The 60,948-nt window shown below is 62.1% G+C and overlaps 3 protein-coding genes across 5 annotated transcripts in view; all 3 read right to left on the reverse strand.

Moving 5' to 3' along the window:
* The window catches only part of CHST12 (carbohydrate sulfotransferase 12), a 7,662-nt gene extending 3,433 nt beyond the window's left edge, over window positions 1–4,229 (reverse strand). The window contains exon 1 of one of the 3 annotated variants that reach the window (XR_008556461.1): window positions 4,093–4,229. The gene's annotated coding sequence lies outside the window, so the exon portion shown is untranslated. Of the gene's footprint in view, window positions 1–1,070; window positions 1,156–4,092 lie in introns of those variants that run through there. The other 2 variants (XM_054718258.1, XM_054718259.1) reach the window with 2 other exon arrangements.
* A 4,849-nt stretch (window positions 4,230–9,078) lies between these two features.
* On the reverse strand, window positions 9,079–34,807 carry LOC103299201 (kinesin-like protein KIF19). The gene is made up of 19 exons (XM_054716760.1): window positions 34,766–34,807; window positions 33,620–33,700; window positions 30,263–30,373; window positions 27,865–27,952; window positions 26,791–26,927; window positions 26,529–26,654; window positions 25,103–25,297; window positions 23,325–23,477; window positions 22,443–22,565; window positions 21,660–21,807; window positions 20,168–20,357; window positions 18,838–19,024; window positions 17,594–17,789; window positions 15,771–15,898; window positions 14,144–14,238; window positions 13,313–13,493; window positions 12,702–13,013; window positions 12,066–12,189; window positions 9,079–9,179 (listed from the first exon to the last, which is right to left on the reverse strand). The coding sequence occupies exons 1-19, from the start codon at window positions 34,799–34,801 to the stop codon at window positions 9,079–9,081; spliced, it is 2,712 nt and encodes a 903-aa protein (XP_054572735.1). The 5' UTR covers window positions 34,802–34,807.
* A 1,777-nt stretch (window positions 34,808–36,584) lies between these two features.
* Window positions 36,585–55,156, reverse strand: EIF3B (eukaryotic translation initiation factor 3 subunit B). Its single transcript, XM_008156055.3, has 19 exons — window positions 54,652–55,156; window positions 50,787–50,979; window positions 49,062–49,181; window positions 48,597–48,654; window positions 46,161–46,289; window positions 45,876–46,033; window positions 45,070–45,201; window positions 44,915–44,981; window positions 44,577–44,623; window positions 43,416–43,626; window positions 42,061–42,133; window positions 41,190–41,312; window positions 40,822–40,900; window positions 40,101–40,239; window positions 38,753–38,878; window positions 38,236–38,313; window positions 37,811–37,919; window positions 37,458–37,574; window positions 36,585–36,977 (listed from the first exon to the last, which is right to left on the reverse strand). Exons 1-18 carry the CDS (start codon window positions 55,100–55,102, stop codon window positions 37,471–37,473), a joined length of 2,397 nt encoding a protein of 798 aa, XP_008154277.2. The 5' UTR covers window positions 55,103–55,156; the 3' UTR covers window positions 36,585–36,977; window positions 37,458–37,470.
* Between the last annotated feature and the right edge of the window lie 5,792 nt (window positions 55,157–60,948).

A 60,948-nucleotide genomic window follows, 5' to 3' on the forward strand; every position in this document is an offset into this window, starting at 1 on the left:
CCCGCTGCCGCAGCCCCACCCCCACTCCCCCACAGAAGGGACGTCAGAGCACGCCCCGTCCACACTCCCAACCTGGATCCCCGTTCTCGGAAGAGGGGACCACGTCTACGGATTCCCAGGACGCGAGCGGCGGACGCGCGGCATTTGAGGCTGGAACCCAAAGAACCCTTTTCTCAGACTCCAGTCAATTCCGAGAGAGACTTCAGGGTGAGATAATGACGATGAATGTCACCGTGACGGAGGCTCGCCTTAGGATGCATCGACCCCACCCTCCCGGCCCCTCCCCTGCCCACCTCCACCCCAGCCCTGGCCACGCTCCAGCTGACACGCAGGGCCACGGCCTCCTGCTTCTGCGCACGCCCCTCGGATCACTGGAGCCCACCAGCTCCCCGTGTCCAGCCCTTACAGCGGCCTGTGACACGCTCTGTGCCTGGGATCCTGCACCCCGTCTCTCCCCCCGACCCCTGGCCCCGCTCAGCCACATGGCCTTTCTGTGCATCAACCCTGACCGCCCGGGCAGGCTCTGTCCCCTGTGGACTCCTCCCTCCCTCCTGATCTCTGCTCACAGCTCACCCCCTCGCAGAGGCCGCCCAGGTCATGCCCCGCCCGCGCTCCCGCCTCCATCCACCTCTTCTCCAGGTCCCTTCCAGCACCGTCACCGGTCAGTCCGCCCCCTGACTCTGCCCGAGAAGAGAGGCCGTGCAAGGAGGCCCTTAGCTGACCAGTCAGCACAGCTGCCCCCTCAAGGCCTGGCACCCAGTAGGTGCTCAAAAAGGAGTTCTTATGCTGCCCTGGCTAGTGTGGCTCAGTGGTTGGAGCATCGCCTGCACACAGAAGGGTCTCAGGTCTCGGGTTCGATTCCTGGTCAAGGGTATGTACCTGGGTTGCAGGTTCCATCCCCGCCCATCGGGGGGCGACCAATCGATGTGTCTCACACGGATGTGTCCCTCGCTCTCCCCCTCCCTCTCTCCCTTCCCCTCCCTCCCTTCCATTTTCTCTAAAAATCAACGGAACACACATCCTCGGGTGAGGATTAACAGCAACAACAGACCCAGAGGAACACGACTGACCTGATTTCGCAATATTTGAACCCGGGTGACGGGTAAAGGGCCCGTGGTACCGTCCGTCCCCCGACTTCCGTCCGCAGCGTGTGAAACCCCCTCAACTGAAAGAGAACAAGCTGAAGGAAGTGCCAAAGCTCTGACGTGACCACAGCCAGGACAGCGGACAGGACAGCGAGGGAAGAACAAGCAAGCTGATCCGAGGGGGCTGGCGAGTGATCCCCAAACAGGCCTCCTCTCCCAGGGCGTTCACCACGGCTTCGTCTGTTTCATGTTTCATCAGCGTTATGCATCTGTTTCGGATTCAGTCCTTCTGGGGGGTTAATCAGGAAACACAGCAGCTCCGCCCTCGCTCCCAGGGCCCGCCTCCACCCTCCTCCCCCGTTCTTTTCCGCGGAATCTTTGGGTTTCTCTCCTGAGGAGCAGCCCCGGGCGACAGAACTGTTGGCTTTGGCGTGGCCTCCCCGCTGCCCACTGGCGGGTGCAGGCTCTCTCCCTGCTGGCCCCACAGCCCGCCTGCCACCGCTCCGAGGCACGTGGTCGCTGCTGCGGGCGCCCCCTCAGGGTCGCGGATGGTCTCCGGTGGAGGGCTGTCCCGGGGCGCGCACCCCGCATGTCCCCGCTCCGCACAGCAGCTCATCTTCCCGGGAGCCGGTAAGACCGGGCCTCCTCTGCTTTGTGGACGTGTACTCATCGCAGCCCCGCCCTCGGCCAGCGGGGAGCGCTCCTCTCCAGCTCCAGCCCGGGCGCCTGTCCACTTCACCAGCTCCGATCGATCGCCACCTTCCGACACCTTCCCTGTGCGAGCCGGGGCCTGGCAGGCGCCCCACCTCTCAGCTCCCCTGGGACCCCCTCTCCTGAGAGAAATGCTGACCCCTCCAGCTCTGCTTTTTCTCTACTGTTTTTATTGATTTTTAGAAAGAGAGGGAGAGGCAGAGACAGCGATGAGAGGAACATCAATCAGCTACCACCTGCACAGCCCCCCCCGGGGATCGAGCCCGCAACCCAGGCCTGTGCCCCGACCCGGAATGGTGACCTCCTGGCTCCAGCGGCCCCACTGAGTCCATTTCTGCCGTTTTACGTCCGAGAGCTCTCTCTCCGGCCTCTGCTCTTTCCTCAGCGCCCTGTTCCTGTGCCCGGGACGTTTCCTCTCGTCTCCACGTGCATTAGTGACGGCTGCTGTTCACGCCTCTTCCTGCCCCCCCCCCCCCCCCCCCCGTGTGGCGAGGCCCCCTCCTCCAAACCCCAGGCTTTCTTCACAAGACCTTGGTTACCCGTTCCTGGTTAAGGGGGCGGGGGGACTAAAGAACTTGGAAGCTTTGAACCCGGGAGGGGTCAGTAATTAGGAGCCTCATCAGCCAGCACCCCAGCTGGGCCTCCTGAGGGACCCCCATCACCCAGCAGCCTCCCTGCTCTGCACAACAGCCGTCCTCCCCCTCCACGGGCGGTGCCTCCTGTCCCGCTTTCGCAGCAGCTGCAGAGCCCGGCCCCTGGCCAATGGCAGGAAGCATGGCGGTGTCGTGTCCGCTACGTTGGGCCCTCTGTGCGCCCATCGCTGGAGAGGCCAGCCCGGCCACTCAGGGGGTGTGACCCCGGCTCCTTCCCGGAGAGACGATGCCACGGGGAGGAGACCGGCTCCATCGGTTCCAGGGCTCCGACCACCAGCGCAGCCGGCACCGCTCTGCCGGCAGAAGGTGGGCCGAGCCGGCAGGAGCGCAGCCACGGGGCCAGCCGGGCGGCCAGGTCCCCGAGGTCCTGAAAATGGCTCAGAAAAGTACAAGCCCTCCTGCCCGGGACCCCGGCCCGGCCTTTCCAGAGGAGCGGCCCGCAGCTCAGGAACGTTCGCTCGTGACCCGAATCCACGCGCGGGGTCACCCACCAGCGAGCTGGGCTCCCGCGCCGGCCCCTCGGAGGCAGCCCGCTCCGGTCCCGCTCGCCCTGCAGCCAAGTCTCGGTTCCTTTTTCCTCCCCCCCCCCCCCCCCCCCCCCCCCCCGCCCTGCTGACCGCGAATCCCCCGCTTCCTCCCCGCAGGACACCCGCCCCACACCCCGCCTCCCACCCCGGTCCCTCCTCGTCTCCCTCCTGCCGATTTCTACTCGGACCCGCCACCTCCCACCCGAAACCCGGACTCAAGGCCCGGGCTCCCAGGCGGAACCTCCCTCCAGCCTCCCCGGCCCATCCTCGACCCTCCCACGGCCAGCGAGGCCCACGGCCCGGCCCGTCCGCGCCCTGCGCGCGCCCCGCTGCCCTCCGCCCTCCGCGGCCCGGCTCGGTCCCCCCACGGAAACTCCGCACCGGGACCCGCACGGGCAGCTCCCGTCCTCGCGGCTGGCAGACGCCGGCCCCTCCCCCGCCGGCAACTGGCACCGAGCGGAAGCTCCTGTTTGTGCCGCGAGGAGCGGGGCGCGGAGGGCCGGGGAGCCGAGGGACGGGGGACGGGGAGCCGGGAGCCGAGGGACGGGGGACGGGGAGCCGGGAGCCGAGGGCCGGTCTGCAAGGCGTGAGCCATCCGGCAGCTCCGGGCCGCGCTGCAGCCCCGACCGTCTCGGTCTGGGGGACGCGAGCCCGCGGGCTGTCCCGGCCCCACACGGAGGGCAGCCCGTCTCCGGGGCGCGCACAGGAAGCGACAAACGGAGCCACCGCAGACACGGCGGCTCCTGTCCCCGCGCCGGGCGGCCCCGCGCGAGCCCCGGTCTGCTGTGCGGCCGGGCCGGGCCGCGCTTCCCCCGCGCGACAGGCGGGCGCGTCGCGGGCCCGTGGCCGCGGGGTGGGGGCTGCGGAGCCGCCGGAGCAGCGGCATCCCCGCCGCTCGGAACCGTCACTGCCTTTCCCTCCGTCACCGCCCGCCACCGTCCCTCGGCGCCGCGGGCACCGGACCAGAGAGGGTGCGAGCCGGACCAAGGTCACACAGCGACCGGCGAGGGCCCGGCCGAGCGCCCCGGACCCGCCGGCAGGGCTGAGGCGGCAGGGACCGCCGACCGCGGGACCCCGCCCCGCGCCCCGCGCCCCGCGCCCCGCGCCCACACTCACCTGGCGCCGCCGCCGCCTCCAGACCCGCGGACCCTCCCGCGGCCGCCCCTCGCTGGCCCCGCCCCCGGCTCCGCAGCCCCGCCTCCCGCTCTTCTTCTCGCGAGAAGTCGCGACCCGCTGAGGGGCCACGGAGGCCGAGGGGCGCCAGCCCTGAACGCGCCTGCGCCCTCCGCACCCCGCCGCCGCCCTCCCCCGCCGCTGCCATGTGGCGCCGTATTTACGACCTGGGGTGGCCCCGCCCCCTTGCCCAACAGCCAATCCTATCCTCCGGGTCCCGGCGTTGACTCCGCCTCCAGCGGGTCTTCTCTCCCCCGCCCCCCACCAGGCTGTGAAAGAACGTGGGGTCCGCGGCCGGGCTGCCCAGCCGCTGAGACCCGCGCGGCGCTGCAGCCATTCGGTCCCGCTACCCACATGCAGGCAGCGCCTCTGGCCGCCGACCCGGCTGCTTGCAGAGGCCCCGAGGCTCCCAGCCCGGGCCTTGCACTCGCTGTGCAACCTCGGGCGAGTGACTGCACCTCTCTGAGGCCGCCTCCAAGTCCATCACCGCACAGGGACCTGGAGACCCAGCGAGGTGATGCGCTTAGCAAGATGCACTACAACCCTTGTGCTTAGTGTCGACGGCTTTGTTTTAAGTGTGGTAAATGCACATAACATAAAAGTTCACCGTTCTTTAATGTACGGTTCAGTGGCGGTAAGTACAGAAAGTTTTCAATCAGCGATGTTTTTTTCCGTGTTCCTCTCAGTGGACAGCGCGGACTGTCTTCTGATGGAAGGCAGGCCGTGGTTTTTTTAAACTATATTTATTTTTATTGATTTCAAAGAGGAAGGGAGAAGGAGAGAGACAGAAACATCAATGATGAGAATCATTGGTCGGCTGCCTCCTGCACGCCCCCACTCTGGGGATGGATAAAATGGTGTTTTATCATATAGATTTCACTTGTTTTTAAAACACACAGTTCTTACTTTAGCAACGTCGCTACATTGTGTGTCTCTGAAATAGCTACTCGTACCTCCTCACTTACAGGTAAGGCAGGAGGCTCAGAGAAGTTAACCAACCAGCCAAAGGCATCCAGCCAGGGGCTAAGTGACAGAGTCTGGGCCAAAAGCCAAATCCGGCCCCGGAGCCAGAGGTCCACGCACTGCAGAGAGCCCTGGACCGAGGAGGGCCCTGCTCTGAGGGACTGTGAGCAGGCGGCTCCGCCCTGGGGATGCCCCCATCATGACCTCCACCTCCCCCTCTTCATGGCCCACAGCTCCTTCAAGCTGGGGGACCTCGAGGGCTGCGTTTCCTCAGCCCTCCACCCGCCCCCCAGGACCCCTGGGTCCCTGTGCAAAGGCTGCGGCCTCCCCAGCTGGCCACAGCCGAGCCCCGTCTCTGTGCTCAGTCTGAGCTATTGCGACGTCCCCAGCAGAGGCAGCTGCTCTGGTTTCATAACCCGCGTTGCAAGAGAAAAGACAGAATTAACGAGGCCTGGGCCAGGGGGTGTCAGCGCCTTGAAGAGGCAGTGGGAGGTGCTGTGACTGGGGTGCTTGGGTCACTGTACCCCAGGAAAAGGACACACACAGCAGAGGTCTGAGACTGCAGGTTCGCTCGCCTCCCTCGCAGGTGGTGGGAAAATCCAAGCGGGCGGACAGGAACCCCGCGCTGGGCCCCCCAGCCCGCCAGGTTCACTGCTGTTGCAGAGGTTGCTTGCGGGAGGTGTGGTCTTGGGCGAGGCAGGAAGCTGCGACCGTGGCAGCTGCTCCTGTTTCCGTATCCTTTCCCCCAAAGAGGAAGGAGAGGGAGGGAGGGACAGAAACATCGTGATGAGAATCATGGACCGGCTGCCTCCTGCACGGGGGATCGAGCCCACAACCTGGGCCTGGGCCCTGACCGGGAATCGAACTGTGACCCCCTGGTTCATAGGTCGATGCTCAACCACTGAGCCATGCCGGCCGGCTCCTTATCTGTTTAATGCTTCAAACCAGCAGCTGCCAACCTTTTTGACCTCACGGACTGGCAACTGCTGCTTCAAATGATCCCCAGCCCCTGGGCGGTCCCGCAGGCTGCAGATGGCAGGAGTGGTGGGGGTCCCGGCCCCTCTTCTGCTGGGGGACCTGCTGGAGGCGCTGTGGCCGTCCCCACGCAGGGTGCACCACCCTCCTTCGTCTGGGTGGAGCAGCGCCCGCAGCAGGGGTGGCCTGGCAGCGGCTGAGCCTGCAGAGCTGAGGAAGGTGACGAATGGCCGCGCCATCTCTGGAACCAGGCTCTGTGCCCGAGGCTCACCTTCCTTTCCGTGTGGGCAAATGCTCGACCTCTCAGGACGCACGTAAAGCTCTCGGCAAAGAGGCCCGGCGCCCGGCGCCCAGCACCCGGGCGCCTCCGTGGAGCAGGTGTCCAGGCCCCGGGGTCCGGGGGGAAGCCCTCCCGCCCGGCGTGGGCCCGGCCCCGAAGCAGACCCTGCGGGGATGTGGAGTTGGTGGAGAAGCATGTGAGGGAGGGAGACAGGTAGGAGGGGACAGCTGGGCCTCAGTCCGCGGGATGGTCCACCAGAGGGGGGAGGCTGGCCCATCCCTGGGGGGGCACCGCTGGGGCTGTGACATCCCGGCTCTTCCGGGCTGCGCTGCGCAGACGGCTTCCTGTCCGGGTTCACCTGGACCCGGTGCACAGAGGGGGCGGGGCACCCGGCCCTCCCAGCCTGCTCCCTGGTCCAGGACCAGGTGCCTCGCCCACGCCACCCGGTTTCCACCGCGGCTCTAGCAGGTGCTCACAGAACAGACACTCCTTCCCTCCGAAGCTGGAGGCCGGGGGCGGAGGTCAAGGTCAGCACTGAGGTCTGGCCCCAGGGGAGGGTCCTCCTGCCCCCCCAGCTCCCCGCACCCTGCGTGGTCCTGCGCTCGCGGCCGCATCACTGGTCCCTGCCCCATCACCGGGCCGTCTCCCTCTGTGATTCTGTGACCTCTCTCTCATGAGGACCCGTGTCTGTGGATCGGGGCCACCCTACACCCTACACCCAGGAGGACCTCAGCTGAGACCCTTAGCGGGCCACCCTGCAAAGGCCCCGTTTCCAAGCCGGGGCACAGCCGAGGCTCCGGGGCAGCGCTTTGCCGCGAGGAGGACGCCGACCCTCCGGGCCGCAGGCCAACCCACCAGGATGGCGGCTCCAAAAGCCAAGGCCGGAACAGCTCGCGCCTTCCTGGGAGGGGCCCGGGTGGCCTGCACCTCACCCAGCACACCACGCACCCCCAGAGACACGGGTATTCACACCACGCGTGCACGCAGGTCCACACACACCACACACATGGTCAGGCACACCACACAGGTCCACACGTGTGTGCTCACAAAGACCCGCACACAGCGTGCACATGGTCAGACACACAGGCACTCAGATCTCACACACACCGACAAGGCATAGCCCTGACGGGACAATGATCCCCCGAAAACTGTAACTGGGGACCCGTCAGCTCTGGAAACGTGGGGAGCACCCTTTCGAAGGGGGGTCCCCGCGCTGCCTCAGAGCACAGCCCCTTTCCGCCCTGGTCCTGGCCTCTGCAGAGCTGCCCGTGCCAGCCCTCTGCACCCGGCACCCCGGGCGCCCCCATGGAGCAGGTGTCCAGGAGGCGCCGTCTCACAGGCCCGGCCACACGCACCCCGTGGTGCACCGTCTCCTTCCGTGCTGGGCCTGGGCTTGCTGCTCACGCCACAAACAGCAGAAGCTGGCTGTTTTTAATATCATTAACGTTTACCCTAGGTCATCCATGAACATGCCAACCCTCCAGATCGTTCAAACAAGGTACAGCCCGCCCACCCTCTCCCGCCACCAAATCCCCCGGGACCCGCGCCGAGGCTGTCCTCCCAGAGCCGGTCCACGCGACACAGGCAGGTGGGCGTGGACACGCCCCTGCACCCACACACACACACACATGTGCACATACACGCGTGTATGTGAACACAGTCCCTGCATGTTGTCCTGTGTCGGACGCTCCAGGAGCTCGCCCCGCACCTGCTCCTGAGGGACGGCGTCGATGCGCAGAGCCGGGGGTTGGGCGGGACGAGGGGACGCAGGGGGGAGGGCAGGTCCTGGGACGGGGAGAACATTCGCATCTTCCCCCGACGCTGGCTCATCTGGGAGCCCGTGTGCACACGGTGGGGACCAGTGTCCCTGCAGACTGGCCAAGGCCACCCCAGGGGTGTGAGGGTTCATTTTATGCGTCAACTTGTCTGGGCCACGGGCCCAGGTATGTGGTCACGCCGGCCCAGATGCCGCGTGACCCTGCTGTCCGACGAGATTAACCTGGAAGTCAGGGGGACTCGGAGTCAAGCAGATGCCCCTCCCTGTGGGGCCTCCTCCGATCCGATCCGATCCGATCCGTGGGGGGCTGGGCGGGAGAGGGCTGGTCCGTGCGAGGAGTGTGGCCTCCAGGCGGCCGCGGACTCCAGGCTGTGGCATCGGCGCCTCCTGGTCTCCCACCTGCCCTGCAGGTTTCACATCGCAGGCCCCGCCATCACGTGAGCCAGTTCCTTAAAGCAAACCTCTCTCCTCTTCCTCTTTTGCGCACACACTCACACACACACACATGCACACATGCACACACACACACACACCCCCTATCGGTCCTGTCCCTCTGGGCTGTCCCAACTACTGCACAGGGCTGGGGACAAGCTCTCTTGAGGGCGCCACTCGTGTCCGTGGCGTCCTCACTTGCGCCTGGGCCGGAGGGAATGCCGGGTCCCAGCCCACGGAGGGCGGCTCCCGGAGCAGGAGTGGTTCTGGGATGAGCACCCGCAGTCGGAATCACCCATAAAAGCCGAAGTGCCTGGGGCGGGGCTCTGACACCCACGGGTGGCCCCTCCTCTGAGGCGGCTGCTGAGACTGCTGCTGGCGCTACGGCTGCAGGAAGCCGGCGGCTGCCCCACAGCGCCCCCGCCAGGGCCTGTCTCTCAACCCAGCTTCGGGGCAGGGCCGTGCCGGACCGGCAGCTCTGCCCCGGCTCTGCCTGCCGTCCTCACAGGGGTCTTCTCGGGCCCTTGGCACTGCGGCCCCGGGGCCTGCGAGGGCTGCTGCGGGGCGGCGGGCTGCGGCCTCGGCCTCCACTGTCTGCAGACCCTGGAGCGGGAGGAGATGTCAGTCTGTGGTCAAGGCCAACTCCAGGCAGCCCTCCTCCCCCCGGAGCCTCAGCAACCGTCGTCAGTGCGCTCCTCGGCTCCCGGGTTTTCAACCAGACCCACGCGCACCAGAGAAAGGGGTCCCTGTCCACCTGCCAAGTGCAGCGCCCCGTCTCCACGCAGAGCCGCCAGCCACCGAGGGCGGGAGGCGACATGCGCTGTGACCCAGAGGCCGGGCCTCCGCCCCCGGCCTCCACCCTCGGCCTCCGCCGGGCCTTTCCTGACAACGCAGGGCCCACTCCAGGCGCTCAGGGACCAGAAGGCCCTGGTTTCTCTGGAGCCCGGGCTGGGCCCTGGGGGGTCCTAGGGACTTGCTCTCACTGCGTGTGGCTGACAGGTACTCGCCCTCTGTATCAGCCGGGGAGCTGCCAAAATATCCACCCCTTTGGGGGATATTGATTTTAAACTGTTTATTAAGAAACAAGTCTTGCCCGGTTGGCGTGACTCCGTGGTTGAGCATCAACCTATGAACCGGGAGGTCACGGTTTGATTCCCGGTCAGGGCACACGCCCGGTTGCGGGCTTGATCCCCAGTGTGGGGTGTGCAGGAGGCAGCCAATCAGTGATTCTCTCTCATCACTGATGTTTCTGTCTCTCCCCGCAGCGTTCATCACCTGCATGTTTTCCTCTCTGACATCAATAAAAATATACTAAAAAAGAAGGAAGGAAGGAAGGAAGGAAGAGGAAGGAAGGAAGGAAGGAAGGAAGGAGAAAGAAGTCTAGAAGGAACCTCTGACCTCTCCCCCTCCCCTTCTGCCCACGGGACTCAGCGGGGACCCTGTCCAGGAAGGAGACCTCGGGTGCAGCCTCATGTGAATTAATTTGAATTCCGTGTGGTGAACCAGAGGGCTCCGGGCAGGCCTGCCGGCTGGACCGTGTCCTAAGTGTGTGTGTGTGAGAGAGAGAGAGTGTGTGTGTGTGTGTGTGAGTGTTTGTGTGTGAGAGTGTGTGTAAGTGTGTGTGTGAGTGTGTGTGTGCGTGTGTGTTTGTGTGTGTGAGTGTGTGTGTGTGAGAGAGAGTGTGAGTGTGTGTGTAAGTGTGTGTGTGTGTGAGTGTGTGTGAATGTGTGTGTGTCTTCCTCAACTCCCCGTAAACCGCTCCTTGCTCTTCTGAAATCTAAGAGCTTGCGTCTCCCTAGACCTGTCGTCTCACACACCCTGCTTCCTCGTGTCTTTGGAATTTTCATGGCCCATATGCCTGAGTGGATGCCCACGCGTGTTTGTTAAGCTTTGATTTCCTCCTGTTGCTGTGTGTGTGAATGTGGTCAGTGTCCCGGCGGAACTCAGAAGGTGGGGGGAGAATCGCTAATAGTTCGGCCCCCTCACGGCTGAGAGGATGGGTTTTCTTTCGGCCCCGGCGGCCCCGGCTCCGGGGAGCGAATCAGCCAGAGGAGCGAGCGGGGCGGCTGCGCGGTGTGCGGAGCGCGAGGGGCCGAGAGTCTCCTGCTCTCCCTCCTCTGCCGCGGACGGCCTGGTCTGTGTTCGTCCGTGTGGACTGACACAGCATACGTGCAGCAAACACCAGTCCCCGGACGGACAGGCCAGACGGGAAGCTTTAAAACGCAGGATCCAGGTGTCGGTCACACGCGGGCGCCCTCTGAGCTCCACAGGCCTATCGCCTGGTCCCAGCCCTCGCCCTTCCCTGCGGGGTCAGCGAGGACCACCCCCTCCCGCCCGCCTCTGCAATGTGATCGACTAGAAACACCCCCGCCCTCAGCAGCAGGCGCAGGGCAGCCCCACAGCGAGGTGTCCCGCAGCCAGTTTCGGGGGGGGGGGGGGGCGGGCGCGCTTCTTTCTTGCGCTCATTTCCCGTTTCCCAGGCCCACAGCGAGCACCTACTTCTGTGATAACTGCGCCCGGGAGCCAGGACGCCGGCCTAACGGGGAGCCAGGGGCCAGGGCGGCTGCATAAAGGCAGCACCGAGGCGCTCGCTTTCGAGGACTAGCTGCCCTCCGCTGGGTGCCCTCCACTGGGTGCCCCTCCGCTGGGCGCCCTCCGCTGGGTGCCCTCCGCTCGGCGCCCTCCGCTGGGTGCCCTCCGCTGGGTGCCCTCCGCTGGGTGCCCTCCGCTCGGCGCCCTCCGCTGGGTGCCCTCCGCTGGGTGCCCTCCGCTGAGTTCCCCTCCGCTGGGTTCCCCTCCGCTGGGCGCCCTCTGCTGGGTGCCCCCCTGCTGGGTGCCCTCCGCTGGGCGCCCTCCACTGGGTGCCCCTCCGCTGGGCGCCCTCCGCTGGGTGCCCTCCGCTGGGTGCCCCTCCGCTGGGCGCCCTCCGCTGGGTGCCCCTCCGCTGGGCGCCCCTCCGCTGGGTGCCCCTCCGCTGGGCGCCCTCCGCTGGGTGCCCTTCGCTGGGTGCCCCTCCGCTGGGCGCCCTCCGCTGGGTGCCCTCCGCTGGGTGCCCCTCCGCTCGGCGCCCTCCGCTGGGTGCCCCTCCGCTGGGTGCCCTCCGCTGGGTGCCCTCCGCTGGGTGCCCTCCGCTGGGTGCCCTCCGCTGGGTGCCCTCCGCTGGGTGCCCCTCCGCTGGGTGCCCTCCGCTGGGTGCCCTCCGCTGGGTGCCCCTCCGCTGGGTGCCCTCCGCTGGGTGCCCTCCGCTGGGTGCCCCTCCGCTGGGTGCCCTCCGCTGGGTGCCCTCCGCTGGGTGCCGGCAGGCCTGCGGAGGCTGAGCAGCTCTCACGGCTTCTCTCCGGAAGCCAGTGGCCACTCACTGGCCTGAGCCCTGAAACTCACCACACCCAGGAGCACACACCTGTCACAGGGTCCCCTTTGGGATGGGGGGGAAGGGGGGGGAAGAGGATAAAGGACACAGACACGGCCCGCGCTCTCCTGGCCCCGTACCTGCGTGGGGGCCGGGCTTCGTCTTGGAGGCCGCGGGGACAGCAGGGAAGAGGCCCGAGGACTTTGACGGCTGATGGGGTGCAAGGGGCGCCTGGCTCTCAGCCAAATGCTCCGGGGAGGGGGGCTGCGGGGGAAATCACACAGCAGGGTGGGTGGGGCGTGGGGAGCAGGTCGGGAGGAATCCAACATCAGGGTCACTCTGAGATGAACCCATGCACTGCTTAAACGCCTACTGTGTGCCAGCCTGCCCTAGGCGCCGGGGTCTCGATCATACACCCTAACGAGGGCGGTCTGATCCCACGTTTCCCCTTCCCAACACCGCCCCCCACGGACGGGTTCCCACCTAACCCCCGAGACGGTTCACGTTTAAATACACAGGCTGAGCCCGGCCGGCGTGGCCCCGAGGCTGAGCGTCAACCTATGAACCAGGAGGTCAGGGTTCGATTCCCAGTCAGGGCACAGGCCCGGTTGTGGGCTGGATCCCCATGGGGGGCGTGCAGGGAGCAGCGGCGCAGGGACCTGGCGCTCTCCTCCCCTTGCGTCCAGGGCCCCACCCACCCTGACCCTGCTGGTGCCGCCTGCCCTCTGCTGTCCGCCGGGACCCCTGGGACCGGACGCGAGGCCCTGTCCACCCACCGGCCGTGCGCCCCGGCTGAGGCGGGGGGACCGCCGGATCCGGGCCTTCCTCTCCACGGAGCCCTCCCGGCCGGGGCTGGCGCGGGGCCGCCTCCTGTCTGCGGGGCTCGTGTCCCTGGAGTCCGGGGCCGGCTCCTCGGGGAGGTGGAGGGAGGAGCGGCCGCTGCCGCCCTCGCGGTCCTGGGCCTGGCAGCGCCGGGAGGCCGCGACGAGGGCGATGCTCTTGGTGCTCGCGGCCACCTCCTCGAGGTCCGGGCCGGCCGGGGGGCTCAGCCTGGAGGCCCCGGGCTTTGCCCGCAGAGCGCTCGGCCGCTGAGGGGACACAGCGGGGTCAGGCGGCCCCGGAACACCAGGGGCCTGGCCCAGGGCAGCAGGTTATTTGGGGGGAAGCCTGCTTTGGGGAGACCAGCGCCCGGGAAGCATGTGAGGAAGCCAGGCGTGGCCTGGGCGCCTGTGAGACCTCAGGTCACGGCCCCGAGGGCTGCGGGGCCTCGGCTCCCAGAGCCACAGCGGGGACCCGGGACCTGACCCCTCAGCACCCGCACGGCCGGAGTCCCGGGAGCAGGGTCCCAGGGGCAGGGGCGTCCTCCGCACAGTCACCCGCGGCTGACAGCCATCTTGGTGGCTGCATAAAGAGAGTCCTCCTTCCGGAAGCTTCCCTGCTGCTCGCCCTGGCCCAGTGCACCTGCTGGGCCCCGGGACCCGCACGCACCCACCTCGTGCGCTGGCGGCGTGAGCGGGGCGCGGCGGGGCGGCGGGGCGGGGGCGGCTTTCGGTACCCGGAAGCCGTGGCTGCGGAGGAAGCACAGGGCGCCCTCAGCCTCCACCGCGGCCCCAGGTCAGCCCGGGCGCGTGGCTCCGAGGAGATGCGGCCGCGGACACGCTGCCTCCGAGGGGGACACGCCAAGTGCGCGAGCGACTGCAGCCCAGGCGCCGGCGTGACACTCGCTGTGAAGAGGGGAGGCCGGCAGTGGAGGCCTTCGAGGCACAGACCTCGCCGGGACGTGGCCCCTGAGGACGTGCCTGGCCCCCCCCCCGCCCCCCCCCCCCCCCCCCCCCCCGGCCTCGGCACCGGCCCCGGCCCCGGCCGTCGCCTTCTCCGGAAACCCGGACAGTCCGAGGGCAGAGGTCCTGCTGCGCTGAGGAGCCGGTGGTGCCGGGAGGGGCTGCTCACCCCACAGACCAGCGGGTTAGAGGCGGGACTTGGGGGGGCCCCGTCCCAGGAGGTCGGATGTGGCCAGTGATGTAATAATTGTGCTGCGTGATGAAACCCCGATAAAACCTGGAGACAGAGGCGGGGAGCTCCCTGTGGGCCCCAGCTCCCGGGGAGGGGGTGGGGAGTCTGCCCCGGCCTCCAGGCCTCCAGGCCTCCAGGCCTCCAATTCCGCGGCCTCCCCTGGAACCAAGGGCAGCGATGCGCGCCTGAAGCGGAGCCCGCCCACCTGTCTGTCTCCAGCAGCTCAAAAGGGGTGCCCCCCAGGGGGCCCTTCCCGTCGTCCTGGTCTCCGCGGGCCTCCTCCGGGGGTGGAGAGCCATCCTGCGGGAGACAGAGGAGCTGGGAGGCATCCGGGCTGGGGCGCAGCCAGCCAGGGTGCCCCGAGGTCCCGGAGGCCCCGCCCAGCAGCCAGGGTGCCCCGAGGTCCCTGAGGCCCCGCCCAGCAGCCAGGGTGCCCCGAGGTCCCTGAGGCCCCGCCAGCAGCCAGGGTGCCCCGAGGTCCCTGAGGCCCCGCCCAGCAGCCAGGGTGCCCCGAGGTCCCTGAGGCCCCGCCAGCAGCCAGGGTGCCCCGAGGTCCCTGAGGCCCCGCCCAGCAGCCAGGGTGCCCCGCCCAGCAGCCAGGGTGCCCCGAGGTCCCTGAGGCCCCGCCCAGCAGCCAGGGTGCCCCGCCCAGCAGCCAGGGTGCCCCGAGGTCCCTGAGGCCCCGCCCAGCAGCCAGGGTGCCCCGAGGTCCCTGAGGCCCCGCCCAGCAGCCAGGGTGCCCCGCCCAGCAGCCAGGGTGCCCCGAGGTCCCTGAGGCCCCGCCCAGCAGCCAGGGTGCCCCGCCCAGCAGCCAGGGTGCCCCGAGGTCCCTGAGGCCCCGCCCAGCAGCCAGGGTGCCCCGCCCAGCAGCCAGGGTGCCCCGAGGTCCCTGAGGCCCCGCCCAGCAGCCAGGGTGCCCCGAGGTCCCGGAGGCCCCGCCAGCAGCTCTCTTCCCCGGAGCCCCAGACAGACAGAAAGGGGGCTCTGCCCGGAGCGAGGGCCGGGCCGCAGTGGGCCTTGACCCTGGAGCAAAAACGGGCACAGGGCCGGGCGCCTCGGCTGCTCGTCGTCCGTGAACCAGGAGGTTCGATTCCGGGTCGGGGCACAGGCCTGGGTGTGGGCTCGATCCCCAGTGGGGGGCGTGCAGGAGGCAGCCGGTCAGTGATTCTCTCCCTCTCCCTCCCCTCTTTCTAGAAGTCAATGAAAACATGTAAGAAACAGGCGCAGGGGCGCCGCTGGCTGAAGTCAGGGGTTCCCCTTCCTTTCTCCAGAGGCAAAGCCGAGCGCCTGCGGCTGGGGGACCAGGCCTAGTGGCGGGCGTGGGCAGAGCTTGTGACGGCCGTGTTGGTCTAAATAAGGAACTCAGAGCACCCCGCTTCCCTCGGGCGTCCCCATCTCCACCCTGACCTCCTTCCGTAAGGTGTCCCCAGAATGGGCAGCAGACGTGTCCTCACACCGGGGCTGGGGGACCCCCTGGGGACCCCCAAGCCCAGAGGAGAGCCTGAGACCCGAGGGGTTGCTGCGGCCCCAGAGGACGCCCTGGCCCAGGCTTCCTTCCTGCGGCCGGTACCTTTCGCCGCGGCCCAGGCGGCAGACCTGCCTGTGAACATCACACCCCGGAGCCCCCAGCACCCCCAGGCTCGCCACCCCACACCGGCCGGAACCGGAACTGCTAGGTGCGTCTGGCCAGCGGCAGCCCGACTCCTGGGGTCCCCAAGTTCCTCTTCCCGCCTCCAGGGCCAGTGTCCCACGGCCTCGGCACAGGCCTAAGCCCAGGCGGGTGGGCGGGGACACGCTGACCAGGGCCATCCCCGCCGGTGCCCGGGACGCACCGGCAGGGAGCTGGCCGCGGTCGTGGCTGAGTGCAGCAGCAGCAGGCGGTCCAGCGAGCCCTCGCCCAGCGCCCGCGCGTACAGGCCGTAGCGCTCGTCCAGAGCCGTGGGCACGGGGAGGCCAGCGTCTGCAGGAGAAGGAGAGCGGTCAGGGCACGGCCGCCCGGTCCAGAGATGGGCTCGCCCTTTGCCGCCGGCGGGCGAACCCTCCCAGAGGCCGCGTGGCTGTGACTGCCCTCGGCTCCGTTCCCGCTGCTTGAATGTGTGCTGCTGGTTCACGCGCCGCCCTCCCGTCACGAAGTAACACGCGTGCTTCCGAGAAGAAGACCACGCGGGTCAGAACTCAGAGGGCCCTGGCGGGCGTGGTCCATGGTCAGAGCGTCGGCCCGACAACCAGGCTCGGGTGATTCTGGTCAAGGGCCCGCTCCTGGGTGCAGGCTCCCCGCCCGGTGGAGATGGGGGGGGGCAACCAATGATGTGTCCCTCTCACATCCGTGCTTCTCTCTCTCCCCCTCCTTCCCTTCCACTCTCTCTAAAATCAACGGAAAGCCCGGCCGGCGGGGCTCCGTGGTTGAGCGTCAACCTAGGAACCAGGAGGTCGTGGTTCGATTCCCCGTCAGGGCACCTGCCCGGGTTGCAGGCTCGATCCCCAGTGTGGGGTGTGCAGGAGGCAGCTGAGCAATAGCTCTCATCATTGATGTTTCTCTCTCTCTCCCTCTCCCTTCCTCTCTGAAATCAATAAAAATGTATTTAAGAAAATAAAATCAATGGAAAAAATGTCCTCTGGTGAGAATTAACAACAACAACAATGAAAAGGGAGCTGACGAGCCGGCGTAGGTGTGCACCCAACAGAGCAGCACAGGTGGGCGGACAACAGGCAGAGGCTCGCGGCAGCGTGAACACTCGGTGTCCCGAGGCAGACGCAGCCCCACGCCGTCAGCTGAGGCGGGAAGGAAGGCGCTGACCGGGGGCCGTGCTGGCCTGCAGAGGAGTGAGGGGGCTGGGGGGCCTGGACTGCGGAGGAGTGAGGGGGCTGGGGGCCTGGACTGCGGAGGAGTGGGGGGCTGGGGCCCAGGACTGCAGAGGAGTGAGGGGGGCTGGGGGCCTGGACTGCGGAGGAGTGGGGGGGGGCTGGGGGGCCTGGACTGCGGAGGAGTGGGGGGCTGGGGGGCCTGGACTGCGGAGGAGTGGGGGGCTGGGGGGCCTGGACTGCAGAGGAGTGGGGGGCTGGGGGGCCTGGACTGCGGAGGAGTGGGGGGCTGGGGGGCTGCTGGGGGGCTGGGGGGCCTGGACTGCGGAGGAGTGGGGGGCTGGGGGGCGGGGGCCCAGGACTGCAGAGGAGTGAGGGGGCTGGGGGCCTGGACTGCGGAGGAGTGGGGGGCTGGGGGGCCTGGACTGCGGAGGAGTGGGGGGGCGGGGGCCCAGGACTGCAGAGGAGTGGGGGGCTGGGGGGCCTGGACTGCGGAGGAGTGGGGGGGCTGGGGGGCCTGGACTGCGGAGGAGTGGGGGGGGCTAGGGGGCCTGGACTGCGGAGGAGTGGGGGGGGCTGGGGGGCCTGGACTGCGGAGGAGTGGGGGGCTGGGGGGCCTGGACTGCGGAGGAGTGGGGGGCTGGGGCCCAGGACTGCAGAGGAGTGGGGGGCTGGGGGGCCTGGACTGCGGAGGAGTGGGGGGCTGGGGGGTGGCACAACACCGAAATGGTCCCAGCAGGTGGCGCAGCACATCACATGCATCTCGGCAGCGGGCACCGACCTCGCGCACTGGCCTTGCGCGCGCAGCGACTCCCGGGGTGCACGGCAAGGGGGGAGCAGGGCCCGGCCTCACCCTGAATGAGCTGCCGCTGGTCCCGGATGATCCGCTCACACAGCAGCCGGTGCTGGCGGAGGCGCCCGATGAGCAGGTCCCTCTGTGCCAGCAGGTGCGCCCCGCGCAGGTGGCCGGCCTGCCGCGCCGTGTTCTCTGCCTCCAGCTCCTGCGCCGCCTTCCTCTGGGGGCTGGCCAGGCGCCGCTCCAGCTCCGCCTGCGGGGATCAAGGTCTGTGCCACCCACTCCCCACACAGACCCTGCCCGCGTGCCCCACGGACCCTGCCACTCCCCCCACGGAGCCTGCCCATGCCCCCCACGGACCCTGCCCATGCCCCCCACGGACCCTGCCCGCGCGCCCCCAATGGACCCTGCCTGCTCCCCCCATGGACCCTGCCCGCTCCCCCCACGGACCCTGCCCGCGCGCCCCCAATGAACCTTGCCTGCTCCCCCCAATGGACCCTGCCCGCACCCCCCACAGACCCTGCCCGCGCCCCCCACGGACCCTGCCCGCGCACCCCCAATGGACCTGGTGTGCAAATCGAACTCAAGAAAATAGTCAGCAGCCGGTGTGGCTCAGCGATTGAAGGTCGACCCATGAACCAAGAGGTTCGATTCCCGGTCAGGGCACATGCCCGGGTTGCGGGCTCGATCCCCAGCGTGGGGCGTGCAGGAGGCAGCCGACCCATGATTCTCTCATCATTGATGTTTCTCCCTCTCCCTTCCTCTCTGAAATCAACAATACATTTATAAATAAATAAATAACTCGCTCTTCTCAGGAAACAGCCTGGGAGAAGGCTCCCTCTCCAGAGAGCAGACGAGAGCGGCTCCCGGCCACGGCCCTGTCCTCTCTCCGGTGCCCGCGGCTGCCTGGGGAGCTGGGCGAGCGGCCGGCGGAAGCCCCTCCCGGAGCAGCCGAGGCCCTGCCGCCCCAGAGCAGCCGGTGTCGTCCTCAGACCGGCAGCAGGGCTCTCGGTGGACTCCACGCGGCCACCTGCCCCCTGCCTGGCCGCTGCTCCTCTGCCCGGCCTCCCGCCCTGCACGCTGGCCCTGCAGCCCCGGTGTGGCCGTCACTAACACGCAGGGACATGGATTTGCAGCCAGACCCGCCAGCCCAGCTCTGCTCCTGCCCCGGAACCGGGACCCCCTCTCTGACCGCTGAGCCTGGCTTTCCCGCCCGCAGAGGGTGTGAGGGGCCGGTGCACAGGCAGCCATCAATGCCAGTGATCGCACCAGGTGTCGCCTGGGCTGCGGCCCCTCCCCACCTGGAGGGCCGTGGTTTTCCGCTGCGCGGCCAGCAGCAGGGAGACCTCCTCTCCGGCCAGGGCCCCCTCGTGAGGCGCTGCGGACGCGCCCTCGTCCTCGTCCTCGGCTGCATCGGCCACCGCCTGCTGCTCGTCCCTCTCGGGCGCCTCGTCCTGGGCGCGGTGGGGGGTCTTCTCCTGCTCCCAGCTGCAGCCATGACAGGGGCGGGGTCAGCGTCCCTGTGGCGCCACTGGTCTAGTCACAGGCGTGAGCACGGAAATGGGCAGAACTGGGTCTGCTGTCTGACAAAAACTGGAAAAGTGGACAGGTGAATGGCCCGGCCGGTGTGGCTCGACCTATGAATCAGGAGGTCACAGTGTGATGCCCGGTCAGGGCACATGCCCGGGTTTCAGGCTCAGTCCCCAGCAGGGCGTGTGCAGGAGCCGATCAATGATTCGCTCTCATTGATGTTTCTATCCCTCTCCCTCTCCCTTCCTCTCTCTCTAAAATCTAATAGAAACCGAATTAAAAAAAAAAGAAGCGGTGAATGTTTGCAGTGTGATCACCGAGCAATTAAGCACAGGACCCTGTCGCCAGCCCGCCCCTCCCACCTGGACTCCTCCGAGGCCAAGGACACCGGCCTCCCGCCCCTCCCCCTTCTCCTCTCCCAGTCCCTCAGCTGTGCAGCTGCCCCTGGGCCCTGTGAGCTCAGGGCAGAACTGGGCAGGGGCCCCCCATGAGGAAGGACAGGGGAGCTGCGGCTGGAAAGGGGCAGGCGTGCCTCGAAAGCAGGCGCTTGCGTGGTTAAGCAGAGAGAGGGGGAGAGGGAGGGCGGGATCGCAGCGGGTGGCCCGTGGCCCGCCTGTCCCGGCCAGTGTGGCGATGCCTGGTGTCCCCGTGTCGTGGCTAACAATGCCCCACCTCCCACGCCTGTCGGGATGACAAAGCACCAGGCCGTCCCAGCACGGCAGCCTGCTCACTGCGGGTGGACGGGCCACAAGGGCTGGGCAGTCCGAGAGCCGGCCCCACCCCGAGCCTCAGCATCGCCCTCCGTCACGCGGGTTGACCCCAGCCTGAGGGCTGGCTCTGGGCTCCAGCCTGTGAAGGGCCAGCGGGACCTGGACACCGTCCCCACCTGCTCCAGCCTCGCTCCAGGCGGGAGGGCGGGAGGGAAGAGAAGGAGCCCTCGGCTAAAGGCCCCGTGGGGACACACGGGCAGGAGAGGGAGGCTGGACCGTCGCCAAAAGGAGCTCCCACCAGCGACCCCCCTGGTTCTTCTTGGCCCTCCTGCCCTTGGGGGGGTGGCCTGGGCCCTGGGCCCTGGGCAGCACCCATGGCGGGCACACTCACTCTGCAACGGCCAGCAGGTGCCGGGACACGTCGACGTGCAGCGCGACGTTGGCATCCTCCAGCTCCAGCAGGCTGGGCTGCATCTCCGGCGGCGTCTGCAAGGCCCCCGCGAGCTGGGCCCGGGTCTCGCTCATCTGCAGGCGGCTGTCCTCCTCCTGGGTCCTGGGCGGGTCCTGGGCGGGCATCGCGACTGGGGCAGCAAGAGAGCCAGCGGCACTGAGAGCGGTGCCACCTGAGCCAGGGCTGAGCTCCAGGCCTGCCCACCAAACAGGCCGGCTGGGAGGAGCTCACGCACTGAGGGTGGGTGGGTGATAAATTGACGAATGATGGGTGGATGGATGGATGGATGGATGGATAGATGGGTGGGTGGGTGGGTGGATGGATGGATGGATGGATAGATGGGTGGGTGGGTGGATGGATGGATGGATGGATGGGTGGGTGGATGGATAGATGGATGGGTGGATGGATAGATGGATGGGTGGATGGATGGATGGATGGGTGGGTGGATGGATGGATGGGTGAGTGGGTGGATGGATGGGTGGGTGGATGGATAGATGGATGGATGGGTGGGTGGGTGGATGGATGGGTGGGTGGATGGATGGATGGGTGGGTGGATGGGTGGGTGGATGGGTGGGTGGATGGATGGATGGGTGAGTGGGTGGATGGATGGGTGGGTGGATGGATAGATGGATGGATGGGTGGGTGGGTGGATGGATGGGTGGGTGGATGGGTGGGTGGGTGGGTGGGTGGATGGGTGGATGGATAGATGGATAGGTAGATGAGGGATGGATTGGAGAAAATATTTGCAGACCACATATGTGCTAAGGGGTTAATATCCAATATATATAAGGAACTCATACAACTTAACAGTAAAAACAATCTGACAGGAAAATGGGCAGGTGACCCGAAGAGACCGTCTCCCAAAGAAGACGTGCAGCGAGGCCGGGCGGCTCAGGGGTGGAGCGCTGACCTATGAACCAGGGGGTCACGGTTCACTTCCCACCAGGGCTCATGCCCGGATTGCAGGCTCGATGCCCAGTGGGGGGGGGGGGTGCAGGAGGCAGCCGATCCATGACTCTCTCTCCTCACTGACGCTTCTCTCTCTCCCTCCCTCTCTGACGTCAATAAAAACATGCTTCTGAAGAAGACATGCAAGTGGCCAGCAGGCCCATGACAAGGTGCTGGGCATCACTGACCGTCAGGGAGGTCAGCCCAAAGCCCGGAGACACCAGCTCCCCCTGGCGGAGCGGCGGTTGCCAAGGCAGGAAAGACAAGCCCTGGCAGGCCCAGGAGAACGGCGCCTGCGCACGCCGGTGGGTGTGAACCGGTGCGGCCGCTGTGGAAAACAGCGGCCGTTTCCTCAAGCCCAGCCCGTCACGGCCTCCCAGCCTCCTCTCCCGCCACAGGCACTGTCTGTCCCTGAGCTCACAAACCCCTCCCCTCCTCCTCCCCCCCCCCCCCAGGGTGACACCAGGCCTGCGCCAGGCTCTACCTTGTGCGTCCCGGAGCCCAGGCTCGCTTCCCCTCCGCTCCTGCCTCTCGATTTTGGACTTGAGGTGGGCGATCTGCCTGCGCAGGTCGGAGATGACATCCGTGTCCTGGTCGAGGTGGTAGGACACGGTCAGCAGGTTGCGTTTGACCTGGTGGGCAAGACACACCAAGGTCAGGCCAGCAGCTGCCCGGAGGGAACTTCCATAGCCAGGACCTTACGGCAGAGACACGCAGTCTTGCTACTAAAATTCACATCAGCCCGGCCGGCGTGGCACGGGGGGTGAGCGTCGACCTAGGAACCAGGAGGTCATGGATGGGTTCCTGGTCAGGGCACAGGCCCGGGTTGGGGGCTCGCTCCCCAGTAGGGGGTGTGCAGGAGGCAGCCGATCCGTGACTCTCTCTCATCATTGATGTTTCTATCGCTCCCTATTCCTTCCTCTCTGAAATCCATAAAAATATTTGTTGAAAAAATTAAAATGAAATTCAAATCAGTACTACTCCGCCTTAAAACGGAGGACATTCCGACACATGGAACATGGGGGCCTCGGGGACATTGCTCTTTGCAAAGGAAAGGAAGGAGCTTGAGGCAAGGACATTCTGGCTTCGGGGTCAGGGAGCCGAGTCCACGCCGACGTCCTGGTCCGAGAAGAGGAGGCCCAGCAGAGAGAGCAGGAGGCCTGCAAGGCCAGCACGGAGCCGGAGGTGCGCACAGCCGAGGCCCAGAGCACCAGGCTCTGGGGGTGGGAGCGCGAGGGGCGTGCGTGCACGGCGGGCAGGCGCTCACCCGGGTCTTGATGTTCTTGGCTCTGTCCGCGTACAGCAGGGTGCTCCTCGACTCCTCGAAGGACGTGCTGGCGGGGCTGATGTGGGCGATCATCACCGTCCGGCTGTTCCCTCCCAGCGCGTCCTGCTCAGCGGGGGCACGAGCTGGGGTGGCGGGAACAGGCCCCCCTGCCCAGTGTGCTGTCTGTCCCCCACCCCGCCAGGCCCGGGGGCCCCGCCCCGAGGCTCCTGCTCCAAACCCTGAGGGGGGCAGCTGATGCGGGGCCCAGGGGCCAGGCTCGGGGGTGACGCTCAGGGTGAGGTGGGGCCTGTGCCAAGCCCACCCCTCCGCCTTCTGCTCCGATGCGGGCAGGTTCGGCCGGAGGCGGGTTTGCAGGGACGCGCTGGCTTCGCCATTGTTTACGGGAGCCCGCCTGCTGCAGAGCAGAGGCGACAGCAGCGGCTCGGCGTGGGGAACCTTCTCGGGCAGACTGCCGTGATGGAGGCAGGGAGCTCCCTGCCCCTAGAGGCATGCAAGCATGGGCTGCACCATCCTGAGAGGGCAGGGCAGTCAGGTCGTGACTAGACATGGTTTCTCCCATGTTTTCCTGCCTTTGGGGGTTGCTAGAAGGGTCCTTAGACCTCACTCAGGGCCTCTCTCCTGGCTGGTAAGTCCTGGAAGATGCACTCAGCTATGGCAGCAGAACACACATGCACACCCACACACACATGTGCACACACATGTGCTACAAACATGTGAGCGTGCATGCACATGTGCACGCATGAGCATACGGGCACACATACACCCATGTGCTCACATATATGTGCACGCACACACAAGCATGTGGACGTACACATACACATATGTGCACACATATGCACACACCCGGCCTGCAGCTTGTACCTTGAGCAGGCGTGTGAGCTTGCTGTCCCTGAAGTTCACGTACTGCGTGCGGCCGCCGCCCCTCTCACTGAGCGCGTTGATGCAGTTGCCCAGCGCCAGCAGCGAGCGGTTGATGTGCGCGCCCTCCTGCATCCTTTTGCCTCGGTTCTGGGTCTGCTCAGGGAGAGGCCAGGCTGTGCCCCCACCCGCTCCCCACACCAGGCCCCGGGAGGGGACTGAGGTCCAGGGCCATACCTGTCCCCCGGATGCTCGGGCCCTGTAGGCACGGACTATACCCAAACCCGGGGCCGCGATGAGAACAGAAGCCCACGGGCACACTGGGCAGCCGCTGAGAGGGAGGGGAGCCGTGTGCGGGCGCTGGCAGGTGCCCTTTAACATCACCAATGAGGTGAGCGTGGGCAGGCGTGTCTGCAGCGCCATCTCATACAGTGAAGATGCGAATGTGCGCTCACTAGGCCGGCCCCACAGCCGGCACCCCCTCAGCCTCCCGACATCACACGGGCCACGGTCCCCCTGCCCGTGTCGTCCAGGACTGGGTACCAGGGCCCGGGACAGCCCTCTGTCCTCACACAGCTGGAATTATTCCAGCCGCAGCCCCGCCTGCTCGCCCTGCCCGCCTGCTCCTCCCCTGGAAACCACGCGAGGGCTCTCACCCCGTGCCCCCCACCCCCGAGGGCCCTGTGCTTCCCCGAGGGGCCCGTGTCGCGGCGTGGCCTGCCCCTCCTCTCGAGAACCGTCACTCACTATCTTCCCAATGGCTGCTGTCTGACCTGCTGGCCTCTCCTACCTCACATTCCCCATAACATGCACCATGGTAATCCTAGGGGTAGGTTACAATACCCGACTCGGGCCCGACCCGCGTGACTCATGGTTGAGCGTTGACCTATGAACCAGAAGGTCAAGGTTCAATTCCTGGTCAACTCAGTGGTTGAGTGTTGACCTATGAACCAGAAGGTCAAGGTTCAATTCCTGGTCAACTCAGTGGTTGAGTGTTGACCTATGAACCAGAAGGTCAAGGTTCAATTCCTGGTCAGTCAGGGCACATGCCCGGGGTTGCAGGCTTGATCCCCAGTAGGGGGTGTGCAGGAGGCGGCCAATCAATGATTCTCTCTCATCATTGATGTTTCTCTCTCTCTCTTCTCCCTTCCTCTCTGAAATCAATAAAAATATATTTTTAAAAATAGCCTGACTCTGGGCCAGGCCTGCCCGATTCAGGAGCCCGGGTGCCAGGGCAGGGCCAGGGCAGGGCCAGGCATCGTGGGGGAGGGAGGGAGGGAGGGAGGGAGGAAAGGGCCTCCATGATCAAAAGACCCAGAGCCCGGGGCACAGGGCGGAGGACGGATATGGGCCAGGGCGGGACCCAGCACTGACCCCTCGTGCTCGGCCGGTCCCTCCCCCTGGCAGGCTCTTCCTTACACTCCCCCAAGTCCTCAGGGCCCCGTCAGGCCAGCCCTGAGGCCCCACCACTACCACCCCCTCCTCTGAGCTCCCCTAAGCTCTGTGTGGACCCCAAACCTCAAAGCACAGGCCTCCCCAAGCTGCAATGGTCTGCTCAGTCTGTCTCCCCGACCCCTGAGGCTCTGGGCTCCCTGCGGGCGGGTCCGACTGTGCGGGGGCGGGGGGCTGCCACTCAGAAGCCCTCCATTCACTCAGCCAGGGCTCAGGGGGCACCCCCAGGCCTGGGAGCTGGAAGGAGGACAGGTCCTGCTCACAGACAACGGGGCAGGTGACAGCTGAGGGATGGTGGGAAGATGGGGTGGGGCAGGTCGGAGGAGGACCTGGGATGCCCGCTCCGAGCCCGCCAGGTCCACCAGGAACAGCCTCCCGACGCGCACGCCCTCCGCCAGGTGGTGGCCGCGGCCCTGCTGGCGCACGGTGACCTGCAGCACCGCGTGGGAGCGCGAGGACGTCCTGTTGGCGGCCGTGGGCTCCTGCGTGCGCTGCCGGTTGCCCCTGGTGAGGAGCTGCATGATCTGAGGACAGAGCCGCGTGGGGGGCGGCCGGTTAGGGCCCGAGGGGCCACGTGCTCCCTCCAGATCCACCGGGCACGGGAAGGGGTGCCCCGAGCCCCTGGGGCAGCTCGTGCTGGGGTGCTGATGCAGCCCCTCGTCAAGGGGAAGCGACCTCTGGTTGCGGGGAAGTGACTGACTCACGGAGAAGCGGCAGGGTGCTGGGCACGCGTGGCCCCTCGCCGGCCTCTGCCCGTGGCAGCCCTCACCAGTGGATTACCCATCTCTCCCCCTCGGAGCCGGGGCAGCCAGAACCCTTCTCAATGCAGATCTCGGGCCCTGAGGGGGCGGCAGGTGGGCAAAACCCTCCTGCGAGCAAGCAGCTGTGGAAATCACGCCCAGGAGGCTCTGCTGAGCACCTACTGTGTGCACGCATGCTAGGCCTGCAGAGCAGGGGTGAAGGAAGCCGGGCACAGTGCTTGCGACCGAATAGGCAAGAAGCCGACCTCTCCCCCGCCAAGCCCACAGGGCTGGAGCTCGGCCACGGGCGGGCCGAGCAGACCCTGCGGATGGGGCAGTGGGAGCCCACCCCAGGGCAGGGCTGTGTGGGGGGCACTGGGGAGCCTGGGGGCAGAGAGCAGGGACAGGGCTGCAGGGCTGATCACACTCGCCCTCGCTAAGGAGCGACCTTAAAGTGGGGAGGGCACCCGGGGTCACTGAGGCCGCCTGCATGACTGCAACCACTAAGGGGGGTGCTACAGAGGGGCGTCTGAGCGGGGGTGGGGCCTGCAGAGGTGGGGGCTGAGCCAGGGGTGGGGCCTGCAGAGGGGGGTCTGAGTGGGGGTGGGGCCTGTAGAGGGGGGTCTGAGCGGGGGAGGGGCCTGCAGAGGTGGGGGCTGAGCCAGGGGTGGGGCCTGCAGAGGGGGGTCTGAGCGGGGGTGGGGCCTGCAGAGGGGGTCTGAGTGGGGGTGGGGCCTGCAGAGGGGGGTCTGAGTGGGGGTGGGGCCTGCAGAGGGGGGTCTGAGCAGGGGTGAGGCCTGCAGAGGGGGGTCTGAGCAGGGGAGGGGTCTGCAGAGGGGGGTCTGAGTCGGGGTCTGTGGGGGAGTCTGCCCAGAGTGCAGGCCAGGAGGGCGGGGAGGGGCAGATGCTGCCCACCCCGAGCTGAGGAGCAACGCGGGGGCTGTGTGCCCGGCTCTGCTGTGAACCCGAGGAGAAGGGCCTCCTGGCCTCTCCGAGCGCGGCGCCCGACCCTCACCTCCTGGGCATTCGAGGTGGAGACCTCCGTGATGCCCGCGACCTGGATGCTGCCCCTGGCGTCCTCCCTCAGGTCCAGGGGCCCCGAGGACGGGCTCAGCAGGTCCCGGATCACCTCGTTGTAGACCTGGGCGAGACAGAGCAGCTGGAGAAGCAGAGGGCAGGGCTCACCGTCGCTGCTCTGCGGGCGGAGCTTGGCAAAGGGCATCCGGGTAACGTGCCCATCTGGCAGGTCGGGCACCTGAGGCAGGTGGCAGGCTCACCTCCAGGTAAGACATGGACACGCTGGAGTCCATGCTGCCCCGGGTCTGCTCGATGGCCCGGAAGAGGTCGCTGAGGGTCTGCAGGTAGATGCCGGGCTCCGCCTCCATGCCCAGCATCGTGTAGGTCTTCCCGGCCCCTGGGGCACCGCACGCACGGCCCTGAGTGGGCGCAGACCCCGCGGGGGCGCTGCCCCGGACTATGCCCGCCCGCCGCCTCGATCGTGCACACCCTCCCGCTGCCGACACCTGGCTCTCTATTCTGGTAACAAGGATAAAACTGTCAGTCCCACCCGGCCCTCGTGGCTCAGTTTTTGAGCGTTGACCTATGAACCAGGAGGTCACGGTTTGATTCCCGGTCAGGGCACACGCCCAGGTTGCAGGCTCAGTCCCCAGTGGGGGGCGTGCAGGAGGCAGCCGATCCATGGTTCTCTCTCATCATTGGTGCTTCTATCTCTCCCTCTCCCTTCCTCTCTGAGAACAATAAAAAAATACATTTTTTAAACCCACAACAGCCTCAGCAGTCCAGCCTGCCTGCAGAGGAAACGGGCGGATGGAAAGGGAGGTGCAGGTGCTGTGAGCGGGACAGGGGTCTCTGTCTCTCCAGATTCTCTCCAAGGCGACAGTGCCATTTGGTAACCGAATCACCGCATCACGCTTTTTAGGGAGTCTCTCCAGGGGCCCCTCCCTGCCCTCCCGTCCTCTGGTCGGCAAGGACCAGGCTCTTTCCCTTCGCCGGCGCCTGGCACATAGGAGGTGCTCGTTGAACGGACGAGGGATGAACAAGCCGTGGCTGTGGCCAGGCCCTGCTCAGGCCTCAGTTTCCCCATCTGCACAGGAGGGGCAGGGCCCGACCCGCGCTGACCCCGGCGCCTCTCCGCAGGGAGAAGGCTGTGGTTCTCGCCACCAGCTGCGTGCTGGGGGAGCCGCTGTCCCTCTGTGAGAGGGACCTCACCTGCCTGAGGCTGCCGTGCCAGGAGCCGGGGCGCAGAGGCCAGCGCGGCGCCAGCCACGGCAGGTGCTTCGGCTGTTAGGGAGTCCGCACCCCCAGCACCTCCCTCCCACCACGCCCGGTACCTGAGGGGCCGTAGGCAAACACCGTTGCGTTGTATCCGGAGACGACGCCGTCCACCAGGCGCTGGGTGGTGGCGCGATACACGCCCCCCTGCGGACGGCCAGAAGGACACACATGTCCGTGGGCAGCAGCGGAGCGGCCCTGGCTGTGGAGACAGCCGGCAGAGTCCATGCCGTGTGGACATGGGCAGGGCCCAGGGGAGGGCGCCCAGGCACAGCGGGGGGGGGGGGGGCACAGTTGGGCTCCACCCCGGGATGCGCCGTCACTGCGCCACCCGAGGCCTCACCTCGCCGCCCCGCCTCCCAGTGTGAGACAAGGCGGACCCCAGGGAGGCTGCGAAGGGGGTTACGGGAGAGCGGAGGGACACTCCCCCGCGGCCTGGCCCGCGTCATACCACACGCCTGTGAGTCCTTCCCAGGCTTCTGAGGAAACTGGGAGAAGTCAGAGGGAATGCAAAGGCTGGGACAGCCCCAGGGCCCGGCGTCTGGGGGAGCATGCGACCCCTCGTTGTTGTTGCTGTTGTGATCTCTGTGACCCCTCTCCATGGGACAAAACTGGGACCAGGAGTGCAAGTCCCCACCGGCCGGATTACGGTCAGGAGCAGTACAGCGATGCGAGTGTGGGGTAGTGAGCTCCCTGTCCCTAGGGGCATTCAAGACAGGACTCCTCCAGGGACCCAGTGGGGCCGGTGGCAGGAAGGAAAGAGGTGGACTGAGATGGCTGCAAACTCCCTGCCCCCCGCCCCCGATGTGCGTCTAATCCCCTCTCCCCAAGTCTGGGCCAGAGGGATGCCATGCCTGGGATGGCCGAGCCTTTTTGACACCTGGCAGCTGCCCCCTCATCCCCTTGGAGCTCAGGGCTGCCAGGCCACACGGGAGGCCACAGGTGGGTGCTGCAGGGGACAGCGCCCACGGACTCCCGCAGCACCAATCCACTGACAGCCCGAGGGGGGGCCTGGAGACGTGGGCGCAGTCGGGCCTTTGGGTGCCTGCAGTCCCTCCCATTATGACTAAAGCCGCCCAGGTGGGGCCGCAGGAGCAGGACTGATGGGAACTGGCAGCTGCAGTGAAGGGCGGGGGGATGGGGCGGGGGTCCTGGCAGGTGAAGGTGGTGCAGATGGAAGGTCCCCTGGGTGCAGGGCTGGGCCCAGTATCCCAGCTTCATCGCCTGCTGGGCGGACTTTCCCACCTCAGGAGGCCGGGGTTCAGATCCGCTCTGCAGGGCTCGGGAGTGAGTGTCCGGCACTCTGCATGCCGCTCTGAGCCTGGGGCCCCCTCTGATGTGGGGTGACAAGGCCCCTCTCATGGGCAAGGGCCAGGGGAGGTGCTGGGCAGGGAGGTGCTGGGCATGGAGGTGACGGACGGGGAGGTGCTGGGCATGGAGGTGACCGACGGGGAGGTGCTGGTGAGGACCACTGGCCTGGCCTCACTGGGAGGCCTCACGGGCCTCAGGCTCCTCGTCTGTGGACTGGGTCCTCGGAAGCCTCTGCCTGGACCCGCCCCCTCTGCTCTCAGGGTGGAATCCTCCTTCCGGTCTCAGCCAGAAGTGCCCCCGAGAAGGCCTCCGCTCGCGGCCTCCACAGCACCAGTACCAGTGGTTTGTTTCTACTGCTCACTGTGCCGCCCCTCCTGGGACAGGAGCCCTGTGCAGGGAGTGTGCTCTAGACACACGGCAGCCGACACCACTGTGCTAGATGGATGGTGGATGGATAGGTGAATGAATGAATGGATGAATACATGATGGATGGATAGATTGATGGATGGGGGAATGGAAGATGGGTGGGGGGATGGAATGATGGATGGATTTGTGAGTGGATGGATGGTGGTGGATGATGGATGGATGTGTGGATGGGTGGGTGGATGGATGGATGGATGTGTGGATGGGTGGGTGGTAGATGGATGGGTGGATGAATGGATTGATGGATGGATGGGTGGTGGATGGATGGGTGGATGGATGGGTGGATGGATGGATGGATGGATGGTAGATGGATGGATGGATGGATGGGTGGTGGATGCATGGGTGGATGGATGGATGGATGGATGAATGAATGGATGGATGGATGAATGGATGGATGGATGGATGGGTGGGTGGTGGATGCATGAGTGGATGGATGGATGGATAGATGGATGGATGGATGGATGGATGGATGGGTGAATGGATGGATGGATAGATGAATGGATGGGTGGGTGGATGAATGGATAGATGGATGGATGGGTGGGTTAATGGATGGATGAGATGTGTAAACCCTGCTAACCTCCTTGATCATCAGGGAAACCCCTATGATGAGTGATAGGTGAGACCATATGGCCACCCAGTCCTCCCCAGGGGACGGCAGGGCTTGGTGAGGACAGTCAGGACAGCCTGGCCCAGAGGGACTAAGGGGCGGTGGGCAGAGGGTACCTGCGACGCGTGCTGGTCGAAGACAGTGTCAAAGATGAAGGTCTTCTCCCGGGACCGGTGTGTGCGCAGCGTGTCCTCGGGGTCCTCGCCCGGGTCCATGAGCACCACCATCTAGAAGCAGGGGCGGAGGGTCAGTGGGCTTTGGGGGGGCGGGGGGGCGCTCAGGGAACCAGGTGGGCAGGCTCCGCAGGACGGGTGGGCTTCGTGGACTGTAAGGGGTTGAGCCAGCGTCTGGCTCCTGCGTTCCCTGCGTGACCCCAGCACGTTCACTCCCCATGGGTCTCTCTCTTCTTACCTGGGGGCTCTGCTATCCAAGTGAAAGGGAGAACGGAGGTGTGGGGTGCTCAGGTGCCGGGAGCAGGACCCGCCTGAGCTCTGCAGCTCTTGGTTTCTCTGAGGCCCGGCCCCCCTCCTGGCCCGTCCCATCTCACATGAACGCGTAATGATGAGGGAGGGTGAGGACGTCTGGGGACCATGGGAGGTTCAGAGGCACCTTTCCCAAGGGGTTGGGGGGCAGGGCAATTAGAGACCAGTCAGCTCTGTTTACTCCGAGCTGGAGGGTGCTGGGGAGGAGCCACAGTGTTAGGGACACGTGGCCTCCCGCACCCTGCCCACGGCCCTTGGTGCCTGGCTTTGGAAACAGGTCCCGGAGGGAAGGGTGCCCAGAGGTTCAGGGGGGCAGGGGGGACAGGGGAGCAGGCTGAGCAGCCCCGGGGCCTGGCTTCGGGACAGCACTTCTTCCAGGACATAAGCCAACTCTCTCCTTCCAGTGATGGGTCCAAGGCCGCGATTTCATTTGTCATTTCATAGCACATAAACTAATTACTCAAATTCTGCGCACACCAAAAGAATACATTAATTTTTTGCTGATCTAATAAAAAATAGGTATAATTTTGATTAATTTACAAATAATAATAATTACCTACCCTTTTTGCTCCAAAGTGACTTTTTAAAAAAACAGGTGCCTACCCCTAGCTGGTTTGGCTCAGTGGATAGAGCACCGGCGTGAGGACCAAAGGGTCCTGGGTTTGATTCTAGTCAAGGGCACCTACCTTGGTTGAGTTGCCGGCTCCTCCCTGGCCCGGGCCCTTGTCAGAGCGAATGCAGGAGGCAACCAATCGATGTGTTTCTCTTACATCAATATTTTGCTCTATCTTTCCCTCTTCCACTCTCTCTAAGTCAATGGAAAAATATCCTTGGGCGAGTCTTTAAAAAAACGAAGAAAACAACAAAAAACAGGTGCCTATACTCGTCTATAAGGATGTCTGGAACAGGAGTTAACGGATCAAATACAACCTTATTATGCGACATAACCAGTAAGCTGCGACGGTATCATGTGACCTGTACATCCATGGTTCGGGACAGGGCATTCACACCGACGGCTATGGTGTGCTGGCTGGTGTCCGTTTTATTTGAGTCTCAGGAAAAGAGGGCAGGGCCCTGGCGGAACAGTCAGGTGTTGCCTGTTTCATAAATCCCCGCAGCACCGGTTGAAGTCGCTGGTCTAAGGCGGGAGGGAGGACCCAGGCTGCTCCCCCTGCGCCTGCGGGCTGGGCCGGGCCTGCGCTGGAGGGGCCCTGGCCAGGCCCCTGCGGGCTCCAGCCCAGCCCGGGGAGTGCGCCTGGCGGGAAGAACTCGCACGGAGCACTGGGTGGAGGCATTCGGCCGGCTCCCTCTGAAATGTCCCGTAAAGGGAGTCTGCGATCAGGGAGCGAGAGGGACGCGGAAACAGAACGTTACCGCCTGGGACCCGGGGCTCAGAGGACCTGGACCTCCTCGGGGCCTCGAAGGCCTTCGAGTAGCCTGACGTCACTTCACAACAAGAAGCGAAGCCCGGCCGGGTGCTCGGTGACTTAGAGCGTCATCCCAATGCGCAAGGCTGCAGGGTCCATCCCTGGTCAGGGCATGCAAGCATGCATGAACAACAAATGGATGTCCGCTCTCAGGTCAGATTTAAAAATGAAATAAAAGGTAAAAGAAAATGCTACAACATGGACGAACCCCAGAGACACAGTGCGGGAAACGAGCCGCAAAGGGTTCCCCCGCCCCCTGTGTGATTCCACTGGGTGAGCCGTCCAGGGCCGGTCACTGGGCTGGGACAGGGGCGGGGGCGCTGCTGAGCAATACGGTCTCCTTTGGGGCGAAAATGCTTTGGAACTAGACGGAGGCGGTGGGTGCACACGTTGTGAAGGTGCTAAATGCCACTGAACGCTCCACTTTAACATCGTGAATTCTCAGCCTGACGCAGTGGCTCAGTGGCTGAGGGTCGACCTTTGAACCAGGAGGTCACAGTTGGATTCCCAATCAGAGCACATGCCAGGGTTGGGGGCTTGGTCCCCAGTGTGGGGTGTGCAGGAGGCAGCTGATCCATGATTCTCTATCATTATTGATGTTTCTATCTCTCTCTCCCTCTCCCTTCCTCTCTGAAATCAATAAAAACATATTTAAAATAAATAAATAAAAAATGAAGCCGCCTTTCTAATGGCAAACGGCAAATCCGGTTCACTTGACAGATTTCCCTCACCTGTGGCGTTCATTCTGCAAGTGACCAGCAGCGCTCCGGAGCCACGAGAGCCGGCCTCCAGCCCGAGTCCGAGGAGCAGGAACCCTTAGCCACACAACAGGTGCAGGTCCCCATCCCGGTCCCGGGCCTGGGACAGTGCTCAGCCAATGAGACGCTGGCTCCAGCGGAGGGTGGGGGCCTGCCCCGCCCTCTCCCACACACCACTGAGCCCCAGGCTCCCCGGGCCTTTCGTGACCCCCGCCGACCCCCACGGCCCTGAGTTCCGACATCACACACTCATCTGTTCCCAGTTTGACCCCCACACGAGGGGAGCTGGCGGTGGGCCCTTGTTGCCCCCACGGCTCCGCCTCGGCGTCCCTGGTGAGCCTGACACGGACATTTGTTGTTTTTTTTCTTTTGAGAGGAAGGGAGAGGGAGAGATAGAAACACCAAGATGAGAGAGAATCAAGGATCGGCTGCTCCCTGCACACTCCACACTGGGAATGGAGCCCACAACCTGGGCATGTGCCCTGATCGGTAATCAAACCATGACCTCCTGGTTCATAGGTCAACACTCAACCACTGAGCCACCGGCCGGGCTGGTCATTTCTTCAAAGAGCGAATGAGTGAGTGAGTGCGTGAATGGTGAGTGCGTGAATGGTGAGTGAGTGAGTGAATGGTGAGTGAGTGCGTGAATGGGTAAGTGAATGAACAGTCCATGGACGGATAACCAGCGTACAGAGGGGCATGAATCACCGAATGAGGGTGAATGAGCAATTGTCCCAGGGGAAGTGCCACGCCCGGGAGGGTGAGCCTCACGCCCCCCGGACACACCCTGTGCCCCTCGGCCTCACCTGGTCACCCACTTTGTGGGCGATGACGGTGGCTCCCTCCTCCTGTTCTGTGTCATTGAGCGGGCGGATCCGAAGTGCTACCTGTGGGCGGGACACCATGCAGCTGCGTCCGGGGCCTCGTTCCCCCTCTCGGCCCCTCCTGGCCGCCCCCACCTGAGCTTCCCACTCCTAGTGGAGCACGGGAGACCAGCAAGCGAACCCCAAGCCCCTCCAGGCATAACTTTTTAAAAACATATCTTTATTGATTTCAGAGAGAAAAGGAGAGAGAGAAACATCCATGATGAGAGAACCGTTGATCTGCAGCCTCCTGCACGCTCCCTACTGGGGATGGAGCCCGCAACCCAGGTATGTGTCTGACTGGGAATCGAACTGTGACCTCCTGGTTCATAGGTCGACGCTCAACCACTGAGCCACCGGCGAGGCCAGGCATAACTTCCTACCCAGCAGCACGAGCTGCTCACCCCCCACAGGGCGCTCAGAGGAGCAGCGACTCAGCGGCCGCCTCAGTCTCGGATGGGGAGACGGAGGCACTCGCCAAGGCCCACAGCCAGTCGTGGCCCTGCCCTCACCTGGCCCTCGGCTCCATGGCCCTCCCTCTGCACGCCCCGCCCCCCTAAGGGAGCCCTAGGGAGCCCTGTGGAATCGCAGACCAGGGCCCCAAATCCTCCTCCACCCCGTGTGAGCCGTGCCCCCACCCCACCCTGCTTTCTCTTTAAGACGGGACAGCCCTCCTGGGAGACACAGAAGCTGGGCTCCTGCCTGGACAGTCATGGCTGCTCTGTAACCAGCCTACGGGTGTGGGCAAGTCCCTGGCTCCAGCTCACAACGGGCAAACGGGCCAAGGTTCCAGTGACCCAGCAGGTCAGGCCTCGCAGGGCCTGGACAGGGCCAGGTGGAGGGCCTACCCCATCCCGTCTGGGGGTCCCTGGTCCAGGCACTGAGTCCCCGGGGAGGGAAAGTCAGAGGCAGGGAGTGAAGGGGTATCTGGAGAAGGGGTCGCTATGCCCCATGAGGGCAATCCCCATGAGGGCAGGCGGGCGGGCCTGCACGGGCTGGGCGCGGGGGCGGAGGTCAGCAGGCAGCCAGGAGTGGGAGGCAGCCTCGGGGACACAGCCCCACGGCTTCAGCCACACAAGGGACACTCACCGTGAGCTGCTGGTCCTTGGGTTCCATGTCCCTCATGGCAGGGCTGCCCGGGCCGGGGAGGGGCGGGCACAGAGCCGGCGGTGTCTGCTCCCTGCTGTCCGGCTGCACAGACCTGCAGTGGGGTGAGAGGGCACACAGCAGTGGTGACTGCTCCCTATTCCCTGGGCTGCACAGACCTGCAGTGCGTCACCGGCCCCGCCCTGGTGGCCCTGGTGACATCAGTGCCCCAGGGGCCCCTCGGGGATGCTGGGCTGCCCACGTGCTGCAGGTGGGCCCCAAGCAGCCAGGTGGCCCAGGCCCGGTGGGTACAGGCTGGCTGCCCGCCAGGCACACGGTTACAGCGCCAGCCTTTGACTATGCACTAATCTGATGCCATGGCAACCCAGGCTCCTCTGCCCCCATGGCACCTGCTCCACGGTGAGCCTGCCTGGCCCTGCCCCAGCGTGGGCTTGCAGCTTTCCCAGGGCAAGGGAGACGGATGCCACCCACTGACATGCAGTGAAATGCTCCCAGCTGTGAGCGCTTCCCCCGGGTTTCTAAAGCCACCTGCAGTGCCCTCGGGCTAGGGGAGGATGTGGTGGCTGCCCGTGGCCCGCCCTGTCCGGCTGTGGCCTGAGTGCACCAACGCCTGCTCCTCTCCCACGGCGCCTCCAGGGATGCCGCTGCCTGCAGGTCAGGCCCTGACGGCATGGCAGACTCGCAGGTCCCTGGCCACAGGCAGCCCGCGCTGGTGCGAACCGCCCGTCACTCCTGCACTTGCTGTGAACCAGAGACCTAGACCGTCAAGTTCAGGTCAGAAACCCCAACCACAGGGCCTCGGGGCCACAGAGGCTCCTCCAGGGGCTGGGCCTCAGGTCGACTGCTCAAGGGCACCACGTGCTCCAGCCGCAGGCCTGGCAGCAGACCAGACGTGGTCTTGGGCAGAGTGGTGTGGGGCACATCCACGGTTCCTTCATTGGGCTCCAGGATCCCTGTCCCCTGCCACGAAGCACCAGCCTGACCGGTCAGGACGCTGCTGGAGCCCAGGTGTCCAGGTTCTGGGCCAGGGGCCGTCCCACCCACCCCACCCCACCGATGGGCCAGGAACTCCCCACAGGGCAGCTGGGAAAACATGTCTGCAGCAGAGGATTAGAGCAAGCAGTGTTTCAGGACGTCTTTATTGACAACTTATGGAAAACAATGACAACTAGTGAGCTCAAGGCATGAAGTCAGTCCTTCGAGAGCGTTGGAATCCGTTAACTTCTGTGCCTTTTCCTGCTCCGGCAGGAAGGCGGCACCGTCGGCTCCCTGAAGACCAGGAGGAACAAGAATGACCGCACTGCAGCCGAGAGCGTACGCCTGGGTGAGGCTCTGCGAACACACACAAGCGCCTGTGGTCGGACAGGCCACGCTGGGCAGCAGGCCAGCCCACGCAACGGGCCGAAGCCACACGGCTTTGCTCACTCCCCTCCAGTGGGGAAAGGCCCCGTCATCAGAGGACCATAGAATAGCAGCTAAAGCGACAACTCGCCACGCCTCCCAGGGAAGGTGGAAGGTCCCCTCACGTCCGGGAAATGACAAGCATGGAGAACTCGGAGACACTGCTTCCGGACGGCTGGGCAGGGCACTCCGACCCAGCGCTCAGCTGCACAGGACACAACCACGGGGTGCATCCCAGCCTGCCACGCCCGCGAGAGCACGTGACCGAGGGGCGAGCACGTGACCGAGGGGCGAGCACGTGACCGAGGGGCGAGCACGTGACCGAGGGGCCGAGCCCCACGGGCAGGGAGGGGCACCAGAGCGCGGTCGCTACCTATGTTTAAAGACAAAGACAGACGACTTGTTCCTACAGGTTTGCTTTATTTCCATCGAGACCTGCCACAGCCTGGATGCGGGACCAGACGACGCGGTGCCCGAGCACAGGGACAGGGCGCACTGCTCCCAGCTGCTGCCCACGCCCCAGGCAGAGTCCCCGCAGGGAGGCCGAGGGGACAGCCGCCTGGGTGGTGCTGCAGCAGGAGGCCCAGCGCAGCTCCGCACGGGAGTCTCTGTGACAAACGCGGTGACTCGGAAACCCACAGGAAAAGGCTGGAAGCAGTGCCTCAGGCGCCCGCTGGACCCCAGGTAAAGGCACAGCTCTGGAGACGGCTCCCGGGGCGCGGTCAGAGCGGAAGCACAGGGACGCAGGCACCAAGCAGGCTGCAGGGACGCCTGGCTCCGGCACGAGGTGGCGCTGCAAGGAGGGGACACGGCTTACTCTCTGTCCTCCATGCACAGGCCCGTGTCAGGGGCAGCAGGAGGAGGCAGCCCCAGCCCTGGCCTGGCGCCGGGCTGTGAGCAGCAGTCTGGCCGGTGGAGCCATTGGAGGATGACCAGTCACTCCTCCGCCTGGGGCAGCACTGCCTGCACCCCAAGCCCCGCCCCTGACCCACGGCTCCAGCTGCAAGGCCTCTGGGCCCTTCCTCACAGCAGCACCCGAGTCCCTGCCACACCCGACGATGGGGCTCCGAAGACTCTCGTGTCAGACCCACCGGGGATGGGCACGGGGCACCCGAGGGCCAGCCCGCCCTGGAGCTCCAGCTGCACCTCACCGTCACAGTGCACACGCGAGGACATCCCTAAGCCCATGAAATGGACTTTCCTGCGTCACCGTGACCGAGGCACTGGCTAACCTGCGGGCCGACAGGAGGCAGCTGCCCGCGCGAGGTCTTACCACAGTGCGGTGGTCACTCCTGACTCCCCAGGGGGATGATCTCTTCCGTGACAAAGAACTCGATGGTCTCCTCCTCCCAGTCATCCACGTTGCTGTCCAGCTCGTCGGTGTCCACGCCTAGAGGAGAACAGGAGAGTGACAGCGGGGCAGGCGGTGCCGGCCGCAGCCTCAGGGAGCACGCGCATAAGCAGTAGGCGCGGGGGGACCACAGCCCTCCCGGGGCTGCGGGCACGAGCGGGTGGGAAGGCAGCGCGGACCTGCCTTTGCTGACGAGAACCGTGAAGGAACGTCAGACACCAAGGAGGAAAGCGGCTGAACAAACAAGCTTTAGAAGCAGATCCTCGCTCAGTTACCTCCTCGCAACTCCAGACGCTCGTTCTTCTGCTCCATGTAGAGCTCCTGGGCCATTTTCCGGTACTTCCGGAAGTCCTCCATCATGGTGCGCCGCCTCTCCACCAGTTCCTAGGTGCGGGGCGGGGCGGGGTTAAGGCTGGCACTGCACCCAGCACCCTCCCAACCTTGCTGGACCAGGAGGGCCGTGTCAGCAGCAGCTGCCGGACGACACAGGGACACTGCCCTTAAAGGGACCGCCAGGACAGGAGCGGTGGGATGCTCCTTCTCCCTCTCCTCCCCCACCTGCAGGCGGCACAGGGAGCACCCTCCATGGAGAAGTGACTGCCCAGGGAACCCCTCCCTCCCCACAGCTGACGCTGGCCCCGTTCTGCCGTGAGGGGCGGCAGCCATCTGCGGCCTCTACCAGCCCGAGGACCACGCTGACCTTCGAGGCTTTGGACTGGCTCAGACGATCCTTCTGTTCGAAGATCTTGGAGTATTTCTTCAGATCTTTTCTAATTTGCTGAAACAAAGACAGGCCCCTCAGGATTACACACGCAAAGCAAGACCCACTAATGCATCGTCCACGCTGCCAACATGGAATGACACCCCAGCGACGATGGGCACAGAGTCCACGGCACTCAGCGTGGCCGGGCGTTGGCTCTCAGGTCTCGCAGCTGCGGGACCGTCCTCCCTTCCCGGGCTCCGTCCTCTCAGCCTCGTCCTCACACCCCTCCCATCAGCAGAGCTCCCCATGCGACGTGAACCCCATGCACAGCCCCCCGCCCCAGTTCACGCCCACGTCCTAGAGTGGTGCTGCTGGACCTGAGGCCCAGCGACTGCCCTAAACTGCTCTCCCTGCTCGGTGGTTCCTGCTCGGGCATCCCTTCCCAGGGTCCCCAGATGTCACCTTGCTACTCCTCACTGCCCCCCTGGCCCGCCTCCACCCGCTGGAGAGAGACCTTGATCTGGTCCTGGCTCAGGAGCGTGGGGGGCCGCGGCCTCCACAGCAGCTGGCAGAAGCGGTCCTTGTTGTTCTTCTGCAGGAGGCGGCCCTGGAAGGTCCACAGCCAGTACGCATTGTCCACCTGCAAGAGGACAGGCGGTCCTGCAGCCCCAGGGCGGGTCCGCAGGCGCCGGAGCAGCAAGCCCACCTCACTCCAGGCCCGGCCGCTGTGGCTCAGTGGTTGAGCGTCAACTCACGAACCAGGACGTCACGGTTTGATTCCCAGTCAGGGCACAGGCCTGGGTTACGGGCTCGATCCCCAGTGGGGGGTGTGCAGGAGGCAGCGGATCCATGATTCTCTCTCTCTCTCCCCCTTCTGTCTGAAACCAACAAAAGTATGTATTTTTTTTAAAAAGCCTCACTCCACACTTGTCTGCAGGCAGATGGTGCCTTTGCTGGCGGTAGCCGGGGACACGGTCCCTGGTGCCATGCCTGCCTCACTCTGCTGCAACCCTGCCAGGCAGCGCTGGGGAGCACGTCCAATGTAACCGCGCGCCGAGGCGGCCTGCTGAGGTGAGTGGGCAGAGCTGAGGTCCTGGTCAGGATGTAAGGACCCGCTTTGCAGCGTGTTCACCAAGCCCGCGTTCCTGAGAGTTCATCACTTCACTCAACCGGATCACCTGGATGTGACCATGGGCGGGGCGACCAGACGACGGTCCAAACCAAGAACTGCTCGGGAGAAGCAGCGGCTGGGAGCACACGGCACCGGGACACACCCCTCCCCGCGCACCACAGCGAGCGGCCCGGGTGAGTTCCGAACCACAGGGGAGGCTGCAGACCGGAAGGCTGTACACCCGAGCCCACAGAGACCCGGCTGGTGCAGGGAAGACGGGGCCTGATTCGGGAGAGCACGGCCAGGGACCGCCCACCTTTTACCGAAAAGGCCGATGCCTCAGGCGCTCTGGTCAGGGACAGACGGCCCGAGCGTCACGGTGCGGGAGTGATCCGCACTCGGGGGAAAACCGAGTTCCAAGCTCTGGACCCTCCCAGGGCTAGTGCGCCCGGCGTGCTCCTCTCTGACGTCCACGGCTGGACAGCGGCGCGACTGCCCGCTGCAGGCCACGCGAGTGCTCCCCGCACGTGCAGGTGGGCGAGGCTGAGCCATGCTGTTTGCTGGGCACTGCCCACTATGGTACTGACTGGAACACGCCCCTCGTGAGTCGATAAGCTTCTACACTGAGGCAGCTGGCGCTGGGCCCAAAGGATCAATGAACCGTGGCATCAGTAGCAATGCCCGCCCACCCGAGGAGTCAGCCACCAGCCCAGCACCACTTAATCTCATTGAGGCGGCTCGGTCCCCATACCTTGTGGCTCCACCAGGACACAGAGGTGACTACGTAGCGCCCAGTCGGGTCCCACTCCACGTCGGAGGCCATGTAGTGCTCTGCAATGTTCATGACGGTGCAGTCCGACGTGTCCACAAACGCCAGGGCGCCGTTCATGCTGGAGAGACACACAGACAGACGTCCTCACCAGGAGCCTCCCACGCACAGTTCCCCGTGCTCCAGGGCCCGGGGAGGCCCCAGGGGAGGGTCCAGGGCGTCCCCTAACCGCTGCCTTGCTGTTAGCGTGGACATTGAGCAGAGACAAGGACGCTGCTGAAGGCTGTCAGGCCAAGCACCAGCCTGTGTGTCTGCAGCACATTTCATGGAGCAGGCCAGCTGTGTGCCCGAGCCTCCGGAACCACAGTGGGGACAGCCGCTGGAGCGCCTGCGCGCACAGGTAGCGCGCTGAGGGTCTCGCCCCACGGTCTGCTGGGGGAGCAGCTAAGCAGGGGCAGGGGACTGAGAGGGCCGCCATGAGAGCACGGTCACGCCTGGGCCCAAGTCCGGAGGGAGCACCAACACTGCGCACCGTCCGCCCACGCACCGAGGCTGGATGGCCCTTGCACACGAGAACTCAAGATCTCGAGGATTCAGCCGTCACCAATCGGAACCCGCGCAGGAGGCGTGGACTGGGGTTGGGGTTGGGGTTGGGGTCTGTGCAGCGGCCCAGAGCGCTGCTCGGGGATCAGCGGACACCCACCTCCTGAGACCGGCCAGCACCACGAACTGTCCTTGGGGGCTCCAGAAGATGGTGTTGGCCTGCTGCTTGTCAAACATTTCTGAAAGGAAGGAAGGGGCTGTGAGAAGTCGTGGTGCAGGCGCCAGGGCTGGTGTGCAGCCAGGACTGAGGGGCTAAGGCCTGGCACGTGCCCAACACTCAGAGAAAGCAGCCTTATCCTCTCAACGCCAAGGCAGGAAGCTGAAGTGCAGACACTGACGTGTGAGGGAGCCCCACAGGCCCCGCCTGTCCATGGAAGTGACGCGCCCACGGAACCACAAGCCCAGGCAGGTCCCCCACACGGCGACTGCCCCACCCCTACAAGACACAAGACAGGCAAGGCCACCTACTGATGAGCTCGATCTTCCCGTTGCTCTTCACGTGGTAGAAGGACACGGATATGCGGGGGGCCTCTCCGTGCAGCACCGCGAACTTGCTCCCGTTCGGCTCCCAGGCGAAGGCGATGATGGGCTCTGTGAGGAGACAGCACCGGTCAGTTGCAGCCGGTTCTCACTCACTAAAAGGACCCCGAGCAGCAGAGGAACGAAGGCCACCGGCACAAAGTCCACAGCGGCACGGTGGCCCGCGCGCCTCTCCTGGCCGGGTGGAAAGGCCTGCCTGCCGTGGGCTGTGCGGCCTGTGGCCGTGTCCTTCCCTACACTCCATGGCACGCAGGGTCCCAGGGCCTCGTGAAGGGCTGCCCGCCTCCCAGGGCAGGAGGCTGGGCCTTACACATTCTCCTCTCTGTGCTTCCCCCTCCCTTCCTGTTTCTCTCTCCAGCAAAACAGACACGGAACAGGACGCAGGCGAACTGCCACCGGAAGGCAGAGACACGGCCTGGGCAGGTCCCGAGGGCCCGAAGGTCCTCACAGAAACACAGGTGCGATGAAGGCTGCAGCTAGCTGTGCCGCAGCCGCACGCAGCATGAGACGCGCCTCCCCACATCCTCGGCCAGAACCCCCGCTCCAGTGCTCGGCGAGCGGGCACCGTGGGGAGAAAAGCGGGGCAGCTTCCCTTGGCCACTGGAAAGGTTACGAGAGTGAAGTTGGAAAGGACAAAACTCCTGACCTTACAGCCACGCTCCGTAGCTGAGCCCCACGCCCTCAGGTCACTGCCGCAGCCTGTCCTGGAGTCCCGCCCCAGCCAGGCATTCACACCAGGTCCCACGGCCACTGTGAGCCCCACCCAAGGACACTCAGCACGGAGGCTCAATGAACTTGCCTTTCATTTCCACCACATCGACAGGGACCTGCTTTTCCCTCATTCGGAAAATTTCAAAGTTCGTGACAACACCCTGTTAAAGAAAAGGCGGGGGGGGGGGGGGGGGGTGACAATGTGGAGACCTCAGTGTGAGGAAGACGTAAAGGACAAGTGGAGCGATCCAACACCCTCTTCATGACACAGGGCCCTAGGGGCTGATGGGCACAGGACGGGACTCTCGGGGGAACTGGACACACACACACACACACACACACACACACACACTGGCCCAGACTCTACTATAAACAACTGCTCTAAAGGTCACGTCACACGCAAACAGTCCACGGATCTGCCCCGCAGCCCATCTGCAAGACTCCACACGCAGAGGGAAGGTGGCCACACTGTGCGCCCACTCCCTTGCAGTGCACCCATCCCAAGATCCGGATGGGGGTGGGGTGGGGGGAGAGGGCAAAACAGGGTGTCAGGAAGGGAGTGAAGAGTGAGGAGTGGGGGGCTGCTAACGGGGTGGACTTCCTGTCTGGGGCGATGAAAATGTTCTGGAATTGAGAGTGGGGATTGCATCACGCAAGTTGGTGAAGGCTACTGAGCCGTCCCCTGGAAGGCCGAGTTTTATGGGATGTGGATTGTCCCTCAATGAAAAAGTTCCGTAAGGGAAGGGCAATACTTCCGTTTGAAGGGAAAAGCAGGCAATTTCTTAGGGAAGTTCAATATCACATGATGCAAACCAAGAGCAGAACTGAGTCAAGCAGGCCCTTCTTTGTGCTTAAAAACATTGAGAAACAACATATTCCCTTTGCCTCCAGAGAAGAGGGCGGGAGCCGGGAGCCTGCATGAACAGCTGGCCCGTGAACAAGGCGGGGGTGAGCGGCACCAATCTCACGCAGTCAAAAACCCACCATCACTTGACTCCCCCAAACAGACTGGCCGCCCCTTAGTGCCCACAGGGCCTGTTGCAGGGCCCTCCGGCTGCTCGAGCCCGAGGGCGAGGGTGAGGACCTGCGCACAAGCCCTCCCAACGCCGCTTCTGATCTGCGGTTGGGGATTGCAGGTGTGAAGCCCGGGGACGGAGGCGACTGGGTATCGGCTGGGAAAAGCCCACGTGTAAGCGGGCCACGCGACCCACCCCGTGCTGTTCAGGGTCAGCTGTGTTCCCATGAACTCTAAGCCACGTGAGCGTCTCACCCACTCAATGTTACGGATGGAGGACACTCCTTGGCTAGATACGGCCGAGCTCTCTCTACGACCTGCCCGCTCCCTCCTCCCGGTATCAGGTGGGCCTGGCCATAACCCACAAATTCAGGCCACGCCTCCACCAGCACCTCCACACCCGAGCGGCGCGGCGCCGGCCCGCTCACCTGGGTGCCCTTGGGAGTCCTGTCCACCTTCACACACAGGTAGTCCCCGTTCTTCTGCCAGTGCAGCTTGCAGTCCACCACGTTGAAGAGGTTCCTGACTCGGATCTCCTGCCGGCTGGGCAGCTGCATCAGGGTCACCCGTGCGGGAATATCTTTGTCTTCGGGCACCCAAAAGGCTATGATGTTACCACCAGGGGACCAAGAAAAGTCTCTGCGAGCAAGGAGACCACCGTCACCAGGAGGCCGTCACCAGGGGCAACGGCAGAGCGCGCTGGCCGTCCAGAGGCCCAGCAGCAACCCTTCGTGGGAGCGCACTGCCTGGTGCTGCCCGAGGACCGCCAGTCACTTCATCCTGTGGCAGCCCCGACCCTAGACTCTCCGCCAGGGAGGAGGTGCGGACAGCGCCGCCCACGCCCACGGCCCCTCCGCCAGGACGCACACCCACCCGACCACTCCCTGCGCTGCCAGCAGCTTCCATCCCTTTGAGGCTGGCGGGCTGGGCTGTGACTTCCGAGGACCCAGTAGAGCTGAGGGAAACGCACAGCAACAAGGGAGGGGGAGCGGCTGGAGGCAGACTGTGAGTTCGTGCCGTGAGCAGCATCTTTACTTCTGCGTTTATGAGAACCAAGTCCTGACTTTTTAACATAAGCCATAATTTTGCCCAAAAATATAAGAAGGGCCCGGCTAGCGTGGCTCAGTGGTTGAGCATCAACCTATGAACCAGGAGGTCACAGTTCAATTCACGGTCAGGGCACATGCCTGGGTTGCAGGCTTGATCCCCAGTAGGGGGTGTGCAGGAGGCAGTCAATGAGTCTCTCTCATCACTGACGTTTCTACTCTATCCCTCTCCCTTCCTCTCTGAAGTCAATAAAATATGTATCTACATAAAAAAGAAGGCAGGGAAGGAATAAAAAACGTGGCCTTGCACGGCAGCACTTCAGGCAGACACTGCCCCACCAGAGGCTTCCGAGGAAAGGGCCGCTCTGACAGAGGAGCTGGACTCACCCAACGCCCCCCACACCATGTAGCACGGAGCCCTGTCACTCCGTGGAACCCCTGCGCCACCGTGTGGCCCTCAGGAGCCACCTGTGCGGGGAAGGGACCCGGAGCCCAGGTGGCATGAGCCACAGAGCGAGGAGCAGCTGGAGGAGCCCCGCTTACTTGATGCCGGAGATCTTCAAGCTCTTCTTGTCCAGGAGGCCCATAGACTGCAGGAAAACGAGGCTCACAGTGACTCTGAACAGGCCAATGTCTCAATCACACGATGTTTTACAAAAAGGCAACCAGAGGTTCCGACGTGAGCGTGCATGAGCAGAGGGTGACAAACCCTGAAAACCGTCCACGTTTCCCAGCCACCTCTCCGCCCCCACCCTCTGAGCACAACACGGGCTGGCCCAGCACGACCAGACCCAGGACACACGGCTCCACCGCGCACGGGTCCAGGGAAAGCCCCTCGAGCCGGCCCAGCTCGCCCCGCGATAAGGGAAGCGATCACTCACAGGGGTTTCGTAGATGCTGAGGGTGTCGAGGGTCATCCGCGCAAAGAACTTGCCATCATGGCTCCACCTGAGACGAGAAGGAGACCAGTGCAGGCTCTGCCCCCGAGCAGCCCCGAGGGCGCCAGCCCCCCCCGCCCCCCCCCCAATCCACCTACTTGAAAATCGGCCAATGAGCGGAGCTTTCACAGTGGAAGCCTCTCTTCTTCTGCCCGGTGAGGATGTCCCAGATGATGATGGCCTGAGGGTCATCCTGTGTGTCCATCAGGGGGCTGAAGGTCACCAGGTATCTGTAACAGGGGGACACGTTTTATTTACTTAAAGTAAGTTTTTTTTTTATTTGAGAGGAGGAGAGAAAGAAACATTGATGAGTGAGAACCTTCCATCGTCTGCCTCCTGCACGCCCCCTACTAGGGATCGAGCCTGCAACCCAGGAGGATGCTGGGTGGCTGTGGGCCATGGCTTCCAAGGTCCTCATGTTCCACCCACTCCCCCCACAAAGCTACACGGACTATCACACACAGGAGAGATGTTCGTTCACAAGAAAATAATCTGCAAAATACATGATTTTGGACTAGATCCTGAACCGAAGGGGGAAATTTTACAAAGGACATCACTGGATCAAGTGGCGAAGTTTTAAGAGTGACCGGTGTTAAACCTCCCGCCGTTCACTGTGCACGCGGCGTGTACAATTCCCATTCCCAGCAAACGCACTCGGGGAGAAGGACCTGATCCTTCCACTTACTCCCCAAGTCTCATGGAAACATCCGCTCCTCTATTTGGAAAGAAAAGGACAAAGCGACGAAGCCACACGGGAACTGGAGCGCTCGGCACAGAGCACACAGGAGTTCTCAGACCTCCAGCCGTTTCTAAGGGGGAAACTGCTGCAAAGTAAGAACTGTCTGCAGGAGGCCGGCGAGAGCGGAAGGGAACCGATGCCAACTGCACTGTCCCAAGGGCTTACCTCTCGCAAGGTGAGAAGTCAATGAGCTGGACCCCCGGGTGGCTGAATCTCTGAATCTGTTTGAATTTCTCTCCCCCCCAGAGAGCAATGCCGCGCTGATGGAAGGTCGCCAGGTAGGTGCCCTTGGGAGACCAGCGCACGTACGTCTCTGTCCACCGCTGCGGAGAAAACAAGGCCGCCATTAACAGCACAGCCAAGGGCACACTCCTAGACGGACCCTGGAGACCAAGACCCCTCACCTGCTCTCGTGCCCAGCTCCCTCCCCATGTGGCAGCAAACACCCACCGCTCTCTCTTCGATCGATACGGGATCCTTCACGTCATTCCAGAATATGGAGGTGCGGTCTCCACTCTCGAAGATCACACTGTACTGATCCCTGCACTCCGCCTCCTCCAGCCAGTAGCGTAGATTCCCCTGGAGGAAGGCCGAGGGCGGAGGCAACATGTCAGTTTTTACAGAGAAACGCACTTATTTTTTTATTTTAAAGTATGAGTTTATTGTCCAGGTTTTCTTAAATACCCACAAATTGGTGCTTTTATTGCAGCTAAATCCAGGAACTGAAAACAACTTAAAATAAGTTACTTTTATAATACATTTAACACTTATAAAAGATAGATTGAAACAGTATGAATTTTAAAGAGGTTTTTAATGATTCAGTAACAAGATATGAAAACTGAGATACAGAAATAGCTATTGAACTCTAAAATAAAAACATGTTATATAGAAATAAAAGGTATTTCACTTTTTAAAAATCCTAAAAACAGAAGCTCATCACCTCTCCTGCTGGTTAGTAACCTAATCATGAAAATGATAATGAGTTAAGTATTAGCTTCTCTATTTAAAATAAAAGTGGCTCTGTCCTTTTCATGAATGCTGGTTTAGGTCTGAAATGTAAGACAGGATTTTAGGTTTTAAAAAAAAAAAATCACAAATATTTTACCACCCTAGGTTAACGGATTCTTCTTTGTAACACTAAGAAGTTGATAATAACTCTTAAATTTGTTTGGATAGAAAACAAAGAAATGGATGAGCAGTTAAGCAAGTCAAGTGGGACTGGGTCACTGGGACACAGTTAACAAGTGGCATCAAATCAGAACACACAAGGAGCTTCGCTCAGGGTGAGCGCGTTAAATAAAAAGAGCATTTGAGGTCTTTACAGCAACGTGTTTGGCCAAAGAGTCTAGGTTTGGTAGATACAAAGGGAATGAGTCCCCAGAAAGACTAAATTAATGAGAAGCTAAATTCAAATTGGCTCCAATTCGGTTTACAAATTAACAATGCAAAATAATTTTATTTTCTATCTTTTTCACTCAAAAGAAAATTAAAACCATATTCTTACTGCTAGTGTGAAGTAAATGTTTCTGAACTTGCGATATTTTTGGTTAGTTTTTAAAGATAAGTGATAGCAGATATTGATGTTATTAATGTTACCAATACATTAAGTTTCTAAAGAATAAAATTAGATTAATATTATATTATTCACAATGACTCAGCATAAATAGTAGAGGTCCCACAAATTGTCCTTAGCCATGGGATCATGGGACAATTTAGTGACCATTATATGGAAAATGAATTGAGAAATGTTTCCCTCTCTACATTTGTATTTTCACCGCTTTGTTTGCGGAGAAAACAAGGCCACCATTAACAGCACAGCCAAGCGCACACTCCTTCATTTAACATCATTTTAAATAACCTTCTAACACTGTTTCATTTTTCTCTGAAATAAATCAAACTTTAAAAACTTCCAAAATTTGCCGAAACCGGTTTGGCTCAGTGGATAGAGCGTCGGCCTGCGGACTCAAGGGTCCAGGGTTCGATTCCGGGCAAGGGCATGTACCTTGGTTGCGGGCACATCCCCGGAAGTGGGTGTGCAGGAGGCAGCTGATCGATGTTTCTCTCTCATCGATGTTTCTAACTCTCTATCCCTCTCTCTTCCTCTCTGTAAAAAATCAATAAAATATACTAAAAACAAACAAAACAATAAAAACTTCCAAAATTTGCTCATGTTAATTGATCTCAGATGTTCCTTTTGACAGTGAAACTATTTTTAATTCTAAAAACAATGTCAGTACTCTACCATTTGGTAAGAGAGTGGCCTGAAGTCTTTTTGGGAGGGTCATTTTCTAAGCATTTTAGGTTGTTATCCAGTGTTCAAAGGAACTAAAGTTCCTATAAAGAGATAATGAATTTGGAGCATTAATGATGCAATCAGATATATTAAATTAAAGCCACAAAGTCTTATAAAAAATGACTTTGTTGTGTTCAATTGTGCCAACACAACATCACTTGATTTTGTTCAAACACTGCTCAAGTCAGGAGAAGAGGGTAAAAATAAGCTACTGTGATTAAAGCCAGTTAGACCCCCTCCCTAAAAAAGAAAAGATTTAAAAAAGTCTATATAGCCTACCAAAGAGCTCCCCCATACACACTCAGGCTAGAGACTTTTTGCCACAACACTAAAATACAAATTCTTCACAAACCACAGATCTACCCCACATGTTCCTTTATGTTCTATGCTGCCTTTACAATCCTTCTGAACAGCCCTGGCCAGAGTGGCTCAGCTGGCGGGCACTGTCCTGGAACGCACTTACTTCTAACACTGCTCTCGGAGGTGGACATTCTGGCAGCACCTCCAGCTCCCCAGGAACTCACCCACCCACTCAAGCCAAGAGGCTAGCCAGCATTGCTTCACCTACTTCGACACCGATTTCATCCACATACCAAGTCTTTGAAAGGCTGTTTCTCTGGAATATCCCATTCATCACTGATCGTCATGTACCTGGAAGAGAAAGAGAAATGGTCCAATAGCAGTCACAATGGCAGCTACCCCCTGGCTCCCCCACCCCCGCCCTGGGCAGTACAGCCAGCCCTCAGTTAACATCCACTAAGTGACATAACTGATGGCAAGTTTCTACGGCAGCTCATCAACACTGTAAGGAAACGCCACGTTCGAGGACCTGCTGTCCACCCCAGCGCAGGGGAAAGGATGAGCTTTACTGGTAATACCGGTGAGGGTGCTGGTGTGAGGAGTGCTACTGGCCAGTGTGAGTGAGGGGCCAGGGATGTGAAATGGTCCTGCATGGTCTGACAGAGGGTGGGACCACCCAGAAGGCAAGAGCCCTCCCCATGAAGCGGGCCATCCGCGGGGTGAACGTCCAGGTTCGCACGGCCAGAGCCTGAGCTCACTTGTCAAAGTCGGTGAAGAGGTTGACTCTGAAGGTGTGCTGCTTGTCGAGCTTGTAGCCGTCGGCATTCTTCACGGCATCCAGGGCATGGGCAGGAGACGCGTACTCCAGGAAAATGTAGCTGCAGCGAGAAGGAGGCGATGCGTGGACATGAAGATTAGCGTGCTCATGCTCAACACACACGAGACCTTCCACAGCTGCAAACACGGCATGCACCCGGGACCGTGCCCCTGCCGTGTCCGAGGCAGTCAAATCTCGGGCAGAGCAGTTCCCTGAGCATGAATGAAGTCCTAACAGGACACGAATGAAGCTCCTCATTCATCAAAACATCCAGTAGCTTGACTGTGGTAATGGTTTCATGGACCAAAATGTGTGTCAAAATGTGCGAAAGCATACACTTTAAAAATGGCATGTTTATTGTATGTCAACTATTTCATAAAGTTGTTACAAAACCTAAAGTCATAAAGATATGGCCCTGGCCAGGGTGGCTCAGTCTGCTGAGTGCCATCCCATGCACCAGAGTTGCTGGTTCCATTCCTGGTCAGGGCACACGCCGCGTTGCAGGCTCAATCCCCAGTAGAGGGCATGCAGGAGGCAGCTGATTGATGTGTAACTCTCACACTGATGTTTCTCTCTCTCCCTCTCCCTTCTTCTCTCACTAAAAATCAATAAAAATTTAAAACGAAAACACCCCCTGAATTTGGAATGCTTGAAAAAATAAAATAAAATCATGAATATTATGTATCAGGTTGTATTACAGGCAAAGTCACAAAGGTTCTCAAGGGTGTTTCGTTATAAACAAAACATAACAGGTATCCTTCCACCTGTTTCCACGTAGAAAACAGTAGGAGCATCTGTGTTTGACCACGTTTTTATAAATTAAACTATGCTAGGTAGTTTCCAAAATCTGAACTAAACAAACTCGATCACCTCCCCGTCCTCTCAAAGACTGACATTTACATGAAATGCAAACAGTGTCTGACTAGACACTCCTTCCTCTGGTGACCACCTGGTCACGAGCCGACACCGCCCAGCGGCAACCCCAACCCCACTCCTAGGTCCAGATCAAGGAAACACACACACTTGCTCAAAGGGGACACCTGCGAGGCTCTGTACCTGGGAGACACTGATGCCAACTGCTAGGAAACAGATGGCCTGTCCCGAGATGGGACAGAACGCCACAGCATTTAAAATGTTATTGACACAGAAGACCTACTATGGGATTTCAAAAGCAAAGTGCAAGACTGCCCATGAGCTACCATTTCTAAGAGGCACTATTCTAGGTAACACCAGAAAAGAAAAAGTTGATTAAGCAATGACACAGTGCTTTCACCTAGACTGTAAAAAATACACCCATTTGTGATGTTAAAACATGAAAAATAAAGCGTCTTGGAATAAAATACCACATGTAAAATTTCCCTGAAACCCTGCCAGCTTCCGGATCTGTGGGCCCCTTTATGCTGTTCTGACAGGTTGAAACCCCGGCTGATTTCGTGGGCATTCAGCAGCCCCAAGGCCTGTCCCTAGTGAAGAAGCACCGGCCCAGGACCACGCGCTGCTCGGCGGAGCTTCAGCTGAAGGCGGTGAGCACCCACCGGAATGAGGCGGAGGCCAGAGAACTCGGGCCACGTGGTGATCGCCGAGGGGGGTGGGGAGGTGGGGGAGGGGCGGGAGGGCCTGACACCAGAAGTAGGAAGGACACTTAGCAACCCTGCGTCCCACTCACCCTTTCGTCTTGCCCTCCTCCTCTGGGTAGAAGTCGTTGGTGATCTTCCCGAACTTGGAGAAGATCTTGTGGATGACATTTTTGAGCTTGTCCAGCCGGTCAGGTCCCACCTGAGGAACATTGTCGACCACGATCACCGAGTCGATCCCGTCCGCCTCCTGAGGCCGGTCTTTGAGCACATCCCCCAGTAACTCTGCGAGAGAGAGGTGTCCGGTGACTTACTGACCGTGAGCTCGCACTCGGACCAACTCCCAGCAAGCAGGGAGAGGACTCTGCCGCGGCACCTGCAGAGGAAGCCTGGCCCTGGCTCGCCTTCCATTTACACGTGAGAGGAGGAGGAAGGTTTTAACTCTTCACACTCCCCTGGACAGTCGGACATGTCCATAGGTTCCTGGCAATAAGGGAAGATTTCAAGTGAATTTAAATAAAAAAGACTTTCAGTAATGAGAATGCAAACGAGAGGAAGGCCTTTCCCGGGAATCAGAAAACCTGGAGTGGGCGGGGACGGCCCCCAGGCCTTCCCCAACCCCCCCCCGCCGCTGGACACCGGCCACCAGGCAGTTCCTCCCAGTCAGTCTGAGACAAAACAGCTCGCTACCCAACAGCCTTTCTGTCTGAGGACATGGGGCTGAGATGGACCGAATGCTCTCTTTCTGAATAATTCTGTACAAACTCGTTAGCTTGTCTAGGAAGCTGTGAAATGGCAAAGCACTGGGTTAGAACAGACACCCGCAGAGCCGCCATCACAGCACACACCAAAACCGCGTCCATCTCAGCCAGACCGACAGTGAGAGTCAGCGAGCCAGTGTCAGCCCGGGTCATCTCAACCACAGGTGTGCTCTGGAACCCGCGGGCCACTCTTGTTCTTTTTTTACTGATGTCAGAGAGGAAGGGAGAGGGAGAGAGAGATAGTAACATCAATGATGAGAGAACCATTGGTCAGCTGCCTCCTGCACGCCCCCCACTGGGGATCAAGCCCAAAACCTGGGCATGTGCCCCTGGCCAGAATCGAACCTGGGACCCTTCAGTCCACAAGCCAATGCTCTATCCACTGAGCCAAACCAGCCAGGACCACTCTACCTTCTTTATCACATTTAAGAATTTCAACATACCAGCCGCCTGGTGTGGACCAGGTGGCTGAGGCAGAGTACCCCGTACAAGGAAAGGTGGTGTGTTTGATTCCGGGTCAGGGCACACACCCAGGTTGCGGATTAGATCCGAAAGACAGGAGGCAACCAATCGATGTTTCTCTCCCTCCCTTCCTCTCTCTAGAATCAATGAAAATTATGTCCTCAAGTGAGGGTTGTTAAAAAAGAATTTCAACATGCCAAAAGAACATGTCAGAAAAATTCTTTGCTGCATTTCATTCTCAAAATTTAAGATGGATTCTCTTCACTTTTGTGTTTGACACGTTCAATAAGTTCAAAGGCCTTTCAAAAAGGAGTCTTAATTTCAAGAGGCATGCCCTATTGTAAACTACTAGAGGCTCGGTGCGTGAAATTCGTGTGCTGGGCGGAGGGGGGTCCCCTCAGCCCGGCCCTCTCAGTCCAGGAGCCTTCAGGGTATGTCCGACTGATGGCTTAGCGGAGCTGCAGAGGTGGGAGAGGCTTCTGGCTGAGCGGCACACCCCTTGTGGGAGCGCACTGACCACCAGGGGGCAGCTCCTGCATTGAGTGTTTGCCCCCTGCTGGTCAGTGCACATCATAGAGGCCAGTTATTCCGCTGTTCGGTCAATTTGCATATTAGCCTTTTATTATATAGGATTTCTAAGTCATTTCAACCCTTTATAAATATTGAAAATGTTACCTCAAAAAAAAAAAAAAAAGAACTGCCACTTAGATTTCAAATAAAAAACAAAAACTAAGACCAAAGAGAAATAAAGAGGCAGGTCAGAACCACACCTGGCGGACGGCTCCCCCACGGGACGGGAGCCCAATCCGGGGCTCTTTAAAGCTCACGCACCACACAATTACGTGGCCTGTTAAGCCTGCTCTGAGTTTACAAGGGTCACAATAAACACGCCAGCGTGGACGCACACGGTGCACTCCTTCCCCGTGCTCAAGGTCTTTATGGGAAGGAGTGTCCTTTATAAGAGTCTGTCCATGCACTGCACGGAGGTCAGTAACCACACAAACACATCTCCTCCTTCGTCACCAGCCTGCACATCTGGTTCTTGGTGCTGGATTCCCAATCTGGCTCCAGGAGAAATAGAAAGAAGCAACTCTCAAAACTAAGTAGCAAACAAAAGCATAAATAGTACTTAATGAGCCCAAAAGGAAGACATTTAGAGGGAAAACTTTCACCACGTCTGGCTGAGCCCGCCAGCAGCAGAGAACTGACGCTACAGGGCGACTGGCGAGAAGACGCAGCTGTGCAGTCCCAGCCTGAGGGGCAAGGACTGCATTTCCCAGAGAAGGGGCACCCAGGTGTCCCTCTCTGCTCCCCACAGACAGGACAGGTCTTCCACAAAGTACAAAACACACACGAGCAACCGACCACAACCAGGGGCCTTCAGAAAAGGGAGGCTCGCTCAGTGCTGGCTCCCAGGTCACGCTGGCTACAACCCACCATGCCCTGCGCTCCAAAAGGCCTGCCCAGCCGTCACCTAGCCTTGTGCTCAGGTCACATCCCCGCGTCACATCACAATTCTGGAAATAACTCACATGTTAAAGTATCGTGTGAATTAGGTGTGCTCCAAAAGTGCTTTGACTTGGAGTAAGTACCGAAGGGCTCAAAATAGGCCCTGAAATCGACACGATTTATAACGGATCAAAAGCTCAATTGAGCACCGATAAGTCAGCACTACCACCGGCGTGGCAGAAAGCAGGCGGCCCGGGCAGCAGAGTCGCCGCAGCACTTCTCCCGGCGAATTCCCGAATTCCCAGCGACCTGCCGGGCGGTCACACACATTTCCCTCCCAGCTCCCAGCACGAGCCCTTCCTGCTTCTCACGCGGACATGTTCTATCTGTCCAGTGCGACACAGCAAGTGACAACAGGCAAGCCTTTTAAGCGTGTTTAGAGTCGACCGCTCTATGTCCGTTTCCTAAACTCCTTTTCCGTGTTACTTGAGGTTCTTTATGATTCTGTCTCCACCTCCGTGTGAGCAGACACAACAGCTAAAAACTTCTGTCAACACCAGTCCATCTTGGCGCGGCAGCATCTCCCTCTCTCGGGGCAGCACTGCCGCCTCAGTGCGTTGTTTGCGTCTCCCCACTGTGCACAGGGAGCCCCCCGATGCGCTCCAGGCCGCGCCGTTCCCACGGCTGGAACAGAACAAGCAAGCCGAGCCGTGCGCGGAGCAGCCCGACAGGCACGTTAGGAGCGGGGCTCGCAGGCGGATGCAGCCGCGGGGCCCGCAGGCTGGACCGGGTAGGAAGGAGGCAGAGCCAGCGGTAACCCACACCCTGGCGGGGCCTGCCTCCCGGCCGCAGGGCCGCCCAGCAGGCTCGGGGCGGTGCGGCGAGGAGCCCTCTGCGGTGGCCCTGCCGCCGCGGGTTCCGAGAACAGCGTCCCTCCCACCGCGAGGGGTCCGCGCCGAGTCGGCTTCAGCTTGGACAGGTGTCGCTGGACACTCGGCACCCCACCTGCAGGCGAGGCTGTGCCCGGAGACCGCGCGGCCCGTGGTGTCCCGCGCCGCTCGACCCTCACTGCGCCCCGGCCGCCGCCGGCCGCCTCCACCCTCCCGAGCCCTGGCGGTGGGAATGGCCGGGTCCCCGGGCTGTCTCCACCCCGCACCCTCTCTTACTGGGGAAAAGGAGGGAGTCCGGGATCTCACAGCGAACCTCCCCTCCGTGCGGGCCGCCGGGTGGAGAGTGGGGACCCCACGCCCCCCTGACTCCCGCGTTCGGGACCCCGGCGCCTCACCTTCCTCGCTCACGTCGTCCACGAAGTCCTCGGGGTCGCTGAAGGAGGGCTCGTCCGCGTCCCCATTCTCGGCCACGCCGGCGTCCTCAGCGGGACCGCCCTGCACCCCGCCCGCCCCATCGGACCGGGCTTCGGCCGCCGCGTCCCGGGCCTGCTCCCCCGGGGCCTCGTCCTCGGCCGGGGCGGCGGCGGGGGGCTCCTCGGGCGGCGGCGGGGACGGGCCGGGGGTCGCGCCGGCCGCCTCCTCCCCGTCGGCCGCGGGCTCGGCGGGCACTTCAGGGCCTGGCCCGGCCTCCGCCTCCTCGTCCTCGCCGTCCGCCGCCTCCTGCGCGCCGGGCCCCTCGGGCCGCGCCGGCTCCTCCCCCGGCGGCTCGGCGGCCGGCTGCTGCTGTCCGGGCTCGGCCCGCTCCTCGGCCGCCTCGGGCGCCGCCACGTTCTCCGCGTCCTGCATGGGCCCGCCGCTGCCGCCTCGCCGCGCTTCCGACTCTCCCAGGCCGCCCCGCGCCGACGGCCGGGCCATGTGCGGGCGGCGGGCCGTCCCACGAGGGCCCGGGGGGGGGCTCCACGCCCTGACGCCTCCCTGAGCGGCCGGGAGCCTCAGGGGGCAGCGGAGTGCCTACCCGTCGTCAGGACGGGACTCCCCTGCGAGTGCGCGCCCAACTGCCATCACCACAGCCCCGCGGGCCCCTCTGCAAACTCACTGTTACTGCAGGTCCCCCCCTCGGGGAAGGGAAAGGATGGTTTCGCCCAACATGGCGGCCACGCTCTCCTCCTCCCGTCGGGCACCGCGGCGGCGGCCTAAACCATTTGTGACGCCGCAGGGAAGTCCCAGAAGTCAGCCTGGGATTCAGAGCTGGGCGAAAACCTAACTCGGAAAGCAATCCTAGGGAAACCCGTAAGTCCAACACCCTGCTCTGGCTGGGGGGTGTGCGCCTTCCGCCGGACACACAGGTTCGCTCACATGTTTCTAAGCTCCCCCTTCACGTGTCCGTGTTTAGACTCGTCTACTGACGGGGCACTAGAAGGGACGGCTCCGAAAGAGGAGAGGGAGTCCCGGCGAGCCGAGCCGGCCAGCACATCGGCTTCCCCGTGCAACTGAAAAGCGAGAGCGGCTCTCACCGAGCACGCCCGGGCACCCCGCGGCGTGGGGAACCCCGCTCTCCCCATTCTGAGGGTCACGGTGGGCGGGCGGGGAAGCCCCGCCCCCCGACGCGTGCGCGAGCGTGGGTCACGTGGGTGGACGGGCCCGGCGTGGGGCGGGGCCTGTGCGGGGGCGGGGCCTGCGCGAGGGCGGGGCTGCTCTGGAAGGTGCAGGGGACCAGGTGCTGGACGTGTCTGGCTCGGGTTTGGACCCTTGGGGAAGAGTATCTTGTACTTGTATCTTTTTTTTTAAAAATTGATATTTTTATTGATTTCAGAGAGGAAGGGGGAGGGAGAGGGAAACATCAATGATGAGAGGATCATGGACCGCTGCCTCCTGCGGGCGGAGCTCGCCACCTGGGCACGTGCCTTGGCCCGAATGGAAGCAGCGATCTCTAGGTGGACGGAGGACGTTCCACCCACTGAGCCAGGTGCTGAGCTTGTGTCTTGTATTTGTGCTTGGCGATGGCCAGGAGTGAGGGCCACTGCTGGCTGCAGCGTTTGAACCGTCCTAGAGGGGAACTGGGTGGAGGGGGTGTGGCTGGGAGACGGGGGTTGGTGTTTAGCGGGGCCTGAGCCTCCGTCTGGGGGGACGGAACGTCCCCGAGGTGATGGTGGGGTGTTAGAGTGTGAGTGTGGCCCACACCCAGGCCGGCGCCGTGAAAATAGCTCAATGGTCAACGTAACACCCTTCGCATCTCTTCCCTCCATGGAGCGGGAGAAGGGAAAGGAACCCAGTCCTTGGGTTGCCTGATACCAAGTGTGACTCTGGCTTGGGGCAGGCCACTGGCCTCTGTGCCTGCGTTTACCCGTCTGTAACCTGAGGAGGAGCCCTATTCCGTGTGTGGCCTGTGGACCCGTTTCAGAAAGGCGAACTAATTTGTCCTGGAGGTCACAGTCCTCATTTCTCCTTTCATCTGCAGCTTCTCTAGGGGACGAGGGCGTGATCTTGAGGAAAGGCAAGGGGTGCGGGCAGGGCGAGGGGTCCTGGGAGCCCGAAGCAGGAACAGCACCTGGAGGTAAAGGGGCCAGAGCGCACCCATCCGGGCAGCTCCAGGGTGGATATGGACGGGAGCAGTTTTCCAGAGAAAAGGACCACGGAGCTGCCCCAGGCTCCAGGCTGCGTCAGTCTGGCTTCCGCCATCTGTAAAAGGGAGGGGACTGCTCCTGCCTCCCCAGATTGTCCCAACACATTCCGTACAGCACGTTTCAGTCATGCCCCTCCGCGCTCATTTACTCTTTTTTTAAATTTATTTATTGTCTAAAGTTTTACATATGTCTCCTTTTTCCCCAATTGACCCCCCACCCGCCATTCCCACCCCGGGCAAGCCCCCACCGCCCAGGGCTGTGTCCATTGGTTATGCTAACATGCGTGCATACAAGTCCTTTGGTTGCTCTCTAACCCCCCCCCCCTCCAGTTTACTCTTTTCACTCAGCACTCCCATCAATATTTTATCCCACATTCTACGTGGTGTTTGTCATTGCCATTGGAAAAGCTCACTGGCCACATGCGGTGTGGCCGTCTGGGTTGGATCCTGAAACAGAAACAAGACTTTCATGCCCAGCCAGCGTGGCTCAGGGGTTGAGCGTCCACCTATGAACCAGGAAGGAGGTCGTGAAGTACGGTAGCAATCAACTCCGGTAGAAACTGCTGTTTGGCTTCTGTACTTGTTTGTTTGCTAAAACAATAGAAAGTTATTTTGATTTTCTGAACTTATGTACGCTATCCCAATACTCCACTGATGATGGTTTGAATGTCCCATTGATTGTGATCTCACTGGTCATCGAAGCACATTCTTCTGGGAACCAATTATCCTCAATTGTCTCAGTAGCTACAGATAACGAGTTTCAGTTGACTCAGTGGTCCCGGAATCTGGACAGCACAATTATTCTAAATGGCCCCGGTGGTCCCAGATAACGTGTTTCTGTTGATTCAGTGATTCGTAGATACTTTAGATAACTAACTTGCTCAATTTCGCTTCTGTAAAAATGCTTTTCGAGAAACAGGTTCCTCATTCCAGACCCAAAGATGTAATCGATACTTTTGTGATATTCTGCCGATATAAGCCAGAGGTGGCAAGCTGTTCGGGGCTGCGAGGTTTGGAGTGCTGAATGGCTCCCTCGTGTGACGCCGGCCTTTAATAAATGACTCCATAATCCGACTTCTTGAGGCGTCCTTTGTAAGATGGGAGTACACTTCAACAGTCATGGTTCGATTCCCCGGGCAGGGCACATGCCCAGGTTGCAGGCAGCCGATCAATGATTCTCTCTCATCGTTGATGTTTCTTTCTATCTCTCTCTCTGCCTCTCCCTTCCTCTCTGAAATCAATAAAAATATATTTAAAAAACAAAAAAAAGAAACAGGACGTTCGTGGGAAACAGCTGGAACGGAACCTAAGTGATGCCTGGCATTGTGTTAACAGCGTGTGCGGGTGAGGTTGTCACGGCTGTGGCACGTACAGTGCTAACATCAGGGTCACGGGAACTCTCTGAGCTACCTTTGCAACTTCTGTAAATTTGAAATCATCCAAAATAAAAAGCTTGTCCCAAAGTATTGAGACTCGAGCAAATGTCGCACCCCCATGTTCACAGCAGCATTACTCACAGCAACCAAAGGGTGGACGCGCTCCATGTCCGCCCGGCAAATGGTGAACAGCACGCCCCCCACCCGCACCCCCCGGCGATGGAATGTTGTTCCGTCGTAACCAGGAAGGGCCTGTTGACACCTGCTACAGGTGGGTGGGCCTGGCGGACAGCTGGGTGAGATCAGCCAGACACACAGGCACACACACTGACTCCACTCCGAGGGGCTGAGGAGGCAGGTTCACAGGGTGGGAGCAGAAGGGTGGGGCCGGGTGGGGGTGGGGTGGGGTGAGTGTTTAATGGGGACCGAGTCTCAGTTTGGGAAGACGGGAAGTTGTGGGGATGGTGGTGGGACGGCTGCACAGCAGTGTGAGTGCGCGTGGTCAAATGGCAGCTTTACCTGTGCACACTGTCCACAGCCCAGTGTCTTTACCGTGTCGCAGGCTTGTCCTGCCCGCTGGCTGGGTGACCTCGAGAAGGGTGCTGAGTGGACAGGGCCTTGGTCTTCTCTGGGTGAATCTTCCTCTTTGGGTGTGAGGATCCCCCAAGAATTAATGAGTCGGCAGGAGAGACAGCTCGCCTGCAGATGGTGCTCTGGGCCGCTCCTTCCCCTTCACACCCCTAACGGGCGGGGAGCTCTGGTTTCTCCATCGTTTCTCCAGGAAATGGCACGGAACGGGCTGTCTGCGGTCACAGAGCAGGGAGAGGAAGGACAGGTGGACTCAGAGGGCCCAGTGTCACCCAGGCGCCTGAATCCCCTTCCCTGCCGGACCCACGCGCCCCTGCCTTCAGCAAGGCTGGCTGGGCAGCCTCCTGGGACGGCCTTCAGGTGGGGCAGGGCAGGAACCAGACCGTCCTGGCCGCCCCCCTGGGGACCCTCCCCGTCCCCCCCGCCCCCCCGCACGCCCTTTCCTCCTCTGAGCCGGTTTCCAGCTGCGGCTCAGTGGTTAGAGCACTGGCCCAGCACCGAATAGTTGTCGGGTTGATTCCCAGTCAAGGGCACATACCTGGGTTGCAGGTTCCATCCCTGGCCACAGTGGGTCAGGGTGTGTGGGGGAGGCAACCAGTCCATGTGTCTCTCACACCCATGTTTCCCTCCCTCCCTCCCTCCCTTCCACTAAATAAAAATAAAAAAATAAATAATATCCTGAGTTGAGGCTTAACAGCAGCAGCAACAGAGAATGCCGCTGTGTGGAGCTACGCCAGGCACCAGCCAACCTCTGCACGCGCCCCCCGCGCCCCCTCCCTCCCCTCCCCCCCCGCAGAGAGCATCAGTAATTGCCAGGGGTGCTAAGCCTTACTGAGCTCCCACGCCAAGCCAGGCACCGCCTTAAATACTTTACAAACATCACCTCACTTCATCTTGGCACCTTATTTTGTCTCATTGATTTTGTGGAGACGGAGGGGGGGGGGGGGAGGGAAACATTCATTTGTGGTTCCACTTATTCGTGCATTCATTGGCGGATTCCTGCGTGTGCCCTGACCAGGAATTGAACCCGTGACCTTGCCGTAGGGAGACGGCACTCTAACCAACCGAGCTGCCTGCCAGGTCTTCTCGGCATTTTTCAACATGAAGAAAAGCACGGAGTAGCGTTCACTCATTTCCCTGCGTCCAGGTGTCTAAATGCTTCCGTTCGATCACATTTGTCGCTGATGTTCTTTCTAAGGGAAAACAAGCCTCCGAAGGCCCCTGAATTCCACTTCCTCCCCCGCCTCAGAAGAAGCCGTCATGCGTGTTCCAGGAACATGTATGTCCTGTTTGGCATTCTTTTTTTTTTTTTTTAACATTTTATTGATTTTTTACAGAGAGGAAGAGAGAGGGACAGAGATAGAAACATGGATGAGAGAGAAACATTGATCAGCTGCCTCCTGCACACCTCCCACTGGGGATGTGCCCGCAACCAAGGTACATGCCCCTGACCGGAATCGAACCCGGGACCTTTCAGTCCGCAGGCCGACGCTCTATCCACTGAGCCAAACCGGTTTCGGCATGTTTGGCATTCTTAATGGAATTTGTACTGATCCGGTTGTGGATTCACGTGCGGGTGTGAGAAAGAACGGCCCGGTTTCCCTCCTGGTACGAAGCGGCGGTGTCACGTCCCGGCCAGGACGCCGGGGGCATGGCCACGACCACGGAGCTTTCCTCCGGTCCCCGTCCACGTCTGCTTGCACGGTATGTCTTCAAATGTGCGCGAACAACACATCATGCACAGCCTTCTGCCACGTCCTTCCTCCCACAGAGCTCGCCCATCGCGGCGCGGGCCGTGCCAGCTCACGCGTGTGCGTGGACGTGCTGCCATCTATCTTTCATTGCACAGGGACGCGAAGGGGGCTGGGTGGGGCTGGCGGCACGGGCGGCACTACAATGAGGAGCCTTGAGGTGTCTCCAGGAGCCATCGCTTCGAGCATGAGCATAAGTGGGATTTCTGGTCATCAGGTGCCTGCTTTCTGACTCACCAGACGTTAACAGTTTGCCCTTCAGGGCCAGCCAATTCCCACTCCCTCCAGCAGCGCAGGGATGTGCGTGTCTCCAGGTCTGTGGCGCTGTTCGGACCTGCTTTCCTTGGAGTAAGA

This window comes from Eptesicus fuscus, chromosome 6 (genome assembly GCF_027574615.1).
Source record: "Eptesicus fuscus isolate TK198812 chromosome 6, DD_ASM_mEF_20220401, whole genome shotgun sequence".
NCBI lineage: Eukaryota > Metazoa > Chordata > Mammalia > Chiroptera > Vespertilionidae > Eptesicus > Eptesicus fuscus.

Excerpts from the sequence above, each read along its gene's own strand:
- LOC103299201 (XM_054716760.1), bottom strand. The coding sequence starts at position 34,801 with ATGAGGGACATGGAACCCAAGGACCAGCAGCTCACG. Across the intron at positions 33,701-34,765 it reads CCAAGGACCAGCAGCTCACG|GTAGCACTTCGGATCCGCCC; the intron begins GTGAGTGTCCCT and ends TCCCGCCCACAG. Across the intron at positions 17,790-18,837 it reads GGAAAACCACGGCCCTCCAG|GCGGAGCTGGAGCGGCGCCT; the intron begins GTGGGGAGGGGC and ends TGATCCCCGCAG.
- EIF3B (XM_008156055.3), bottom strand. The coding sequence starts at position 55,102 with ATGCAGGACGCGGAGAACGTGGCGGCGCCCGAGGCGGCCGAGGAGCGG. Across the intron at positions 49,182-50,786 it reads GAGGAGGGCAAGACGAAAGG|CTACATTTTCCTGGAGTACG; the intron begins GTGAGTGGGACG and ends TTCTCGCTGCAG. Across the intron at positions 40,240-40,821 it reads GTGCTGGCCGGTCTCAGGAG|CATGAACGGCGCCCTGGCGT; the intron begins GTGGGTGTCCGC and ends GTGTCTCTCCAG.